The 72,089-nt window shown below is 37.8% G+C and overlaps 1 long non-coding RNA gene across 1 annotated transcript; it reads right to left on the reverse strand.

The window, feature by feature from the left end:
* Positions 1-9,952: 9,952 nt before the first annotated feature.
* Positions 9,953-38,845, reverse strand: LOC133747857 (uncharacterized). The gene is made up of 4 exons (XR_009864413.1): positions 38,680-38,845; positions 13,834-13,980; positions 12,276-12,444; positions 9,953-10,450 (listed from the first exon to the last, which is right to left on the reverse strand). It is a non-coding gene; the product is annotated as an uncharacterized LOC133747857 (long non-coding RNA).
* Between the last annotated feature and the right edge of the window lie 33,244 nt (positions 38,846-72,089).

Raw genomic sequence — 72,089 nt, forward strand, 5'->3', positions numbered from 1 at the left:
TACAAAAATAAACTTAGGTAATATTGGTTGATTCAAATTAAACAAGACTTCTTATTTCTGTGACAGTCCTGAGTTTATAATGTGCAATCTGTGCTGAGACTTCCCCCAAAAAGATACAGTATGCAGTATTTTCAACATCTCATGGAACTAGCACCTTAAAGAATATACTCTGGGAAATAGTATTCCAGTGGCATGATGCCAAGGTTTCATACTTTCATCTATGCTGTTCTACATACTTATTAATGACTTAAATGAAGACAAGAGGGCCTGCTTATCATATCTACAGCCAACACAAAGCTGGGAGAGACTGTTAATATGATGAATTGCTGAATTGAGTTTTAAAAATATTATGACAGGTTGGAATATTGGGCTGAAACTAACAAGATAATATTGGGCAACAAAATCATCTCACATGTTCAGAATAGGAGTCATCTGGCTTAGCAATTTCTATAAACAAAATCTAGAGGGGTTACTTGACTATAAACTCAATATGAGCCAACCATGTGTTGCCATTGCAAACAAAAATAATACAGTAAAATTATTATGCTAGGATGTTTTCACAGAAGAAAAAGAGCCTAGGAGAATTCCTAACCACTGTCTTCAGTACTGGACACACTACTTTTGGAAGGTGTAATTAAAGTGGTGGGAATGTATTCAGTTGAGGATCACAAGAAAGAAAAGGTGTCTGGATGTCGCAGCTTGATAGAAACACAAAACTAGAGCTGCTTGATATAGATAATATACCTGAACTAGAATCCACATAAGGAAATATTTTTGGGTCATTTAGTTTCCTAAGGGGAAAATACAGAAGAGGATTTACAAGATGGCAAGCTCCTTAGCTTGATATATGCAAGTCAGAGGAGATGACCCTCTCTCCAGGATTCCTGCACTCGTTTCCAATTTCTTAGTCTAAATTTCCATTATGCATTTCAATATTGTTTTACTGCCACTGGAATCATAAGGTTTTTAAATATGGCACTGCAGAATGCTAGTTCAGAAAAAATATTTGAGGTTGTCAATGTAAGAATCTACTTTTCAGAGGAAGGAAAATTCAAAGCTGAGAATATTTACACTCACGAATTTGCCATATATTTTCTTGATGTTTGATTATGTGCAAGGCACGGGATTGAGTGCTCTAGAGAATACTAACAGCAATAAGGAGATCGCTTCCTGGCCAGAAATTTAATATTAAAGACTGTCAAACAACTGAAATACAACACAAAGATACAAAATATATATAGTTGGAAAATAAGCAATTAATTCTGGCTGTTTAGGAAGAGAAGACATAAGCAAACTAAGAGAGAGAAAAGGATTTGAGAAGTGGTTTCCATTAAATGGGAATAATGTCATTTTATATAAAACGAACACAAATGCAGTACTTGGAAACTTACTTGAGCCAACTATTCTGAAGTTCAGTCTCTAGCTACCTTTAAGGTGATCTCAAAAAAGGAAGACATGTTCCATGTAGAAAACAAGTGTTCTAAAGGAAACATTTTCTCAGATCCCCAAACTAATTTATTTTCCATCATGGAGCATTGATAAAAAAGGGTCAGAATGTGGCTTCCTAAAGCTCAGAGATAAATTTACCCTGGTGTAGTAATTTTTATTTTAGCTCAAGGCCACTTGGGAGTCATTTAATTTTTCTGCAGAGAGAAGTGGCATCATTTGCATAAGATCATGGTGCTGAACCAAAAATTCACATCCCTATTCCTATTACGCTATCTCACATTGTATCTATTATTATCTTATTAAGGTCTGTATTACACATTGATTGGACTTTAACATCTCTATTAATTTTTTATTTATTTATTTGACAGAAAGAGTTAGACAGTGAGAGAGACAGAGAGAAAGGTCTTCCTTCTGTTGGTTCACCCCCAAAATGGTCACTAAGGCTAGAGCTACGCCGATCCAAAGCCAGGAGCCAGTTGTTTCCTCCTGGTCTCCCATGCTGGTGCAGGGGCCCAAGCACTTGGGCCATTCTCCACTGCCCTCCTGGGCCACAACAGAGAGCTGGAGTGGAAGAGGAGCAGCCGGAATCAGAACCCAGCACCCATATGGGATGCTGGTGCTGCAGGCAGATGATTAGCCAAGTGAGCCACAGCGCCGGCCCCTAACATCTCTAAGCACCTATTAACAATGTCCTTTACATACAGAGCTAAAGCAACACACATAATGTTTCCTGGAGGACTCAAACAAAATGCATCCATGTTAAAAATTTATTTTTCTCAAGGGTAAGAGAAAACATAAAGACTAAAAAAGTGAAAGTCATTGTCCTACAATGACATTAGCATTTATTGATCACACCATATATACATACATAATGCTCAGAAAAATTCTGCAGTGTAGATATTGTGAATCTCTAGCAACAGATGAGGAACTGGGGTTGTCAGAGTAGTGCTAGAAAGTAAATCAATGAACCTGGGTGCAAACTCCTAATTGTCTGCTCCAAATGCTTGCAAAGTTCCTTCCACAGTACTCAGCAGTGCAACGAAGTATCAAAGGAAGGCTTCTTCGAATTGGCCTTTTCTGTGTGTTAATATCTATTTCATGATTTTTTTTAAAAAATCACATTGTAAATTCCTGAAGGAAAATGACATATAAAACATATAAAGATATGTTCATACTCACTATAACCAGTATAATGACAGCAACAATGTAACTCAGTTTAGAAGCCATTGATTTATTCAGCAAATATTTGCAAAGTCTACTAGATGCCAGGCACTGTTCTTGGCCCTGAAGATACAGTAATGAACAAAACACATAAATGAAGCCAACATGAAGCTTATTTTATAACAGGAAAAATTGCAAAGCCACCAGAAGCCTATTAAATGTGTTTATTCTTGGCCTCTATCTAAAATTTATTTTAAATTGCTCATTAAATGATTGCTTATAGGGCTGTACATTAATTTTATTGCTGTGCAACAGTTGATCACAAGGTTTAAAATAACACTAATTTATCAACTCACAGTTTTCTTTTTTTGATACTCAGCCTCATTCCTTTTGATTTTACTTTATTTTTAGATTTCAACTCACAGTTTTCATGGGCCAGGAGCCTAGCGCCACATAGTTGCATCCTCTGCTTAGTCTCAAATAGCTGTTCTCAGGGTGTTGGCTTGGCTGCTATCTTACCTGAAGCTTATTCTATGCTCATCCAGAGTCTTCCCAGAACTATATTCCTTGCATTTATCAGACTGAGGTCCCTTGTGCTCTTGACTGATGCCAGGGAAGGGCCTTCTTGACTGATGTGAAGGACCTCCTAGAGGATACTTGCCAATCTCCAATGTATGACCCTCTCTCAACATGGCAGGTCCTCATTCAAGGCCAACATGAGAAGGTTTCTGCTGCTTCCCACTCCTAACTTTAAGTGTCTCACCTCTATATGCAAACACACAGGACACAGATGATTAAGTTAAGCCCCAATCATACCATCTCTGTTTTGATTAATGAAATCAGCTAATCAGAGGCTGATCAGTACATAGGCAAGATGTCAGTAATAAAAGCAAAAGGCATAGTAAGTAAAACCTGTCATTAAAATTAGTAATCTTTCAGTTATAACTTTAGAAATAATATTTGCTGTGTAACATAAGATAGTCACAAGAGAAACATCTCATCGTATTCTCACTCATCCATATCAAGAGGAAGAAATTATACAAAAATGAGTTTGGAGCAGTTGTTCAAGTCCCAGATTCTCTGTTTCTGATCCAGCTGCCTAGTAATGTGCCTGGGAAAGCAGAAGAAGATGGCCCAAGTCCTTGGACCCCTTTCACCCATGTAGGAGACCCAGATCGAATTCCAGGTGCCTAGCTTCTGCCTGGCCCAATCTTGGCCATTGAGGTCACTTGGGGAGTGAACCAGCAGATGGAAGATCTCTTTTTCTCTCTTTAATCTCCCTCTCTCTCTCTCTTTCGCTTTCTCTCTCTCTCCTTTTTCTCTCTCTCCCTCTCTGACTCTGCCTTTCAAATAAATAAATATTTTAGAATGAGTCATAGAATTCTGCCTATCATAGGTATAAAGGAGCTTGAGGATTAATTTGTTTCAGTCCTTTGCTTTATATTTTTACCCATTAATTCACTCATTTACTAATATTTATCAAGCACTGTTACATATGTACTATATAAGGGGCTGTACTTAAATAATACAGGAGTCATTGCCTTTTAATTTCAAAAAATGTAATGAAGACATTTGATTAAATAATATTAATACTAGAAATTATGATACCTGCAATAAAATCAGTAAATGTAGAGATTTGGCACGGGGAGAGGGATCATTCATCAAGATGGGACAGACAGCATTATAAAAATGATGCAATTCCTTCCAAATTAGTAAGAGCATTAAAACCCTTCTGGATAAATAGCCTGTATTTTGAGAGTTTCATATAAAAAGATACCATAGGGACATATTCTCCCTTACTAATATTAGCCTGTTGCTATTTTAAAACTATGAACACTGAATTTTCCCACTTCTAATGAAGTATAGCCTTACAAGAACTGGCTGCTCACTCCACAGGTTAGTCAGTTTCCAGTTCAGTATATAAAGTGAAATTGATGAGACTATGGAGATATCTTTCTACATCCACAGATGGGGTCAGAAAGTCCTCAGTTTCTGTTAACAGGAACTACTGGTTTTATTACTCTCTTCCATATGCATATTGGAAATAAAGGTTAAGTCAATCCACTGGTAAATCTGTAGCAAGATCCCACGGGGCAATAAAAAAAAAAAAAGTGAACACATTCATTTCTTAGTTTGCATATGGGGGAAGTACAAGGATATCTAGGCTCCAAAGTAACGACCTTGTACTGCTCTGTTTGTAGTCACACATGGTCTGTTTAAACGGATTAAAGGTCCTTGGCTTCCTTTAGACCAGTAGATTCTAGCAATGAAAAGCAAAACACTGATTTTTGGCTACAAACAAGTTTGCTCAATGGTCTGAGAGTTTCAACTTGCCATTCTATTTCCTTAGCAAGCACTTCATCTTGTGCCAGCCACTGCTGTGTGCCCTGTTTGATTATAGGAACTGGCTATTCATTCAATAAGATATGTTATAGGCCAGCGCCGCAGCTCACTAGGCTAATCCTCCGCCTGCGGTGCTGGTACCCTAGGTTCTAGTCCCAGTCAGTTGTGGCGCTGGATTCTGTCCTGGTTGCCCCTCTTCCAGACCAGCTCTCTGCTATGGCCCCAGGAGTGCAGTGGAGGATGGCCCAAGTTCTTGGGCCCTGCAACCGAATGGGAGACCAGGAGAAGCACCTGGTTCAAGGCTTCGGATTAGTGCAGTACACTGGCTGCAGCGCGCAGGCCAAAGTGGCCATTTAGAGGGTGAACCAATGGAAAAGGAAGGCCTTTCTCTCTGTCTGTCTCTCTCTCTCTCACTCTCTAACTCTGCCTGTCCAAAAAAAAAAAGATATATTGTATTGTATTGTATTATATTATATTATATTCAAAAACACCTGGTTCTGTTTCTCTGGAGAACCCTGAATAGCACAACACGATATCCCACAGGTAGTAATTCCTACATAGTCTGCTTTAACAACTACTGAAATCCTAAATAAAACATCTCTCCTTTTCTCTTCCAGGAATCCTTAGCACTGACTGCATTGCTATGTTGAAGAGTTTGCACTTCCTTGAAACACTGAGTAAATGCAAATAAATAGTATTAGGAAATAGTACAGTAATTCAACAATAGTTTTTATTATATTGTTAGAACTTTGAGTAGATGAGATATAGGAAAGAATATTCTGAATTGTTAATAAAAAGATCAATTCAGGAAGGTGGAACCCAGTAGAGTCCAATAACTGAAGATTTAAAAAATTCTGGGGTGGCATGAAATGCTTACAATGAGGAAGGATACAGAAGTCAGACAAGATTCTTGTCATCAGTTTTTTGTCCTCATAATGGCCCATAATAAAATTAAATGTCTATTGATGATTTTAACTGATGCCTAGTTTACACATATTTTTAAAACAAATTAATAAATTCAATACTTGGGTGTCCAAGTTTTAGGCATGAAATGTTTTAGTTGGTTACTTTTTCTGTGGGTAATTCAAGTGTTGAGGATAGAATTAATAGAGTATTTCTTGTGTGTAAGACAATTGCTAAAACATACAAGAGCATTACCATCTGACTTGGGTGGCAAATTTGGATAAAATTCTATGACTACAACTCAAGGAAATAAAACCTCATTGCCCACGATCATCTATATAGTCTAAGCTTTTAAGATTGTGGGTAGAAAGATTCCACATGACTAAAACATTCCAAGAATTTTTTGGTATTAGTAAGGATAGCTATTTCCTAGAAAAAGTTAGTATCTTCTTGAGAGTAGTACTTTCATCTATTTTTATCTTAGCCATTCCTCTTTATGTATTACTCAACAATTACCAAGTTAATAAAAAGAATTTAAAAGATGATAACAGACACTGAGCTATTCAGAGATCTAGACATCTCAACTGGAATCATTTACTTCCACCATTATACATTTCATAACAATTTTCCTTTGGCTATACACCAATAGCACCTCTAACTTAATCAACTTTATTTATACACAAACTCTCCGAAGAAAATGTATATTTTTTTTAATTTTTTTTTATTTAACAGGTAGAATTATAGACAGTGAGAGAGAGAGAGACAGAGAGAAAGGTCTTCCTTCTGTTAGTTCATCCCCCAAATGGCTGCCATGGCCGGCGCTGTGCCAATCCGATGCCAGGTGCTTCTTCCTGGTCTCCTAAGCGGGTGCAGGAACCCAAGCACTTGGGCCATTCTCCACTGCCCTCCTGGGCCACAGCAGAGAGCTGGACTGGAAGAGGGGCAACCCAGACTAGAACCCGGCAACCATATGGGATGCCAGCGCAGGAGGCGGAGGATTAACCAAGTGAGCCATGGCGCCAGCCCCAAAATGTGTATAATTTTAAATTTATGTCTTAAAATGATTTTGAAGATGACTAGGCCAAATTATTCTTTAAATTTTCTTCTAAATTTCACCACCTTATAAAACAAAGAACATGGATCTGAAGCTCAAAATAGCTGGGTTGAAGTGCAGAAATTAAAGTAAGCTTTGGTGATCTTGAGGAAGTCAAAATATCTTTTTAAGTCTGTTGCTTTTTCTCTGATGCTCAAAAATGAAAAACTGTAAAGAATATTATTTCTGAAACTGCTCTCAACTAGAGGATTTTACAATTAAAATTGATTCTTTCAATACCAGTTGTGTGTGGCTCTTATTGTCACAGTATTTATTCTTTCAAAAACTGAAGAAAATAAAAATGTGCATGACAAGGAAGAAATGAAATCATCTTAACTTCACAAACATCAGTTTATAACATTATGGGCATGCAGAATATCTAAGATAGGAGTAGAGTAAACATCTTCCGTTTATCATGCACTATTCTTTTTTTTTTTTTTTTTTTTTTTGGACAAGCAGAGTGGACAGTGAGAGAGAGAGAGACAGAGAGAAAGGTCTTCCTTTTTGCCGTTGGTTCACCCCCCAACGGCCGCTGTGGCCAGTGGGCTGCGGCTGGCGCACCACGCTGATCCGAAGCCAGGAGCCAGGTGCTTCCTCCTGGTCTCCCATGTGGGTGCAGGGCCCAAGCACTTGGGCCATCCTCCACTGCCTTCCCGGGCCACAGCAGAAAGCTGGACTGGAAGAGGAGCAACCAGGACAGAATGTGGCGCCCCGACCGGGACTAGAACCCGGGGTGCCAGCGCCGCAAGTGGAGGATTAGCCTATTGAGCCATGGTGCCAGCCTATCATGCACTATTCTTTTTTTTTTATTAAACTTTTATTTAATGAATATAAATTTCCAAAGTATAGCTTATGGGTTACAATGGCTTCCCCCCTCCCATAACTTCCCTCCCGCCCGCAACCCTCCCCTTTCCCTCTCCCTTTCCCCTTCCATTCATGTAAAGATTCATTTTCAATTCTCTTTGTATTCAGAAGATCAGTTTAGTATATATTAGGTAAAGATTTCAACATTTTGCCCATATAGCAACATAAAGTGAAAAAACTACCATTGGATTACTAATTATAGCATTAAATAGCAATGTACAGCACATTAAAGACAGAGATCCTACATAATTTTTTTTAAAATTAATTAATTTTCTATGCCATTTCCATTTTAACACCAGGTTGTTTTTTTTTTCATTTCCAATTCTCTTTATATACAGAAGATCACTTCAGTATATAATTAGTAAAGACCTCATCAGTTTGTGCCCACACAGAAACGCAAAGTATAAAAATACTGTTTCAGTACTAGTTATAGCATCACTTGGCTTTAGACGACACATTAGGGACAGATCCCACATGGGGTGTAAGTACACAGTATCATGCACTATTCTAACACTTAGTAGGCTCAATGGTACCTGTGGTCTTAGGAGGAAATAGAGTTTCTCTCCTCATTGTAGATTCTCTCATAGTGCTGGGCTTACATCTAGTCTGAGTAGGAAATCAGATTTTCACTGAATCATGAGTTAAACTGTGTTTCAACTGACATATTCACACAATATGCAGGGTTTGTTATATGTTTGCAATAAAAATGCCAAGAAATGTTCAGGAAATATTTTCCATAGGCATATGGGATTTTTTTTCTCTAACATACGTGTGACCCTATGGGGACTGCACAATAGGATTTTCTTTAGAGATGTGTACATGTAAGGAAAGAAAGTACCATCATGAACTAAGAGAATCGGTGTTTGAATTTGAATTTCCCACACCAAGTCAGCCTCCTTTGTTCTTTTTATTGATTGATAACATCCTGAGAATAAATAACTCCGTGTTCTTTCTCCAGTGAATAACCATATTTGGAGTGGCTTCTGAGTCCGCATTAACACCAGGGATGAAAAGACAGATGTTACAAACATTGCCATTAGGAGATGTTCTAACTGAAGAGACACACGTAAGAGTCAATATCACAGAAATACAGTAACTGAAGTATGTACTCCCTGCAGTGTTAATACAGAATCACTGAAAAAGCAAGGCTTGCACATAAAAAGACATGTAGGCTTAGAAAATCCATGGATTGGGGGCCAGCATTTTGGCATAGAGTGTAAACCTGCCATCTGAGATGTCAGCATCCATATGGGCATTACTTCCTATCTTGGCTGCTCTACTTCTGATCTAGCTGCCTGCTTATGGCCTGGGAAAAACAGCGGTAGATGGCCTCAGTGCTTGGGCCTCTGCCACTCACATGGGAGACCTAGAAGAAGTTCCTGGTTCCTAACTTTGGGCATGGGTTGCAGCCATTTGGGGAGTGAACCAGCAGATGGGCAGATGGAAGATTCTCTCTCTATCTCTCTCTCTCTCCCCCTCTACTTCCCCCTCTCCCCCTCTCTCTGTAACTCTGACTTTCAAATTAAAAAAACTGTTTTATAAGAAAAAAAGAAAAGCCATGGTCTTTTGGGATGTTGCAGAATGTAGCTGGAGTTTAAATCAAGTGGGGGAGCTGGCGAGGTATGTTGGAGCCATAGCAGAATTAAGGTGCTGATTCCAAAGCAATATGTGGCACATGGAGATATATATTGTTATAGGATGAAAGGATCAGACACTGAAAAAAAGTGCATGTCTTTGCTGTATTTACTACATCTCCTTACTAGGTTTAGACTTTATAAAAACTATGTAATTTATATCATATTTTTTACACAATCTAAATGCAACCAACTGGTCAAAATATGAATAAGTGATTCCAATGTGGAAGAGAAAAATGAGCTGCATTAGACTACATGAGACATGTTCATTTGATTCCTCATGGTCACTTTCCTAAGCAATTTAGGGTAACTCTGAATTTCTATAAATTTTTCTCTCTGCAAATGGTTTTGAATCCTAAGTTAAATGAAAGATGTAGTACCGTGGTGTATTTATTTTCTTATTCCAGTAACAAATTATAACTTTGAGAAAATGTATGAGTCAATAATGCAACAACTATTAATATCATGCCTTATTCAATATTATTTAATATTTATAGCCCTTGAAATATCCTTTTTCTAAAAAATATCATTGTCATCATCACAAGGCACTTTTCAAGAGAAAAACAAGTGAATAATAGCAAAACTTGGAAACAATAGAGTGTACATGCAATATTTCAAGTTATTTGATCTTGATAAACTGTATTCTTCATACCATCCTGAATGTGACCTGTCTTATGCTTTCATCCAAATTCCTCTTCAACTCAAAAAATGTGTCCAATCTTTAAAGAAAAGACTTCATAGTTTTTCCAGGCACAGGATATTCTGTTAGGGGAAAAAATCTCAAACCTTTATGTTTTAGATACAACAAAATATTTGTAATGATCTATTCCTGTAAAAAGTCTGTCATGGCTGGGAAAATCAGTGAATATCAAGCATACTGACATTACCAAATCATCTTTTTCTTCACCCACATAAATACTTGATGGATAGTTTGGCTCTGCATCTCTTCAATCTTTCATGTAGAAGGCAGTCTGGGTGTGGTGAGCTCGTGGTGGGAAGAAGTCTGCAGAATGGAACTTGGTTATGAAATTTGCTGGGATATGAGAACATATCAAATCTAAAGTGAAAGTGTTAAGCCAGCACCCAGGCTAAGAACTTGAGCTTCTCTAGAACAGGAATGTTGGCCATTGCTGTATTGTGGTTTGCCTGGGCAGTAGCTTCTCATACTATGTGTAAAATACCACTGATGTGGAAAACTGTAACATATATTGACAGTTAAATCTACTATCCATTGAACACTCAACAGTGATAGTTAATGGGGGAAAGATATTCTGCTGCCACAAAGCACTATTATTTCATCTTACATAAGTGTAAACCAAGTATGACTTTTCAATGGCAATAAAATGTTTTTTCAGCATAGTTAGACTATCACAACAGTTACAATGGAGGAATAAACAAAGATAAATGTGAAAAATTGAGACTTTCTACAATATATAAGTAAACAAAAGACTGGAGAAAATTCCTAAAATGGGGATTTTCATCTACAACTGGTTCTTTCTCTTACTTGCTATTGGTCAATAAATGAGGAACGTGAACTTAGTTCAAGTTTGCAAGTGCCATTCATTTCAAACTTGTACAAAAACAAAATGATTTATTCAAGCAAGGAAATCACCATTACTGTTCATGATGCATTTTAACTCAACATGAAACTGATGTGGCCTGTGGTTTATGCTGAAAAAAGAATGTTTTTTAGCTAACTTTTAAAAATTTTTTTATGGTTTGTTTTTTTTAAAGTGAGGAAATTTCATGTATTTCATATATATATATAGATTTAGGAATATAGTAATACTTCCCCCCCTACCTTCCCCACACTCCCTCCCTCTCTCCTCCTTCCTTTCCCAACCATTCATTTTTATAATGATTTACTCTTAGTCTATTTTATACTCATCAGATCAACACCCTACACTAAGTAAATAATTCAACAAATAATAATAAGAAAAAAGCATTGTTCCCCAATGGTAGAGACAAGGGCTGTTAACAATTATTGAATCTCAAAATGTCAATTTCACTCATATACATTACATTTTTTAGTACTCTATTAGCTACCACAGATCAAGGAAAACATGGTACTTGTCTTTTTGGGATTGGCTTATTTCAGTAGGTATAATGGTCTCTAGTTGCATCCATTTTTTTGCAAAAGACAGGATTTCATTCTTATTTATGGCTGAATAGCATTTGATATTTATATGTATAATTATATATGTAAACAATTTATCCAGTCATCAGTTTATGAACATCTGATAACTTTGAAGTATATTAAAAGGGAGGAATATATGTATTTATAATAGATAAAAAATGGAACAGATCTGAATATACTAACATGACTAGATCAAAACCACAAATTAGAGGAAAATACAAATGGAAAAATACAAATTATGTAATGAATCATGCTATTAAGAATCACACGTAACAATATTATATATTGCTATTATATCTGAATTTTTTCCAGAATGTTCATGGAAATGTATATTATGAAAAATTTTTCTTGGATTTCAAATATTTTACACAAAAATAAAGATACCTTTTAAATAAACTTTCTATGAACATTTCAAGGTACTCTCAAATATGCATGTGTGTGAATCTATAGATTAGAACTATAGAATTATAGATTAGAACAATTTTTAATGAAGGTATGGTAGTAGCCTTTGGAGAGAACAAAGAGGAACAGAGAATAAAAGCTGTTTCATCTTTAACATTTTATTTGCTTCATGAAAAATATATCTAATAAATATGACATCCCCGCTGCTCCACTTCTGATCCAGCTTCCTGCTAATCTGCCTGGGAGAGCAGCAGATAATTGTCCCCTGTGCATGGGCACCTGTACCTACATGCGAGAACTGGAAGAAGCTCCTGGCACCTGGCTTCAGTCTGGCTCAGCCCCAGACATTGCTGCCATTTGGGAAGTGAACTAGCAGATAGAAGATCTCTCTCTCTCTCTCTCTCTTTCTTTTCCTCTTCTTCTCTCTGTATTCCTCCTTTCAAACAAATAAATAAATCCTTAAAAATAAATATAAATAAATATGAAAAATATTAATAAACATCATTTTCAAATTTCAATTTCAAAATTTTAAGTGCAAGTGAATTTATTATCATTCTACACCAAGATAAGAAACATGTTTATATACATAGAAAGGATATCTGATTAAAAATGCATTTAGTCCATAAGCCTTAGCATAGCTGCTTCAAATATTTAATGAAAATTGGGAATGTAGACACCAAAAAAGGTAAGCTTCCAGTTACAAAATGACAATCTGGAAAGAATTTAATCTAATTTTCAGACCAAATGAACTGATGGAAAAAATACAGTAAGTCTACATCTTAAATCAGTGGAATCAGAAGTAAAGCAAAGCTACTCATTAGAAAATAATTTAAAAAATCTATTTAGTGGCTGGCACCGGCGGCTCAATAGGCTAATCCTCCACCTTGCGGCGCCAGCACACCAGGTTCTAGTCCCGGTTGGGGCGCTGGATTCTGTCCCGGTTGCTCCTCTTCCAGGCCAACTCTCTGCTGTGGCCCGGGAGCCCTGCACCCGCGTGGGAGACCAGGAGAAGCACCTGGCTCCTGGCTTTGGATCAGCGCAGTGCGCTGGCTGCAGCACGCTGGCTGCAGAGGCCATTGGAGGGTGAACCAACGGCAAAGGAAGACCTTTCTCTCTGTCTCTCTCTCTCACTGTCCACTCTGCCTGTCAAAAAAAATCTATTTAGTCTTCCTTGTTATCTATTCATTGTGCATTGGTCTATGACAAGGTGGCAGGGGCGGGAGGGGAAAGAAATGACAAAATGCCTTCCCATATAGAACACTTAACAATCTCTCTCCACTGTGATGCTGGTTTTCAGTGATGACCAAATGTGGGCTCTCTTTATACCAATCCACCAGTACTCCTTGGTCTACAGTCCATCTATTAAGAGGATACAACCAGAAGTACACAATAGCATTCTGGGTAGTACCATCCCCACAAGTACTGTTGCAAATGTTCTCATTGTACAAAGGAATCACCTGGGGAATTTGTTCATAAGGTGAGAATCCAGGCTATTCTCTTCGTATTAAAGATTATGGTGTAGGGTATCTGAGATTAGACTGAAGTATCTGCATTTTAATGCCAATTGCCTCATGATCACACTCTGAAAACCAAACTGTCTTTTAAGCCCAAGTAGAAAGAGACATAATAAGAACTTAAATTGGAAATTACTATTTTTTCTTCTTTCTTCTGTACTCTATTCATTTAGCCATATATTTTATATTGAGGAAACTCTTAAGTCAGTTCAACAAAAAGTACACATACCAGACATTCATAATTATGAATGAGCTATCTGGCTGTAGATCTGAGAAGACAGCTTGATCCACAGTTTAGATGAGATAATGAGGAGCCAAAGGCAGCTTGCTTACCTGATCTGTTAATAAACACCGGATCCTGTTATATTTTATTTTGTTTATTTTGAAGTAAACATGGAAAATGATGACAGCACATGGGAAAGGACAAACTTCTCCAGATAATGAAGAAAAGCACAAAACAAATGAATTTCTGAAAATCACCTGCAACCGGAAAAGAAAGAAAAATTTACACACTTTTGGTGTGTTATTTAAAATAAAAGGCATGTTTCTTTTCAGCAGATGCAGATAGTCTTAAGAGAAAAATGTGAGGTTTTACTAGAAAGTGAGTTTAAAATAACAGAAGAAAGAGAAAAGGGAAATAAAAGAGAGAGAAGAGTGAAATATGGTATCAAAGGGAAAAAAAAGAAAAAGACAGCAAAGACAGAAAAAACATGAAAATCTCTTGTAATATATTTTAGAATCCAAACTGTCACAATTGATTTACGTGTAGCAGGATAAATTCTGTAGCCCAGGAGGGAGGTTCACTCTTGGAATAAGCTCTCCCTAGCTTACCTTTTGATTCTACTTTGCCAGATCCAGGTAAATCTGTCGACTACCAAATAGCTTATTCCAAAGTAGAGTTGGAATTTCTTGTAGTTTTTATAAAAATATGATGTGATAATTCTGTTATTTAATTTAGCACTTGCAAAAAGTATCTAATCTATTTGCATAAGCCACTCCACAGATAAAACTTTTCCTGACCCAACAGTATAATTTGGAGCCAGCAGAACAATACTATGCTAATTTCATTTACAGTTATCTCAAAGGAATATTTTTTGTATGGTCAAAACTCAGAGTAAATGGCCTGAACAATTGTGTTTAAGACAGATCAGAAATTGTGGCAAGCAGGTTAAATTGTCTTTTAGGATTTGGAATACAGTATGGGATGTCTAGCTCCAGCTACTGTCCGATACAGCTTCCTGCTAATGCATACTTGGAGGCAAAAGATGACAACTCAAGTGTTTGGCCCTTCCAGCCATATGGGAAACCCAGGTGGTATTCTAGGCTTCTGGTTTCAGTCTGGTACATCCTGGGATATTGTGGCATTTGGGAGTGGACCAGTGGAAGTAAAATATGCTATGTATGTCTCACATTTGTATGTCCTCTTTTGAGAAATGTCTGATCATTCTTCTACATGTGACTATCCAGTTTTCCTAGAACCATTGAAGATGCTGTCCTTTACTCAGTGCATGATCCTACTACCATCGTTGAAGATCAGTTGATCACAATTGGGTAGATTTGTATCTGTACTTTCTACTCTATTCTATTTATCTATGTGTCTGAGTCTATGTCATGACCATGCTGCTTTGCTTACTATAGCTTATAACTGAGTTTCAAACCTGATAATTCTTTCAAACCACAAACACAGAACATTTCATTTTCAAAAATTTTATGAATATATTATGTATTTTATAGGTATAATTCTGAGATAATCATCCTTCTCTCCACTTCTTCTTTCCTCAATCCATCTCCTTTCTTCCCTTTTTTTCTTTAATTTTTCAGAAACACAATTTCACTCCACTCTATAATCAAAGGCTTAATGCACCACTAAAAATACTATTCAACAAGTACAAAGTAGAAAAATCACAGTACCTCATGCCTATAAACAAGGGCTAAAAATAACAATCATATTAGAAGGTGTCCATTTTGTTCCTAAACATTTTTGTATTCTATATTAACTACAATATGCCACAAAAACATATAATATTTTGTCTTTTGGGGACTGGCTTATTTCATTAGGCATAATGGTCTCCAATCCCATCCATTTTGTTGCAAAAGATAGCATTCTTTTTTATGGCTGAATAGTATTCCATAGTGTATATGTACCACATTTTCTTTACCCAGTCATCACTTAGTGGACATCCAGGTTGATTCCATATTTTAGGTATTGTGCTTTGAGCTGCAATAACATGAGGGTACAGAAAACCATTCCATATGCTGAATTTATTTCATTTGGTTAAATTGCCAGGAGTGCGATGGCTCAGTCATATGGTAGATCTAGCTTCAGATTTCTGAGGAATCTCCATACTGTCTTCCAGAATGGTTGTAATAGTTTATATTCCCACAAATAGTGGATTGGGGTACCATTTTCCCCACATCCTGACTAGCACTTAATGATTTTTTTAAATTAATGAATGATAGCCACTCTAACTGGAGTAAGGTACAACCTTATTATGCTTTGATTTACATTTCCCTGGTAGCTAGTGATCCTGAACATTTTTTCATGTCTGCTGGCCATTTGAATTTCATTCTTTGAAAAATGCCTCTTTAAGTCATTTGTCCATTTCTTGACTGGATTGCTCATTTTGTTGTTCAGTTTCTTGAGCTCTTTATAGATTCTGGATATTAATCCTTTATCAATTGCATAGTTTGCAAATATTCTCTCCCATTCTGTCAGTTTTATTTTAATGACCTTTTGTGTCTCATTCTACAGTTTTTTACTATAAATCTATTTTATTCAGTATAAGCATAATGATTCTCAGTTGTTTAAGATTTCCATTTGCATAGGATATCTTTTTCCATCTTTTCACTTCCATTCTTTGTGCATGCTTAAAGTAAAATGAGTTCCTTGAAGGAGATTATAGTTGGTTAATCTTTTTTTATCCCTTTACTCTTTCTTTAAAAAAAATCATGTAATTTCCCATTGTTCAAGATGACAGCCCTATAGAGAACAGTTGGAAGTTAACTCTCAGAGATGACTAGAGGTTTTCAGTGCTTACATAAAACTACATAGTATGTTTTTCTTATGAAATTAAATTTCAGTTGCTACTATATGCCTTTTCTTTAGAGAGGAAAAAAAATCCAGCAGCTCACATGGATTCTATTATGTTATTCCAATGCTGAGGCAAAACTAGTCTCTTATGGATGTTGACAATTATGATTATTTTTAAACTAATCCTAAGAAAAAAACCATTTACAATTTAAACATTATTGTTAAGTAAAAAGTATGAACAAACTCACTGTTATAAATACCAGTTTTTATATGATCTTTTATATGTTCATATAATAAAATGGCAAATACATGCAAAATATTTTTTTTAAAAAAAACATGCACGGATAACTTTTATCTTTGGATTCTGAATTTCCTATAACATACTGTTATTTTCTTCCTCATCTCATCTCCTGAAATTATTTTTCCTCCTACCACTCTATTCATACTGAATACAGTTCCTATAACTCTGCATAAAGGCAAAGAAAAATGTTTTTTATTTTACATAAAACTTTAAATCTTAAAATGACCCCATTGTAGCACATGACTTGTTAAATCAGTAGGGTGTTTTTCTTCCCTTTTTTGCTTGTATTTTGGTTTTGCAGTTGTTGGACTCCATGAGTTTTAGCTGGAGAAAACTGTAGCTGATAAATCAAGAGGTGAGCAATGTGAGGAATCTGAAAGTCTCCAAGGGTCCTTATGCCACTGATCTGAGACTGAGGTCATTGCACACTGAAGACAACCCATGCATACTACCTTTTTGTGCTTTTATTTTTTTTTCTTTCCATGGTAATACTGAATATTTAATTTGTCTTGATGTTTTTTGTTTGTCATCAAGGAATCATGATTTGTTTGAATTGCACCTTGAAAGCTTTTGCTGAAAGAACTAAAGAACCTTGCTGACTCAAGCTAAGATTAATTGACAGTGTTGAGCATGCTAGTGGATTGGGTGCTTTGCATTTTCCCACCTGCCTGAGGGAACCCCAGGGGGATTGTGGATGATGTTGCTTTGGAATCTACATCACTAAAGGTGAGCTGCATGGCTAAAGAGAAGGACAATGGATCATTGCATGAAGGCTCAGACATAACCTGCAAATCTCACTGCTTTTACATCCAATCTCCCTATGTTGCAACCTCATCTGTTATTCTTTCTAAGTATTCCTCCAAATATGCACTTTGCTTCTTCATTGGGATAGTACTCTGCTGTGTTAATAGCAGGACTGAAAAACACGGGTATAACCAAAGGTGTGTTTCACATGGATGGCCCTATGTAAACTCTTTCCAACTTCATTTGGTTGTAAAGAATCTCCAGTGTAAAATATTGACTGCTTATAGCTATCTTGTGCATTTTTTATGTACTTCGCCTATGACTACATATGAACCACCATTCTTTATCCAAATGGAAGTCTTTACATACTTGAAATGTTGTACACATAGTTAGAAAGTGGTTTGCATTAGAGATGCAAGCATCTTCTCCGGAATGTAGTTGAGTGAAACCGACTGCCACTACAAAAGGGCTGTAGTTAGCAGTTCCACTCGTAATACTTCATCAATGTCTCTTCACACTAAGAAATGTCTGAACAGTAAAAGTACAGCAATACAAAATATATCTTGGTAAAATTCCTTGGGGAAGTCAGTTGTACTCATGCCATTCTGTATGTAAAGCTCATATGATTTTTTTCAATAAAAGAATCTATTAAAATCTGTTTAAAGCTTTTACTGAACCCTCCTCTGCAACCTTGTTTTTACAAAATGGTCTCCCAGAGGCCAGAAGACTAGGTTCTCCAACTTCCTAAATAACCTAAGACAGACATCACTAATGGGAAAATACAATCTGAGACTTTAATTTTTTTCAAGTTACTGTGATATTAATACAAAGAGAACAGATTCAGTGTAGTTCATAGATACAATATAAGGGTATAATGATATATAATGATATAATGATACTCCCTTCCTGTCTCCTACCCTGTTTCTCTCTTCCTTCCTTCTTTCCTTTAGTTTTCAAGATAACATATTTTTAATAAAACTTCCAAAGATACTTAATACCAGAGATACTTAATCACACTCGTAATCCTGTTTACCACCTCTATTCACATCTTTTCCTCCTTGGGTCTTGGAGATATGAATTTATGAAAGTCATTGATTTTTTTTAAGATTTATTTATTTGAAAGAGTTACACAGAAAGAGGAGAGGCAGACACGGAGAGGCTTTCCATGCGATGGTTCACTCCCCAATTGGCTGTAATGGCTGGAGCTGCGCCGATCCAAAGCCAGGAGTCAGTAGGTTCTGTCAGGCCTTCCACATGGGTGCAGGGGCCCAAGGACATGGGCCATCTTCTAGTGCTTTCCCAGGCCATAGCAAAAGCTGGATCAGAAGTGGAGCAGCTGGGTATCAAATGGGGTGCCACACGGGATGCCAGCGCTTCAGGCCAGGGTGTTAACCCGCTGCACCACAGTGCCAGCCCCAGTCATTGATTTCTTCATTCAGACTTGGACTCTAGTTCCATGGATTTCCCTACTGCTATTATCCTGGCTGCTGTCCATGCCCATTCTCTGCCAGGCTATAGCAGGCTGTAGTTGAGTGCATAGATGTTGGCCCTGCCATATCCTTGTTGCTGCTTCCTTAGGCTGAGTCAGGAGGCTGAGGGGCTGAAAAGTGACCTTGGTGTTTGGACAAGGACACTAATGGAGACATGAACCCCCAGGTACAGTAGCCAGGCAGAAAGCCATGGGTTGATGGTGGTTTTTGTTGATGATCATCTCTAAAAGCAGGATCCACTGCTCTACAGGCAATATATGGCTGCCCAGCAGAAGATCCTCAGACTAGAACATGCTAACTGGGTCCAAAGTCAAGGCCACACTACTGGACTGCTGGTTCTACTGCTCCTCATGCCAGTGATTGTGCTGATGCCACCACAAGTCTGCTCACAATACCACTAGTGTGATAATGGTGGTTGAAGCAGAAGTTCTTTGGTCCCTGGTTGTCTTCTGGATTTGCATCCACACTGTTAGATAGTTCTGTCTGCTCTGGCTAGAACAACACAATCTGTAGATCAATGGAATGGCTGCAGCTGTTGTCCCTGTCTCTCCCACCTGCCCTCACAGCTGCCACTGCCACTTCAGGTGTATAGCCTCCCTTGGTAACTGCTGCTGTTACCATTGCTTGTGGTCTATCACAGGTGATATGCTTGTACAAGAAGCCAGATCAGTGCAGGTGGTGTCACTTCTGCCTTCAGGGGATTCTGGGGTCTTCTCCTTCTCCCTCCATCTCTCCACCAAGCCCTGGCAACAGGTTGCCCATTTTCACTCTGTCTTTTTTTTTTTTTTTTCAGACAGAGTGGATAGTGAGAGAGAGAGAGACAGAAAGGTCTTCCTTTTTGCAGTTGGTTCACCCTCCAATGGCCGCTGCAGCCGGCGCATCTCGCTGATCTGAAGCCAGGAGCCAGGTGCTTCTCCTGGTCTCCCATACGGGTGCAGGGCCCAAGGACTTGGGCCATCCTCCACTGCCTTCCCGGGCCACAGCAGAGAGCTGGACTGGAAGAGGGGCAACCGGGATAGAATCCGGCGCCCCAACCAGGACTAGAACCCGGTGTGCTGGCGCCACAAGGCGGAGGATTAGCCTGTTAAGCCACGGCGCCGGCCCACTCTGTCTTTTGATTGCAGAATCTAATCCATTTACATTCAAGGTAACTAGTGATAGGCAAAACTTAACTACTTCCATTTTCTTCATTGGTTTCTTGGTTGTATTATAGATCATTCATTCCTTGCTGTCTTCCTTTGTGATTGCATGATTTTCTAAAAGTACGTTCCAATTTCTTACTGGTAATCTCTTATGTGCCTATTAGGCTTACCTCAACACTGTATAGTTGTAATAGGTTATTTCAAGCTGATACTAAAGTAACTTTGATCATATAAAATAAGTGCACACGTTTTCCTCCTCCCTCCATATATTTTATGTTTTTCATGTTGTATTTACAACTTTTTATACCATCATCTGATAACAAATTATTATACTATTATTATTGCATTTAATATTCATATTTAAAATATGTGATTTATATAACATTATGGTATCAGAGTATTTTGAATTTCGCTTTGTGCATATTTTTAACATCAGAGTTTACATTTTCACGTGTTTTTTTTTTTTGACTCATAAGCATCTTTTTCTTTTCAGCTTCAATTTGAAGATCTTCCTTTGATATTTTTGTGAGACAGGTATGGTGGTAATGAACTTCTTAAGCTTTTGTTTGGGAAACTGTTTAACCCTCAATTATTTCTGAAAGATGACTTTGCTGGTAAAGTATTCTTTTTTTGTTTGTTTGTTTTGTTTTGTTTTTGACAGGCAAAGTGGACAGTGAGAGAGAGAGACAGAGAGAAAGGTCTTCCTTTGCGGTTGGTTCACCCTCCAATGGCAGCCGCGGCCGGTGCGCTGCGGCCGGTGCACTGCGCTGATCCGAAGGCAGGAGCCAGGCGCTTCCCCTGGTCTCCCATGGAGTGCAGGCCCCAAGGACTTGGGCCATCCTCCACTGTACTCCCTGGCCACAGCAGAGAGCTGGCCTGGAAGAGGGGCAACCGGGACAGAATCCAGTGCCCCAACCGGGACTAGAACACGGTGTGCCGGCGCCGGTAGGCAGAGGATTAGCCTATTGAGCCACGGCGCCGGCCGGTAAAGTATTCTTTACTGACAAGCATTTTTTTTTCTTCAGAACTTCAAATATATCATTTCCAATTCTCTTAACTTATAAGGTTTATACTGAGAAATCTACTGCTGATTTTAGTGAAACTCTCTTGTATAAGATTTGCTTTTTTAATCTTATAAATTTCAAAATTTTTTTTGTCTTTGATTTTTGACAGTTTGATCCATCATGTCTTGGTGTGGTTTTGTTTAGATTGCATCTCACTGAAGACTTTTGGTCATCCTGTACCTGGAAGTTTATATCTTTCCCTAGATTTTAAAGTTCTCTGCTATTAATTCTTTAAAGAGGTTTTCCATCCCAGTGGCTCTGTCTTCTCCTTCTTAAAGTCCTCTAAACCAAAATTTTGGTCTTTTGATACTGTCTTGTAAATCCCATGGTTTTATTCATTTTGTATGTCCCCCTTCCCTTTTCTCCTATAACTGCATGACTAAATTGCTAAATAATCTGTCATCAAGGTCACAGATTCTTTCTTCCACCTAATTAATTCTGCTGTTGATGCTGCTGCATATTTCATTTCATTTTGTTGCATTAAAGTTGCTGGAGCCTGAAGAAAATTCAAACTTACTCCTATGTTAGTAACAGAATCCAAAGCACAGACACTTGTGAAGTAACCCATGGCCAAGAATGGAAGCAAAGGCATGCATAGAGAGAGCAGCTCCAATGTCATAGCAAGGTCCTGATTTTTATGGTGATTGATCTGGTGCTCAGCACACAAACACTTTCACTGTGGCCTGGTCCCAGAATGCAAGGCACAGATGCTTGTGAAGTAGCCAGGGAGTGAGTAAATAAAGTACAGAGTACAGTATGAGCAGCTATAGGTTTAGAGCAGTATCTAGTTCTATATCCCAGATGAGCTGCTGCCTTGAGCTCTAGGTATCTGAGATGTGGGCAGGCCCAGTGTATCTACAGAACCTGGGTTGGGGATGTAGATACTTGCAGAGCAGCTGTATCCTCAAGATCTGGGCCTCTATGGTTTTGTGAGAAGTAGTAGCTTCTTTCTCAAAGTGTGGGGAAAGCGTGCAGCCACATCTCCCCTTCTGGGGTTCTCCAGTGGTAATGGCTGTTAGTCACCTCAGTGACATGAGATTCAGTGTCCTCTGAAAAAGCAGGTGATCAGGGACGCTGGTGGTTCCTGATGCATGACTGATACTGATGGTTTCCACTTTTCTTCTTTGCTTCTAGCTATCTCCTGGTGTCTCAGATGTGATAGTCTCTCCAGAGATCCATATGACTATTTTGTTTTTTCCCCTCCATTTTGTTGCTGCCGATCTACTTGGTTCATAAATAACTGTCTATATTTGATTCTATATGGGGGGTGAAAACTGCTATTCCCTACTGGATCATCCTGGTGTTGTTCTGTTCATTATTTTAAATTGTATCCGAATTACAAAAATTATATATTAAAATTATTACAATATATTCATATAGAATTTATAAATCATTTATACAATATATAGACATACACAAATATATGTAATGTTAAAAACAGAAAACAACAGAACTCTAAGGAAATACATCAATTTGTTAGCAACAACTGTCTATTGTTGGCAGGTTTTAGAATGCTCTTATTTTCTCCTTTTTTATATTTTCAAAATATTTTACAATAAGAATTTACTTTTAAAATTAGAAAAATAGTTTTAAAAAGTATTCATGTATGAGGGGCCGGCGCTGTGGCGCAGCGGGTTGACACTCTGTCCTGAAGTGCCGGCATCCCATAAGGGCACCAGTTCGAGTTCTGGCTGCTCCTATTCTGATCCAACTCTCTGCTATGGCCTGAGAAAGCAGTAAAAGATGTCCCAAGTCCTTTGGCCCCTGCACCCACGTGGGAGACCTGGAAGGGGCTCCTGGCTCCTGGCTTCGGATCAGCACAGCTCCAGCTGTTGAGGCCATCTGGGGACTGATGGAAGACTTTGGATGGAAGACCTCTCTCTCTGCGTCTCCTCTCTCTGTGTAACTCTTTCAAATAAATAAATAAATCTTTTAAAAAAGTATTATTATATGAAATCATTTATTGTATTTCTTAAATATTACTTTAAAAATATGTCCACAGATAGTCCTCTTCTAGCCATGATGAAACAATAAAAATGGAATCAAACTTCCTGCTATAAACAACTACAAAACTAGGCAAAATATATGAATCATTTGCTTCCAGACACTGTGAAAGCTGGAAATGCAGGACAGTAATGTTTGAGAGAAGAGGAAAAACTGATGTGAGCTCTGCAATTATACTAGCTTTCTGCCTGGATTTAATTACCAAACTATAAATAAAAGGTGAAGGAATGTAAAGAGAGTTCAGTTGGCCTCACTGAGTTGAGACATGGTGATAAATCTTTGAAAGGCTGAGACAGGTGGAAGTTATGGGATTAAGTTCCTGCAAGTAGGCATCTATTAACAAAAGGAGTCTACACAGGGGGCCCCTTGAATCTTTTCTAGGGCGGACAATTATAGGAATAATTTTGTTTCTGGGACAGCTAAATAAATTTTTACTAGACACAATTTCTTGTAGATAACAACCAGAAGCTCTGAACAAAACACAAAAGAAATTACCTGGATGAAATGTATAGTACACAATGGAGCAGATTCTGAAAACTGGCAGAAGAGCTTATAGATAAGAAAGCTCAACTTGCTAACATGTAAAGGGCCTAAAGCTCAAGTTAATTAATACGCTATCTTTCAGCATGAAAATCCAGAATACAACTATGAAAAAGTAGGCAACAAGGTACATGGGGTACTAGAGAGTCAGAGCAACAGATTTTGTGCACACACTCTGCCAAAATATAAGGATGGCCTCTGAGCCACAAATGCACATTTCACACAGAATAATAAAAGAATTGAACTGGGAGTTACTATCCAAAAGGCAGAATTCTATTTACTTTTAATTTTTATACTTATTTATTTATATATAGAGAACAAATTTCATTAATTTCGTAGATGTGATTCCATCCTCCTTCCTTTCTTTCCTTTTAATTTTTTGCAATGTCATACTTTCAACTTCATATGCTTAATGCTCCCCTAAACACAGAGCTCTTCAGGTAAAAAACAGATAGATTACTATCCAGCAAGGGTATGAAGATGGATAAAAGTCAACAATCAAATCTCAAGATGCCAGTTTAGCTCAATAAACATTGTAATTTTTTGTGCTCTCTATATTGGCTACAACCAGAGAAATGTATTTGTCTTCTTGAAATTGGCTTATTTCACTAAGCATAATACTGAATTACAACCATCCTCTTGCAAAACACAGGATTTCATTCTTTTTTCTGGCTTAGTAGTATTTCATCTTGTATATGTTTCACATTTTCTTTACCCAGTTACTAAGAAAAGAGTTCAATATTTTAAAAACTGCCATTACTAATATTCTGTATCAGGACATGGATGCAAATCAAGACTCTTGTGTGCCTCTATATGTAGCAAATCTATAAACAATCTATATGTAACAAATATGTAAAAATATTCCTCTCTTAATTTTCATAATTATCTACTTTTGGTTTACTTTATACTCACAAGATTAACCCTACGCTAAGTAAAGAGATGAACAAACAGTGTGAAGAATGAAACACTGTTCCTCAACAGTAGAAACAAGGGCTTGAAACAATCATAGAGGCTCAAATGTTTCTGTAAACAATCTATATGTAACAAACTTTATTTATATGTAAATATTTATATGTAAATATAAACTTTATTTATATGTAACAAATTTTATTTATATCTATGCACATGCCTAAGTTTATATATGTATTGTATGTAAGAGTAGTTCAATGGGCCAGCGCTGTTGCGTAGTAGAGAAAACTGATACGTGAAGTGCTGGTATCACATATGGGCACCAGGTTGTGACCTGGCTGTTCCACTTCCAATTCAGCTCTCTGTTGTGGCCTGGGAAAGCAGTAGAATATGGCCCAAGTCCTTGGGCCTCTGCATCTGTGTGGGAGACCCAGAAGAAGCTCCTGGCTCCTGGATTTGGATCGATCCAGTTCCAGCCATTGCAGCCATCTAGGAGTACAACAACAGATGGAAGACCTCTCTCTCTCTCTCTCTCTCTCTTTCTCTCTCTCTCTCTCTGCCTCTCTGTAGCTCTGCCTATCAAATAAATACATAAATCTTTAAGAAAGAGTTCTTCAAAATGTTCATGGTAAACAGAAATTATAAGATTACTTTGGTAAAACATTTTGTGAAAGCAATTCATATGAAGGATCTTCAAAAATTTCATGAAAATGTGTGCTACAAAAAACTATGCATTTTTTTCAACTTTTATTTAATAAATATAAATTTTAAAAGTACAACTTTTGGATTATAGCAGTTTCTCCCCCCATAACCTCCCTCCCACCCACAACCATCACATTGCCCGCTCCCTCTTCCATCCCATTCTTCATCAAGATTCATTTTTAATTATCTTTATATACAGAAGATAAACTTAGTATATACTAAGTAAATATTTCAACACTTTGCACCCACACAGATACACAAAGTATAAAGTACTGTTTGAGTAGTAGTTATACTGTTAATTCACATAGTACAATGCATTAAGGACAAAGATCCTACATGGGGAGTAAGTGCACAGTGACTCCCATTGTTGATTTAACAATTGACATTCTTATTTTTGACGTCAGTAATCACCTGAGGCTCTTGTCATGAGTTGCCAAAGCTATGGAAGCCTCTTGAGTTCACCAACTCCAATCTTATTTAGACAAGGCCACAACCAAAGTGGGAGTTCTCTCCTCCCTTCAGAGAAAGGTACCTCCTTCTTTGATAGCCCATTCTTTCCACTGGGATATCACTCACAGAGATCTTTCATTTAAGTCATTTTTTTTTCTGTCACAGTATCTTGGCTTTCCATGCCTGAGAAACTCTCACTGGCTTTTTATCCGGATCTGAATGCCTTAAAGGCTGATTCTGAGGATAAACCATATCCTAGGTCATAAAGCAAGTCTCAGTAAATTCCAAAATATTGAAATTGTGTCATGCAGCTTCTCTGATGACAATGGAATGAAGCTGGAATTCAACAACCCAAGAATCTTTAGAACATATGCAAACACATGGAGACTGAACAATATGCTCCTAAATGAACAGTGTGGGTCATAGGAAAAATAAAAAAAAATTCTGGAAATGAATAAAATGATGATACATCATATCAAAACTTAAGGGATACAGTAAATGCAGTGATAAGAGGGAATTTAATAATAATTGGTGCATACATGACAAAATTGGAAAGCTACCAATAAATGAGCTATCAATGCATCTCAATGATCTAGAAAAACATTTGCAACCAAATTCCAAATTAGTGGTAGTAAAGAAATAATTAAAATTAGAAACTAGATAAAACTGAAACAAAAAATACAAAAGATCAGTGAAATGAAGAGATGGTGTTTTAAAAATTAAACAAAATTGATAAACCATTGGCCCAATGACCCAAAGGAGAAAAAAGAGGTAGAAGACCCAAATCAACAAAATCAGAGATGAATACGGAAATGTAGGAATAGATACCACATAAATAAAAAGAATCTTCAGTAATTACTACAAAGAGCTGTATACCAACAAACTGGGAAACCTAGAAGAAATAGATAGATCCTGAAAGTATAAAATCTCCAAAAATCAATCATGAAGACATAGAAAACCTAAAGAGAAACATAACCAAGGTAGAGATTGAATTAGTAATACAGACACTTCTGAAAAAATAAGCCCAGGATTGGACAGCTTCACAGCTGAATTCTACTGGAAATTTAAAGAAGTAGTAATTTGAGTTCTTCTCAAATTATTCAAAACAATTGAAAGGGAGGGAATCCTCCAAAACTCCATCTATGAAGCCTGTATCACCTTAATTTTCATACCTGAAAAAGATACAGCAGAGGAAGAGCACTATTGACCAATTTAGACAGATGAAGATATGCAAAAATCCTCAGAAATATTAGCTAATCAAATCTAACAACACATCAGAAAGATCATTTACCCAGACCAAGTGGGATTTATCCCCGGTATTCAGGGACAGTTCAACATTCTCAATCAATATGATACATAATATTAAAAAACTGAAGAACAAAAACCATATGGTTATCTCAATAGATGCACAGAAAGCATTTCATAAAATACAACAGTCTTTCATGATGAAAACCTTAATCAAATTAGGTATACAAAAGGAACATTCCTCAACACAATCAAGACAATTTATGATAAACCCATGGCCTGCATCCTATTCAATTGGGTAAAGCTGGAAGCATTTTCACGAAGATCCAGAACCACACAGGGATGCCCACTCTCATCACTGCTATTTAATATAGTCCTGGAAGTTTTAGCCAAACCATCAGGCAAGAAAAAGAAATCAAAGGTATACAGGAAAAGAGGAAGTCAAACTATCCTTACTAGCAGAAAATGATTGCATATATAGGGAATCCAAAAGACCTCACTGAGTATCCCACTGGAACTCATAAAAGAGTTTGGTAAAGGGACAGGATATAAAATCAACATATAAAAATTAATAGCTTTGCATACACAGACAGTGCCATGGCTTAGAAACAACTTTTAAGAACAATCTCATTCACAATAGTACAAAAAGAATTAAATACTTTGGAATGAATTTAATTAAAGATGTCAAAGATCTCTGATAAAAAATTATAAAACATTAAAGAAATAAATAGAAACAGACATTAAAAATAGAAAAATTTTCCATGTTCATGAATTGGAAGAACCAACATCATCAAAATGTCCATACTATTGAAAGCAATTTACAGATTCAATGTGGTCCCAATCAAAATACCAATGACATTCTCCTCAGGTCTAAAAAAAATGATGCTAAAACTCATTTGGAAACACAAGAGATCCTGAATAGCTAAAGCAATCTTAAGAAACAAAAACAAAGCCAGAGGCATCACAATACCAGATTTTAAGACATACTACAGGACAATTATAATCAAAACAGCCTGGTACTGGCACAAAAACAGACATACAGACCAATGGAACAGAATAGAAACTCCAGAAATCAATCCATGCATCCACAACTAACTTATCTTTGACAATGGAGATATAATCAATCAAGGACAGTCTCTTCAACAAGTAGTTCTGGGAAAACTGGATCTCCACATGAAGTATGAAACTGGACCCCTACCTAAAAATCTACTCAAAATGAATCAAAGGCATAAATCTATGGCTGCTCCCCATACCATCAAATTACTAGATACCACTGGGGAAACTGCAATACATTGGCATAAAAAAAGACTTCTTGGAAAAGACCCCAGAAGCACAAACAATCAAAAGGAAAATTCATAAATGAGATTACTTCAAGCTGAGAAGCTTTTGTACTACAAAAGAAACATCAGCATAGTGAAGAGGCAACCAATAGAAATGGAGAAAATATTTACAAACTACACAACTGGTAAAGGGTTAATATCTAGAATCAATAAAGAACTCAAGGAATTCAACAACAAAACAAACAATCTAGTTAAGAAATGGGCAAAAGACTTGAGCAAGAATTTTTCAAGAAACAAAATTCAAATGGCCACCAGATATTTGAGAAAATGCCAGGGCCACTAGCCATCAGGGAAATGCAAATCAAAACCACAATGAGGTCTCACCTCACTCCCCTGGAATGGTCCTCATACAGAAATCAACAAAAAAATGCTGGAGAGAATGTGGTGAAAAAGTTGCCCTGGTCCACTCTCAGTGGGAATGTAAACTGGTGTAGCCACTGTGAAAGAGAGTATCGAGATACCTCAGAAATCTGATTATGGACCTACCATTTAATCTAGCCATCTCACTCCTGGGAATTTACCCAAACCAAAATAAATCAGCATGTGAAAGAGTTATCTGCACCCCCATGTTCATTGCAGCACAGTTCATAATAGCTAAGACATGGAATCAATCCAGATGTCCATCAACTCTTGACTGGATAAAGAAATTACAGCAAATATATACTATGAAGCACTAATTGGCTGTTTAATAAAATGAAATCCTGTCTATCGCAACAACATGGATGAAACTGGAAGTGATTATACTTAGTAATACAGCTCCCAAAAAGACAGATACTATGTGTTTTCCCTGATCCAAGGTAACTAATAGAGTACCTAAAATGTAAAATATTGGATGAAATGAACATTTTGAGATTGTTTATAGTCCTTGTCTCTTCTGTTGAGGAACAGCATTTTTTTGCATAATATTTGTTGAAATCTTTTACTTAGTCTGGAGTTAACTTTATGATCACTAAGTAAACTGAAAGTAGATCTTTGTAAAAAATAAGAGTGGGAATGTGAGAGGGAGGAGGAAAAAGGGTTAGAGCATGGGCAGAAGTTGGGAAGTATCACTATGTTCCTAAATCTGTATATATGAAATACATGAAACATGTAATTTAAGAAAATTTTTTAAAAAGCTTGTTTTACCGCCAGCACCGCGGCTCACTAGGCTAATCCTCCGCCTTGCGGCGCCGGCACACCGGGTTCTAGTCCTGGTTGGGGCGCCGGTTCTGTCCCGGTTGCCCCTCTTCCAGGCCAGCTCTCTGCTGTGGCCAGGGAGTGCAGTGGAGGATGGCTCAAGTGCTTGGGCCCTGCACCCCATGGGAGACCAGGATAGGCACCTGGCTCCTGCCATCGGATCAGCGCGGTGCGCCGGCCGCAGCGCGCCAGCTGTGGCGGCCATTGGAGGGTGAACCAACGGCAAAGGAAGACCTTTCTCTCTGTCTCTCACTGTCCACTCTGCCTGTCAAAAAATTTAAAAAAAAAAAAGCTTGTTTTAGCACAAGAAACTTGAAATTTATTCAGAGTTTTTCATAATATGTATTTTCTGTGAACTTTACAACACCCTTCACAGAAATTAACATTGGATTTGAAAACAGGTACATTACAACAGATACTACAGTTATTAGGAGGATAAAACAGTTATAGACAAGTCAATGCCAAAAAAATTCAACCATTTAGATGGAATGGAAAAAATTCCTTGATAAATACAAATTAACAAAACTGAACCAAGATGGAAAAAAGTAATGTGTAACTCAAAACCTTCCCCTGAATAAAATTGTTAGGAAAAAATGTTCAACTCTGGAATTCTAACAATTATTTAAAGAAGAAATAAAACCATTCCAACACAAACTCTTCCAGAAACTAATACAGAAGAGAGTGTTTACCAACTTTCTCTCTGTCTCTAACAAAGATATTATTAGAAAAAAACTATTATTAGAAAATAAAAATGCTTAAGCAATTCTCTTATGAACATAAATTTAAAAAATCTTTAACAGAGTATCATAATCAGTAACATGTTAAAAGGATAATATAACATGACAAGTAGGATTTACTACAGGGAAGCAGTATCGATTTAACATTTGGAAATTAATCAGTGTAAATTACCATATTAACAGGATAAGGAGAAAGTTGTATAATAACTTCAATAGATATAATAAAAAACATTTGATAAAATTCAATACCCATTTGTGATGAAAATTCAGCAAAGTAAAAAGGAAAGAAAAAATAGCACCGCTTCCTTGGTTTATAAGCTGCACCAAGACCAGAGTCTCTGCCATGCCCTAGAGTGCTCCTTTCCATGTCTAGGAGCCCATTTCCTGATAACACCATTGTTGTCTGATTTTGACAGTCCTACAAATAAAGCAATATTTCCATGTTAACATAGTACCTAGAAATGATAAATATAAAAATGAGTAAAAATAAATTATAATAGCCACTTGAATTTAATACATTCAATCTGAAATCTTTATTACTGAACAATTTCTGGATTCTCTAATACATTCTACACAGAATTCAAGAGTCCTTTTTGCTCAAATCAATAGTCCTAGGAAATAACCTCAAAGAAATCTACAAATTGTTACTTAATTATCAGAATTTTTCATATTTGATAAATACTGGGCTATGATATCTGTTGGATTATTTTCTCTTCCTTTTTCTACATATAGATATTCATAGACTTTCTAAAAAGGGCCTGATACTAAATATTTCAGACTTTGCATGCCAGAATATCTCTATTGGAAATATTCAACTGTGCTGTTTTAGTGTGAAAGCACATTTAAACATAAGCAAATGAGTGCAGCTTAATAAAAAATAAAACTTAACTTATAAAATCAATAAGTGACCTACATTTGGCCCATGTATCAATGCTTACTGGCCCTTTTTCTATATCTTTCCACACATTAATAATTGTTCAAAATATATTTTATATTTGGGATTTGGAGAATGAACCAGACCACTTTGCTTATCCTCTAATATTTTAGTCACTATAGAGGAGGAACTGAATAAGAAATTTAAATGAGAGTGTTCGGTGGAACTGCCAAGGAATTTTATAAGCAAATTTGCCTTTTATTGTTATTAGATTATAAATTATTTAGGAATATAACTCCAAGTTTCCCTTTTCTATGCACAAAAGGTGAACAAAATTATCCATGATCGGCACCGCGGCTTACTAGGCTAATCCTCCGCCTGCGGCCCCGGCACACCGGGTTCTAGTCCCAGTTGGGGTGCCAGATTCTGTCCTGGTTGCTCCTCTTCCAGTCCAGCTCTCTGCTGTGGCCCGGGAAGGCAGTGGAGGATGGCCCAAGTGCTTGGGCACTGCACCCGCATGGGAGACCAGGAGGAAAGGCCTGGCTCCTGCCTTTGGATCAGCGCAGTGCGCCGGCCGTAGCGGCCATTTGGGTGGTGAACCAACGGAAAAAGGAAGACCTTTCTCTCTGTCTCTCTCTCTCTCTCTCTCTCTCTCATGGTCTAACTCTGCCTGTCCAAAAAAAAAAAAAAAATCCATGATCATGGTGATAAAGTTGATGTTCATGTAAATTTCTTAAAAAGTATCCAATTGTAGTTTGTTTTGGGAAAAAAAAAAACTCAGCAAAAGAAAGGCATTCACTTTAATTTTGTTTGATCAGTTTCTGGGGAAATCAAGTGGACTGTAGTAAGATCCAGGGAGGAACAGACATCTATGTGGTGGTCATATTCATCTAGACTGGCTGGGTGGGCACATAGGAATAAAATCTGTTATCAAGTGTGTGTACTGGGCGGTGTTTGGCACAAATATATATTTACACCACTTATTTGGGCTACTTGGTTAGAACTACAAGAGCAAGTCAATCCAAGGACAAATACCAGTAATAAGGCTCATCACAAGTGCTTTTAATTAAGCATTAGCTTAAAAATGTTAGCTAAGTATTTTCATTGCATTCCATTCTCCACAATAATCCAGTGACATGATCTTTTGGGCTAGGCTCTGCGTATGTTTAACAGTGAAATAAATTATTCCAATTACCAAAGCGATCCTATTATTATAGTTCCCTAAACAGTACACTTAGCATGCATGAAGTTCACACATCCTTGTCTACTGGAGAGTTCTGGCTTACATATGATTTGATAAGTCTGCCTAAAGAAAGGATTGGCTCTGTTTATTGCGTTTTGAAGTCATGAGAATTGAACCAACTCTAGCTCCCATGCTAAAGCCCCCGTGCTTTGGTGGGTCACTACCATCCCCTCTGACCATATTTGTGTTGATGTAGTAGTAGGTGAATCTTCAAAAGAGAAACAAACTCGATGTTTTCCCTTCCATTCAGTATTGTCAAGCTGAGAGTATCCTCAGCTGAATCAAATGACCTCCCCAGATATAATCTATGGGAAATACAAAGCATCAACATTGTCAGGTAGAAGCCTATATTCCTTATATTTCTATTAGTCACTCTGTTTCTTTGGTTAACATTTAATTGGAACTTTAGGATATCTACCTAAAATAAATAGAATTCATTGCTGTATTTCAGTCTCTATTATATATCCATTTAATAAACAGTGAATAAATGACCCTAAAATGAAAATTTACTGTTCTTTATAAGAATTTGTATTTATCTCCTCATGGTACTGTGTTCTCTCTGTTACAACCAGGCTAATTTGAAAAATTAAAGCTAAACTTTCCATACTTCCTGGCTTTTCAATCAACCAATATTATATGACTAGTGTAGAATTATTAATAGAAGGCATACACAATTAGTTTCCTTGTCCCTCACATATAAGGAATATACAGACACAGAAGGGTAAATATACTCAGATTTTCCATTTTTATTTTCAAATTATTATAAAGTCATTTATGTCATTCACAAAAATTTCCTTCTATTTTTTTTTACTAAAACCTGAGAAATAAAGGGAAATTTTCCTTGGTTACTGAAATGGAATTGCCTTCAGACTTGCTTATTAGTGTATGTATATTTCTATTTGCCACTCCATCTCAGTTGAGTACAAGCAAGGAGAACCTTCAGGGGAAATATATAGCTTTAAGGAGTCACCTCACTCCAAAATTCCCATGTGATTCATTTGATATATTTCTTTTTCGTATTCAGAACTAACAGCCAGAGTAGTCATATTTCCATGAGCCATGCACTAATGACTCACCTAAAGGGAGACTCCACATAAGCCAGCACTAGTCTTGATCTTAATCAACAGCAGTTTTCTGGAATACTAATTTTGAAGGGGCTACTTGTCTCCCAGGATTTGATGCCTTCATTCATGTGTATCATACACCGCCATGGCTTGGGCTTCTGCTCTACCTCTGCCATCTCAAAGTTGCTTTTCAGTTCTTTCTCTCTTGGAGAGTGCATTCCTAAGGGCAGGTTTATACCTTCTGTTAGTAGTTTGAAAAGACTGCTGCTCACAGAGGCAAATAAAGAGTGTGGTAGAAGCACTTCTATACAGCTTCATACATATTTTCAGAGGGAGAAGGAGACAAAAGTAAATGTATCATAACAAAAGGAAAAAATGTGACTGAACAAACAAACATCGCTATGAGCACCCACATTGTGCCCTACATGGTGCAAAAAGGCAGTGTAAACATATGCATGCAGTGTACACATGTATGAATGTGTGTATAAAATGGGTAAGCACGATGGAAGCTTAAGACATGCTCTTCTTCACTAGCTTCTAATTCATTGGAAGTAAAATTTATCTATTTGAAACAGCACCTACTATCACTTCTGGTTTTGATCACCAAGTAGCTGACTTTTCCCAACATGCCAATGTAATTTAGGAATGATGAACAAACTGAGTAACCTGAAATTGGCAGCACTTACTTGTGGAATGACAGAATACAAGTCAAGCAAGGCTGAATATGCCCAAAAGGCATTGGAATGAGTGATTTGAAAATTTGGCCTTATCATCACATTTCTTAATGAGCACGGTTGCCCTAGAGTATTAAGGAACCTTCACATGCAAAGGCCGACATCTAAGATTAAATTACTGAAACAGTGTCTCACGCAGTACTGTGTGGTAGGCTGAAGCCTGTGGCCATCACGCTGCTCTTTCCCTGCAGGTGTTATGCAGATACACATGAATTTACTGAGGTAACATGAGATTTCAGAGGTAACCATCAATGAAGTGTGCTCAGAAAGCAATAGGAAATTAAACAGGATGAAAAATCAGAAAGTTCACACTTATCTGTGAAGCTGAAAGAGGAGCACATAGCTGCACTTGGAATAGTCTTGAAGATAATATTCTCATACCATATCATATCTTGCATTTCTGTTATTTTACTAACATTTTTTTTCAAAAATCACTTTTGTTACAACATCTCCTAAGGTAGAAAAAAACATTCTTTTTCCCTTGTTTTTTTTTTTCTTAAATGAGGAAATTGTGGCTTAAAGACATAAAATGCTTTCTCCAGTCACATTTTCATAGCAAAAATGGGGTTAATCCCAGTTCAGCTGACCCTTAATCCCATTCTGTTTCCACTCCTCATCTCTGAAAAGTTGAATTTTAATAACTGCTAGTAAAAATACAAAATATAGGGGTTTAAATTACTTGGGCAAAATGATCTTAACTTGACTTTCATTGACTTATATCTTATCCAGCTACATTTTTGTCCAAGAGGAATGACAAAGCATTACTTACTATGCTTTTCTCCCAAATCCTCTTACTCCTTTCCTATAAGGAAGAGTACCTGGTTTTAATGAACACACAGCTTCAAATTTTATATTTTCTCCATGAACTTCCTTTTCATTATTTCTTAGTTTCTTTTAAAAATACTATCAACAAAATTTCTACATATTTATACAGTGTGACATTTTAATACTTGTACAACGTGCACTGACCAAATCAGGGTAATCAACATTTCCCCTTCTTTGACATTACTTCATGAGTGAAGCCTTGGAACTCCTTTCTTCCGTTTGCTCATAAAACACATAATCAGTTACTGTGAACTATAGTCACCCGGCTATACTTTGTTAACACTAGGAACTTATTCCTTCAATTTAACCCTACTTAATACCAAACTCCCTCTGTCCCACTCTAATTTCTTGGATTCTTTTTTTTTGTTTTGTTTTGACAGGCAGAGTGGACAGTGAGAGAGAGACAGAGAGAAAGCTCTTCCTTCCGTTGGTTCACCCCTCAATGGCCTCTGCGGCCGGTGCACCGTGCTGATCTGAAGCCAGGAGCCAGGTGCTTCTCCTGGTCTCCCATGCGGGTGCAGGGCCCAAGCACTTGGGCCATCCTCGACTGCCCTCCCAGGTCACAGCAGAGAGCTGGACTGGAAGAGGAGCAACCAGGACAGAATCCAGTGCCCCAACCGGGACTAGAACCCAGTGTGCCGGGCCGCAGGCGGAGGATTTGCCTAGTGAGCCGCAGTGCCGGCTTCTTGGATTCGTTAAACTGATTTCACCTAACTGATAAACAAGTCATATCCCTCTCTGTTTTTACCTCCTGTCTTCTAAACTCAGGAAAAAAAAAAATCTTCAAGATCAAGACACTACAAGGAGCAAGTGACAAGAATTTTTCTGAACTGGCTAAAAAAAAAAGATAAGCTACTCATATTCCATTTTCTTTCTAAGAAATAAATGCATTCATACACTCAATAAAATGTTTGCTAGGAACCTATGAGTTAAGCTCTAGAATAGGTGCTAGGAAAACAATTTAAAAAATAATAAAATCAAATGAACCCTGATCTCAAAGAGCTTATGTCCAGAAGAAGAGCTCCAGTTTAATGTATTATAGCACTATACGTAAAATGTGCTGAGGTATCCAAGGAAGGTTTCTTGGGAGAGTGATATAGCATAGAAAAGACCTAAATCTTGAGGCAACATCAAACATTTGAGAAAGAGGAAATATCTGCTCCCACTGAAATGTCAACAGGACCCCTGCTGTGGCCAGGGAGAAGTAAAGCAAAGCGGGAGGGAATGCAGGATGGGTTGATGTTCCCCTCCCCCATCCAAATATGCTTTCCTACAGATGGAATCAGCATTATGACAGGTTTAAAGGAAAGAAGTACTTTTATAACAGGCAACCAGGCAGCAACTGGATGAAGTGTGTATGTGTGTGTGTGTGTGGGGATTCCATCCACCTTCCACCTTGGTGTGCTGGGAAGGAGGGACTGAAATGAATCCCACACTCACCTCTCTACCTCCTTCAGGCTCTCAGTGTTTCCATATTCATCAGAAGGGTCAGGAAAATGTCCGTGACCCTGAGTGATAAGAAAAAGTACACAAATAAAATACAAGAATGATGCAGCTCTGGATGAGGGAAGCAGAGAGGAAGATAGATAGAACAGGAAGAGGGGCAGAGTGTAGCTTTTTGTTGGTCTTCCCTGTTTTTCCTTAGACAGAATCTTAAGCCATTTAGGAAGCAAGAATATATTTAAACAACTTAGTGCCAACAAACAAAATATTTATCTGGTTTACTGTTGGTAAAAATTTTTCTTTCTTTCTTTCATTTTCAATTTTTTTTCTCATTTTTGAAACATTCTGACATCTTCCAAGAAGACTTTTAATATAAAGAAAAAATATGTCAAATAAGTATATCTTAAACTCTAATTCAGTTCAAAAATACTCAATGACAACCAAAAATCAGTCAATGAATCCCTTTATTAATATATCAGTGACTTCAGTGGTTGTAAATTATTCAATATAAACAGGATATTGTGGTGAGACTGTGGTCTGGAGTGAGCAGTTGACAGGATTGAAGAGAATGTAATGAATGGTAAAGAAATTCATCTGTTTGTGCTAAATTGTATTTAAAAGAGAAATTCCAGCTACATTTCTAAGTAAAGAGAGAGGTGTTCAGAAGTGCAGGAGAACAGCAAATTGAGGGCATATCCTAGATTATGTCCTATATATTAATAGAGCTCCAGTATGAGAGATGGCTAAGTGGTATACTTGTATTTTTCTGAGGAATAAACATTAATTAGAATATCTGAGAATTGGGGGTAAAAGCAATCAATTATCTATGTTGGTTGAATGTTTAAAAAATTTCAGTTATTTATTTGAAAGACAGAGTGATAGAGAAAAAAAAAAGGTAGAGAGAAAGAGAGAGAAGACATTCCATCTGCTTGGTCACTCCTCAAAAATGACCACTAGTGCCGCACGCTAGGGGGCTAGAATCCTGCTGCTCCATCTCGGTCTCCCACATGGGTGAGAGCAGCCCAAGTTCTTGGGCCATCTTCCACTGCTTTCCCAGGCACGTTAGCAGGGAGGTAGATTGGACTGGCACTCTGATATAGGATGCCAGCATTGCAGATAGCAGCTTAGCTCCCTGTGTCACAACAGAGGCCCCCTGGTTGAATTTTTAATGTTGTGTAGTTTTAAGGCTAAAGATTATCAAATATTTTTAACATGACTTGTGCATAATTTCTGATCATTGTCCTCAGGTATAGATGTTTGTGTTAAGATAGGGTTTAGGCCGGCGCCATGGCTCAATAGGCTAACCCTCCCCCTTGCAGCGCTGGCACACTGGGTTCTAGTCCCGGTCGGGGCACCGGATTCTGTCCCAGTTGCCCCTCTTCCAGGCCGGCTCTCTGTTGTGGCCTGGGGAGTGCAGTGGAGGATGGCCCAAGTGCTTGGGCCCTGCAACCACATGGGAGACCAGGAGAACCACCTGGCTCCTGCCTTCGGATCAGCTCAGTGGCCGGCCGCAGCACGCCTGCCGTGGCGTCCATTGGAGGGTGAACCAACGGCAAAGGAAGACCTTTCTCTCTCTCTCTCTCACTGTCCACTCTGCCTGTCAAAAAAAAAAAAATATATATATATATATATATATATATATATAGGGTTTAATTCCTTGGAAGAAAATGAGCTGCTTATGTAGCATAAACAAAGCTGGGGTCCATATTCCCATCAAGTTAATACCCACTGGATTTTGTGGGGAAATGTGGGACTAGACACTCTGATTAGCCAAGCACTCATTTTGATTTATGTGCCTCTGCAATTCTGATTCTTAAATATTTTGACCAGCATCCCTAGAATCATCTCCATGCCAGAAATGTGACCACTAGGAGACCTATCATTGGTCAAGAGATATTGTTTGCTCCCAGCAGAATGTTGTACATAGTAATTTTGTGGGTGCCCTCGCTTTTTCTTCCCAAGAAGAGTCCCATCAGCAGGTAATGTCTCCCAGGAACTCCATGCTTTAATGAATAGCTATAAGTCAATATATCCTACTGTGACTATCAAGGTGCCTGGCCCAAGGAAACCAAGACTGTCTATTGGTAAGAATCTCTGGAGAACAAAACCTTCCTTACTCACCTAAAGATTCCTCTCCAGGACCAGGTAGATGACAAGGAGACAAGCTGGTCTCCTGAGATATTCCCCAGCTCAATAAGGCCAAGGAGATCGGCAACTTCACCCTGTGCTTTGGAGTCTTTCCAGCCTTTCTTTTCTTCCCAGTCTCCAGGAACAGCACAGTCGGCTTCCAGACCCTGACGCTGCCATGTGCCAGCTCCCAGAATCACGCACTGCGAACTCTGGAACTCTCTTTCACAATCTGTCGAGTAATGTGTATGGAATGGCAGCTTGAGCAATACTAATATGCTAATACATGTGCAGGGTGACAGTCAATCTACATGGCAGCTGGACAGCAGGAATAAGCTTAAACGGTAAATGGTTCCCGAGAGTAAATTATCTGCCCTAGAAAAAGTCTGCAGGCTCCAGCCAGCTGCTGGTATCTATGTGATCTTCATGAAGCCAGCTCTCAGCAGGCCAAAAAAAGGAGTTTTAAAAAGAAGTGGAGGAAAAAGGAATAGAAATGCCTACTCTTCTGTATTCAGTGAAGGCTTTTTTTTAAAAAAAATACCCTTTCATAGGAAAATAACTTTCTCATGTTGGTTTTCAGGAAGATATGTTAGTATTTCCCTTGTACTGAGACACACAAGGGGATTTCAAAAAGCTCATGCAAAAGTAGAATTAAAATATTGTGGCATCATACAGTTTGAAATCCGCACATAGGTTTTGCATAGTACACATTTTCCATGAATTTTCTGAAGTCCCTTCATATTACAGAACCCTGTGGTATAATGGCCATCTTTTCTGAATGAGGAGGAAAAACTATCATGAATGAATAAGTCTGACATTCAGGTGTTCCTTGAACACATTTCGCTTAATGTATTAGTATGGTTTTGTATGTCTCTAAATTTAAGCATGAGTTTCATAGCACAAGCCTTCTAAGATACCTCATCCCAGATGGCCAAAAACCAAGCTCAGACAGTGGCAAATTCTCAAGGCAGGACAGGCATTTCTTTCTTTTTTTGAAAAAAAAAATTTATTTAAAAGGCAGAATTACAGAGAGGCAGATGCAGAGGCACAGAGAGAGGTCTTCCATCCACTGGTTCACTCCCCAAATAGCCACAACGGCCGGAGCTGGGCTGATCAGAAGCCAGGAGCCAGGAGCTTCTTCATGGGTGTGGGGGCCCAAGCAGTTGGGTCATCTTCTACTGCTTTCCCAGGCAATAACAGAGAGCTGTATAGGAAATGGAGTAACTGTATAGGAAATGGAAATTTCTCGAACCATTGCCTGTATGGGATGCTGGCACTGCTGGCAGTGGTTTTACCTGCTACACCATAGTGCGGGGCCCCCAGCCATTTCTTTTGCATTTCTAGAACAGCCTATGTGTGACAAAATGCCTTTGATTCTATTCCATATTTCTCTGTCTATATACATGCATGCCATAAACTAGAAGATAAAATGCCCATGCCATGACCAGATGTGTACCTGCTATATTCCCTCTGGGCTTTGCTGTGGTAGGAACAGGAAATCATACACATGGTACCAGGAATATGAAAATTCACTGGAAATGAATTTCATTCCTTACTTACTCACATGAAGATTGGATAATAACCACACACTTTTCAGAGGAAGATGGAACTAGTGAAGTTTTACCACAGATGGGATTTGAACCTTGGGAGTAAAATGAGGAGATAGAAGGTCAATTTCTCAAAATCTAAGCCAAAGCAAAATTTTAACTGATGTTCCATTTTCACAGAGATTTGATGCCCTTTTCTCTTGAATACATTTAGATGGACTGTTGAATGGCTTGCTGCTGGAGTCCATCTTGGTGTTTTTATAAAAATACTTCACTTGGGTCCAAGAATAGAACAGAAGCAAGAGATAAGTCAACAATCATTATTTATTGAATTAATTTCACAAATATTTATTGAGCATCTGCTGTAGGCTAGACAAAGCACTATACAATGAGAATACAGAAATGAGAAAAGCAATTAAGCTTCTACTCTTAGGGAGCTCAAATTTTAAAAACAAGAGCAGGGACTGGTGCCATGTCGCACTATGTTAATCCTCCACCTGAGGCGCCGGCATCCCATGTGGGTGGTGGGTTCTAGTCCCGCTCTTCCAGCTTCCAGTCCAGCTCTCTGCTGTGGCCTGGGAAGGCAGTGGAGGAAGGGAAGGCAGTGCTTGGGCCCCTGCACCCACGTGGGAGACCAGGAGGAGGCACCTGGCTCCTGGCTTCAGATCGGCGCAGCACGTGCCGGATGTAGCAGCCATTTGAGGGGTGAACCAACGGAAGGAAGACCTTTCTCTCTGTCTCTCTCTCTCACTGTCTGTAACTCTACCCATTAAATAAATAAATAAAAATATTTAAAAACAAAGCAATAGCAGACTAAATCAATAACTTTAACTGTATCATATGATTTCATGTTGTGTATGGAAGGGCTAGACAGCAAAATGAATCAGAAGAGAAAGCAGGTGACATTTAGACATATCGTCAGAGGACACCTTCCTTGTGTGTATGTGCATGTGTAAGCACTCTGAGCAATCAATATACTTTTGAAAATAACATACTCTTGAAAAATATACTGATTGCATCTAAATTCATGAACTTATACATTTTTTGCACATTTCTTAACAACAATTCTGTGAAGTAGAAAGAAGTCATTAATATTATCCTTTCCCCTCTTAACAAATAGCAAAACTGCTCATCAGAAATACACATAGTTTGTAAGAGGAAGAACCAGGATCATGAACAAAGAATTATTTAGTCCAAATATAGCATGTGCTTAAATAACATTTTTTATCATCTAGATTCAAATGTATGTATTGAATTTTGTGGAAGAGCTCCTTTAGCATAATTTGTTAACTGAAATAGAATCACCTAGAACAGCCTTCCCTGTTTAAAGCTCCTGAGCATAAATTTATGGTTGTGTTTTCTGTCCATGCCTTCTTTTCCTCTAGCTGATGCAACTGTAATTGTCCTCTATCCCAATAGAATGGAGCATCTGAAGAGTCAGTAATAATCTGAATTAAGAGGTCAATGAGCAGTAGACAATAGAGTTCACAGGTCAGTTGAACTCAGAGGCAAAGAACCTTAATGAGCTATTTGCACAAGAAAGAAGAAAAAGATAGTTTCTTAACAAGCAGCAAATAAAAGGGAAAAACTGGCAAATAAAAATTAAACTAAGAAATAGAGCCAGCTGTATTTTCCCCCTACAAAGCAGCAAATTGCCCAAGATACTGTTTCAGATCCTCAACCAAAGCACACACAGTTCATGGAACCTACAGCATTGGCAACTGGACTGAGAAGATTGGTGATTTCCATACCAATTACCTCTAGGGATATAATCCCTGCATTTGGATGATTCTTACTGACAAGGATGAGATAGAAGTTGAACAGCTGTCATCACTTGTTTACTGGTAGAATTAAAAACCATAGATCATCTAAAAATCTAAGTTTGGCTGTATTTTTCGATTTCTCCACCCACGGTAAAGAGCTATAGCATTTCAGAACTGGAAAAGAAAACTTAGAGCCCATCAAATCCAAGTAGGTCAAATCAGTTTCATTTCATTTAGCCACATAATATCTCTGTGAGGTTGGAAGAGGCAGAGACTACAGATGGAGGATCTCAGGCACCATGAGGCTTCACCAGGTCACGGGGTTTATGTATAGCAAGGAACTCCTGGACCCAAATCCTAACTATCTGTTCTTTAGTAACAATTACACAACAGAACATTCTTTATTCTCTTAAAGCAGTCCCTAGAGATATTATTCAAACTCAAAAAGAGCAATAAGGCTTATGACCTCTCATGGCATAAAAACCATAGTCCAGTGTGACTACCCAAAGAAAGACTTTGATTGAATGCAAACAAAATCAAAAGTAGGACCTAGGAGGAGGACAGTATTTCAGGGACCCATGGCTTTGAAGAGGATGTGCTCCCCAGACTTCTAAGCTTACTTCATGGCCCATCCCTGTTTATGGGATGATTTGACCAAGCCATATAATTTCTCAAAGCCCAACTTTCATCTACCAAATAGAAAAAACAATTCTGATAACCAGGATGCAATGAGGAACTCACACACGCAAAATAAGTGGGACATTCCCTGGGCATAAAGAGCTATAAAATTGTGAATTAATAGAGCTGAAAAGAGGCCTTGACAAGTAATCTACCTTTAAAATATAGAACAAGGTGAATTATATGCTACCTTGACAGCTATTAGAGACTTGAAAATAAATGTATTTCTATCTCTAAAACATTTTGTCATGCAATTGAGAGGAAAGCAGAATGGAAAGAGATTCATCTGCTTCCATTTTTCCCCTCTACTATGGGACTCTGCTTAGTCCAAAATGAAAAATTGACTGGGGCATCAAAGGCAGTGATAAAATAGGGTGAAGGTCATTTCTGGAAACCTTTCACCCCTTCCCATAATTACCACTTCTACCCACTGCCCAATTATCCCCCCTACTATCTTTCACCATATTTCTTAATTTCTTCATGTTATCTATGACTAACCAAGGCTTCATATTACTGCCTTATTACAAAGGATGTCTTCCTCCAAGAAACATGTTTTTTTTGCCTTCTATGCTTACAAAAGTAACACTTATCACATAAACTTCATGTACTCTTCCCTAAACATTTGTGGAAACCAATTATGTATCAGGCATCAGTTTCAGCTTGTAGGCATTCTTTTCACCTCACAAAAATCCTAGCCAAATACAATGTAATTAGGTTCCAAAGGATGCTCGTGCTAGAAATGCCTGACACCACAGCAAGCCAATCAAGCCTGGTTCTTAAAGCCCCCAGAGATTGAGAAAACTGGTTTAGAGAGGTAATTCTGGTGCTTACGTAGGTGAACAGAATCAGGATCTGTCTGTGGTCTTGGCCTTCCTGTTCTCTGATCATCCCCTGAGTCTATGAGTTCATCAATGGACACATGAGCAAAAGGGAAGCTCAAGTCTAGGCAGCCACTGGGCAGTCAGAGGATGAGAGTGACCAGCAGATAGTGATCTGACTTGTTCCTTCAATGCCCAAAAGACAGTTTTTTTTTCACAAAGAGCAAAATGAGGGCTAATGAACGCATGTGGCCTCAGATGGAAGAACAGCTAAGTATTTACAGATTTCTCCATTGATGTTCAGAAAGATGCCCTGTTTTTCTCTATTCAGTTGAAGTGGCATGCCTTCAACTCTCACAACATTTGTTATGAATAAACCAGACTGGCCTTGTTACCATCTGAAATTCTATAACAAGTATTTTTCAGCATTGGCCAGCAATCTAAGGAGAAAAGCATAATTCTCACTACTGCAAAGTCCAAGGAAATCAGAATATGAGCCCACTGTTGATATATTTTCTTTTGACATACACGATTTTATTGAAACTGCTGACTTAGAATTTAAAATGCAAAGATGTTTTATCTGAAAAATCTACAAGGACTCATGGCTTTAAGATAGCCCATTATATACCTATTACAGCAATTCTGTATTGTCTAATGGTTTAAATTTACTATGATCTCCTATCAAGAAGCACTTCCAAAAAGTTGCAGCTATACTCTGTAATGTGGCCCTCCTTTTATTATTCACATTATAATTGTGCTATGATACCCAACATGAAAAAAATGCTTCATTTACTAATATAGCTAACAATATATTCTTTCCTTGGTTTCTAAGATATTTGCCAAGACCCCCGTTTGAGCAAAAATATCATGGATTCTGTGTAGACCTCCATTTTCTAGGAAGATACGTGAGATGGAAATTGGCAAATTTCAATTGCACTTTAGAGTGTCTGGTGAAATTATTTTGGATCCTTGATGTATGGGAAAGTGGTTTGAATGGCTGGCCAGACCAGACATTGTGCATGTTCATGCCAGGGAACCCAAAGCAATACACTGACCCATTCCAAATCATTGAGGGGAAAGCGGCTTAATTAAGGAAGTTGCTAGTTCTGATGAGTAGGTGATTTAAATGCTTGGTGGGAAAAATTATTGGTCAGTTGATAGGTCAGCCATGGTCTGAGACTTTCTCTCTTAACATAACAATTTGTCTTCAGACTTTTTAAAACCTCCAGTAGACTCAATGTTAGCCAAATATTTAGTGGTTTTGTGAAGGTTTTTGGTGTTCATGTCAACTGCAGTTCTACAGAAACCCATTTAGAATGTTGTTTCTTTTCCATATGGCATTCAGAAAGGGAATGGGGGATTACAAATTTAAGATTGTGACAAAAAAGAATGTTCTCTGTAACCATTTCCATACTTTCTAAGCTTCTTAAATGAGTTTGATTTATACTGCGCCAAGATGGAATACCATGTTTATCATTAGGATTGTGATTTAAAAAAAATATATTCTCTTGGCAACGGGAATCACTATATGTATATAGTGCTTTGCAAGCTTTTGGTTTGTATCTTTTGCTGTGTTTTAAAGTTTGATTGTCTCCATAAATAAGTCTTGAAGAAGGATAAATCCTCTGAGCTTCATCTCAACATTTTCAAAGCATCTTTAGCACAATTTGAAAATCTAGGACTCTGGGGCCGGCACTGTGGCATAGTGGATGTAGCCTTGGCCTGCAGTGCCAGCATCCCATATGGGCGCCAATTCGAGTACTGGCTGCTCTACTTCCTATTCAGCTCTCTGCTATGGCCTGGGAAAGCAGTAGAAGATGGCCCAGTTCCTTGGGCCCCTGCACCCATGTGAAAGACCCTCAAGAAGCTCCTGGCTCCTGGCTACTGGCTTCAGATCGGTGCAGCTTTGGCCATTGTGGCCATCTGGGGAGTGAACCAGCCCATTAAATGAGTGAAGCCAAATAATGTACCTTTTTGAAAAGCTTTGTAGACCCTGCTAAGTTCATGAGTCCTTTCACGATGGTTCTCCATTCAACTCTCACAGTTGTACGATATATCATTTGGGCTCACCATCCTCCAACTCTGGTTGCAACTTCTCTAGTTAAAAATGACTGCCCTCACTGTGGCATAGCAGGTGAAGCCACCACCTGCAGTGCCAGTATTCCATATGGGTGCCAGATTGAATCCCAGCTGCTCTATTTCTGATCCAGCACTCTCTTATGGGCTGGAAAACAGTGGGAGATGGCCCAAGTCCTTGGGCCCCAACACCCAGGTGCTCCTGGCTTTGGATAGGCACAGCTCCAGCCATTGCGGCCAGTTGGGGAGTGAACCAGCAGATGGAAGACCTCTCTCTCTCTCTCTCTCTCTCTCTCTGCTTCTCCTTCTTTCTCTGTGTAACTCTAACTTCCAAATAAATAAATAAATAAATAAATCTTTAAAAAATAAATGAGTGCCCAGCCGAAATCCAGCCATCTATGAATTGAGCAAGAAAGGAGTCCAGCTGGAGATCTCCACTCAAGAAAATGATGGGATAACTGATCCCATAAGATCTCTCATTTGGAACCTGACTGAGAGATCTATAAAGTTAGAATCTTTAGTGAAAAAAGAATTCAAGAGAAAAATAAAAGACAGTAGAAGGCACAACCAAGTAGTAGATGTTTGATAGCAACACAATCCAATTCAGTTTGTAAGTAGAAGTTATGACATGGAGGGAAAGAGAACAGAAAGTTTTACTAGTTGGTAGAAAACTTGGAAGAAGAAACAGGTCAAGAACAAGGCAGAGGAAAAACTGAACCATGAGCATGGCAGATATCACTGGGGTTGACACGCATCACCAGATCTCTGGATTATTAGAGCTACTGCTGCATTCTGATCATTTCCCTAGCTCTCTAATACTATAGTATTGCTGAGACTGTTCTCTGTCCTCCTTTCTTCCCAAATCTAACCACCACATTAAATGACATACAAATGTCTATTTTTCTAGTTTTAGACAAATGACAGTGGAATCAAGTAAGTAATTCATTTACTATGATGTGAAACATCTATTTTGTGGAAAGGTGTTCTGGAAAAATTATGAATGTGAAAATTTGTCATTATTGTTCTCAAGTGGCCCATTGATTTAACGAAGTCAAACACAGAGTTAAGGGAGGTGGAGACTCTGGAGCCAGACTTCTTGCTCTCAAATCCTACCAACAATTCAAATAACTATATAAGCTTGGATTAGTTACTTATGCCTATGTTTTCTCATCTGTAAAATGAGCAACATACTAAAACCCATCTACCACATAATGTTCTTGTGAATATTCCATTAGTTAAGACCTATTAGCTCTCAGAAGAGAATTCAGAATAACTGGGGTTGCCCAGTTCCTCCTAAGGTGTCTTGAATCCTTGTGGAAAGCAAGGAATTGGGTGGGTTAGAAGCAACAGCGCCTATGCCTATTCCTCATTGGAGGGCATTATTTGTGCAAACCAGGCAGGGTGGTTGGATAGTTACATCTGGATTCCAAGGCAGTGATCCACTGAACAGACTCCTACCCAGTGCTCTTGAGCCTTGGAACAGAAGAATCCTACTCTTGTTGGTCAATCACATGCCAGGGAAAGTGGCTCTCCTGCTTCCCGGCCTGGCTTCTTTCTGCCAGACATCTGCTACATATGCTGTTGAGTGTCTGTTTCACCTTTCCCCACATGATCATGTTCTCTTCCCTTCTCTTCCCTCCTTGTCCTTTCTTCCAGGAAAGAACCAGGGGCAATTTTCTTTACAACATATGTAACCACACAAAACATACATTTCCCACTTGGCTCTGTCGTATTCATGAGTCGATCAAGACCATCTGTGCTTGCATATCCAATATCCCCCACTCCACCCCACCTCCTAAATCTAATCCTTTCTGTATAATTTAACAGTGTCTTTGTGCTATAAAGCCCTTAATAATTTTTAAACAAAATTGCTTTAATACATAGTAATTGCTAAATGTAATACGGAAATATTTACTTCTCTTGCCAGCTATAGATTCCAGAGTCTGTAGCTGCTTGCACAACTTGCAGAACTCTACATGATATAAACCATATAAGACACATTTATTAAAACCCACTCCACTGGGGAACCTAGCAACACATCACATTCAATTCTACTAGAAGTGAACATTGCAAATTAGCAGCAAGTTAATTGCCCAGAGAAAAAAGTCAAGCCAACCCCATAATGTTGAACTTCCCCTTGACCCCTCCATAGCTGACATCTGATAGGCAATGTTGAGACTCTCCTGGGCACCTGATTTCCAATTGTTGACTTGTGTTTATCTTCACTGCAAAACACTGGGGCATATACTCTACTTCCAGAAGGGAATCCAGCTGGAAAGTAACACCATCAGAACATCCTGGAATGTGTAGTATGGTCACATAACCATAGTCATGAACAAGCACTAAAGATAAAAAATAATTTTTGTAATCCTATGCTTATAAAATTATTTAAATGATCATGAATTTTCCAGTGGATTTGGAAATACCTCAAAGGTCATTCTTTCATGGATTCTTGAAATCCCATGAGTATGTCATTTGTTCCACTAAGCCTTTGCAATTGGGTTAGTTCTTCTGGCTGATTCAAAAAATGCTATGAGCCCTTTGTTGTATGCAGCACACTTGAACAGACTCAGTAGAGAATACACACACATATTTGAGCACCCCAAAACCTTGCAATATGGTAGGAAAATGAGATATACAAGTACATATATGTGAGTATATTAATAACCATAAAAAGGTGTTCATACCCTAATCTTTGCAATCTGTGAATAAGTTACCTTATCTTGCAGATATGATTAAGGTTAATGATCTGTGATGGAGATAATATTCTGGATTATCTAGGTGGGCCCAAAATAATCATATGATTCATTAAAACATAAAGAACTTCCCCATCTATAGGCAAAAAAAGATGTAAACAGTCAGTTAAATGCAATATTGTTGGCTTTAAATATAGAATGGGGCCTTGAGACCATGAATGTGGGTGGCTGCTAGAGGCTGGAAGATGCAAGGAACTGAATTCTCCTTGAGAGCCTCCAGAAAGGACCTCAGCCCTGCTGACACCTTATCCTAAGCAAGTGATACCACTGTCAGATTTGTTACTTCGTTACTTCTAGAATGGCAAATTAAAATTAAAACCGAGTTTGTGATACTTTATTATACTAGCCATAGATAATACAATGCATAATTTGAATATTAGTTACAAAGTAGCAACAGTTGTGGAAAAGATATAAAGTGATTGAGAACTTAGTGATAGTTTATAACACACAGCAAAGTGGTCTTCATCTCCTTCTCAACTCTGATCTGTATTCCCTTGGACATGCCATGAATAACGTTTATGGCAAGATACCACCATAATGTCTTCCCCATATTCCTGGGGGCTCTGCAGTGTGAGACTAGGAAACCATGCAAATAAGGTGAGTTATACATACAAGATGGGAAGCAGATAAAACATAGTTCATACCCAGAAGATTTCCAAATCTATGGTTAATGTAATTAGATGAGAGTTTCTAGTGTCACAATTATAGATTCATGATAGAATCACAGTGACACCAAAAGCTATTGTTATATATGACCTTGTTTCATTTTTAAAATTCGTAATATTCCTGAATTCAGATACCTAACTTAGCAAGATGGAGAAACCAAGTCCAAACACTACTCTTTTGCTGTAGTCTGCATGGTGAGTCAAAGGTGGAAATATCTTTGGATAAACAAAAAAGATAATCAAAAAAGAAAGAAAGATATGAGTGAAAATCAATAGAATTAATACTTTGTACATACAGAACATATTTATAGTCAGGATCACACTTTAAACAATCGTGATAATACTATGAATATTTCCTTATCTTTGCTTTACTGTTGAGGAAACTGAGACCCTAAGGGTTCAACCACTTTTTACTAATAAACTGAGACCAGACTTAAACCTAGGGATGACTAGAACTTGTAGCTCTTTTTCACTAGTTTCATCAAAGAGAAAGATACCCTACTGGCAGCTCCTGAAGGGTAAGGACAGGGGATGTTCACAGAACTTAGCAGAATGCAAGCACACAGAAGAGCTTCAAAAATAACTTTGAAATGCGAGTGGGCATTTGGCACAGTGATTTAGATACTACCTGGGACATCTGTATCTCATATGAGAGTGTTTAGTTCAAGTCCTGGCTCCACTACCAATCTAGTTTCCTGCTAATGCAGACCCTGAGGTACTGCAGGTAAAGGTTCAAGTACTTGGGTCCCTCCTACCCATGTGGGAGACCCAGACTGAGTTCCTAGCTCCTGGCCTAACCCTTGTTGTTGCAGATATTTGTGGAGTGAAACAGCGGATGGAAGATCTCTCTCTCTCTCTCTCTCTCTCTCTTTCTCTCTCCCTCTCTCTCTTTTTCTTTCCCTCCTCCCTTCTCTCTCCCATTGAAATAAAATACAAATACATAAATAAAAATTTTGACAAATCACTGTGAAATGGAGGAATGTAGTCTGTTGCATGGCAGTTTTCTCTGCTCTCTCTGTTACTAGGCAGCCCAAGACAATAAGACATCAGGCCTACTGACAATCTCAAATGATTCTAGGTAGATATTCTAAACTTTTGGGTCATATCATAATCACCTGTGGAGACTTTGCAAATTCAAATAACTCGAACACACCCTAGACCTGCTCATGCAATACCTATATAAAATCCTCCTTGGGCTAAGTCTCATTATGAAACTTTTAACCCCATTGAAACACAAGTTTTGAGATCTCACAGAACAGAGATTAAATGAGTTTTTGTTGCTGCTGTTGTTTCCCTGCTGAACAAGATAGTAAGTAGTAAACAAACAATGCCCAAATCTTCCCAGCCTCCTGAAAGTATGAGTAGATATAGTCCTGGATGCTAAGCAGATCTGGCTTCCCTTGTAAGGAGGTACTCACAGCCAGTACAAGGTTGTTTATGAAGGGAGAGCATTAGGCAGTTGAAAACTGTTTTTGTGTTGCTATAGAGATCTATATACTTGTACATATAGCCTGAAAATGAACACTCATGAGAGTATGATATTGTGACCCTCTTTCTTTATTCTTCACTCTGAGGGCCTTGTTTGCTTCTGTTCATAGAAATCTGAAGCAAGAAGCATTCACAATTTTCAACAGAGATGGAGTTTGTGTGGAAACTCTGCAAACATTACATGTTCTTCCTTATAGCATGCAGCTAATTATTAGCAAAGGGGGCAAAGAGATCTGAGTAATTTAAGAACAATAGTCATAGTTTATTGAACTTATTTGCTTTCTTAAAAGGGAGGAACCATTAACTGATAGTGTTCGGAGTTCTCTTAAGTCCATCCAAGGTGGATGGGTCACATACAAATTTTTGAAAGAAGTCCAAGTCCATAGGTCATCTGGGTACACACTGAAATTAATGATCGATGTTCTGTCATCAAAACTCCAACTACCCACGTAGATAAACCATGGCCAAACTTTCACTGATCCATCAGAAAATGGGTCTGAATCTTGAATCCATAACTTCTATCACCCTACCCCTCTTAGTTTTCCTGAATACTAAGGGAGGGACTGGTGAGATCTAGGAAAGGTCATATTTATATTTGAAATCATAGCTAAAAAGAGTGGAGGAATAACAAATTATTTTTAAAAGCCTAATGGTAGAATGTTCTCAAAAAGAGAAAAACAAATATTCAAGTAGCCCTTTTGCAAGACAGTCCCAACAATGAGGTCAGTCCAACAAAGTGGCATTTTTCCTTGGAATTCATTGAGATATTCAGGTCATAATTGGCTGTGGCATTTGGGAAAATATGGGGGAAGAAAACTGGCTCTTGGAAAGGAGGAAAAATTATCTCAATGCCCCAGAAGTTCTCTCTCAGACTGCAGTTTTGCAATGGGAAATTAAGTTAGAATTTCCAGTAAAGGAGGGATTACATTGAAGCCATGGACTTGAAATAAGATTGGAGATCAAGGAGACAGTTTAAAAAAGAACACTCTGGAATAAACACTGTTAGATTGTTGAGTGGTCAAATAATCTCACTGAGTCATAGAAAAGAATGATATCATGTCTAATGTTCAGTTGGGGGCAGTAGTCTTGGGCTTATCGCCTGCTTACACATTGTTGAACTTAGGTGCACTAAAAGTTTCATTTGTCAAATTTAATATGACAGTTGTGTATCATATTCCCTCTTCTATCTGTATTAGTTGCTTCTTACATTTTTACTCAAAAAATGACAAGATTCTCAATATCTGTAATCCTTCACTTGACCATTGATTTCAAGAGTACCCACTATGCACCTGCCACTGTGTCAAATAATGTAAAAACCACAAAAGAAATAAAATGTGATGTATACTCACAAAAAGTTTCAAACCTAACTGTGGAAGCATCATTTAAACACATTCAGATATAAGTAATTCATATACAATGCCAGTTGGAAATGTGACACAATTTCTGGATCAGGAGGGAACCATGTGACCAGGCAGATTTGTGGAAGCCTCAGATGGAAACTGGTTTTATCTGGGACTTCATGGATGGGGTGGAGGTGGGATGTTAACTGACATATTTGAGACTTGAGGCAATGAGTCATGGAAAGAGACTATAGTCTAGTAGTATAAGCACATGTTTGAGGGTTGAATCCTGATTTGGGTACCAAAACCTCACCTTGATTTAGTAGGTATTGAAATAAGAAATTTTAGATTTACTTATTTGAAAATAACCACTAATTTATTTCTACATGGAACCCTTCATCCTTCTGTGCTTCCCAAAACTTCTTCTACCTCTAGTCAATAGGAGGGAACTTCCACTTTGACTATGGCTTTGTCTGAATAAGATCGGAGTTTGTGAACTCAAGAGGCTTCCATAGCCTTGGCAGCTCATGACAAGAGCCTCAGGTGATTATGGACCTTCCTTTTCTCCCTGAACTTTAGTGTGAACAACTTTGTAGACTAGTGCTTCTGCCCTGTTGAGCAAGTTTCAAGTTTTGGCCCTGACTCTTTCGTTTTTCCACAGCACTGTCACATGACACTGTAGGGACAATATCCTTAAAGAAATGCAGTCTTCAACTGGGGCAACAATATCTGAAATCCTGACATACAGATCATTAAATCCAGAAACTTTGGAAAGTAGAACCCAGGCATTGTTGTGTTTTAAAACCCCTAGTTGATTTCAATGTGCAGCCATGATTTAGAACTAAGACTCTAATAGAGTCCTCTGGAAGACCCAGCTGGCTAGTGATGACTGTCACACTCCAAATTCTGAAAAAGTGATCTGGGGGTGGTGGGTGGAAATAGACTTTTGGTGCTGCAAGTTCCATAATCCAGGTCAAGAAGAGCATGGGCTATTGAAAACTTCTCCACTAGTGAGCACCTCAGACAAACAGTTCTCTTCTCTAGATTGCCCCGTGAGTAGCTATGGAACAAAACATATGCATGACTCCGAATATATATATATATATATTATATATATATATTATATATATATTATATATATATATATAGTACAATATAAAGCCATGTAAAGAGGAGGAATACTTGGTCCACTCAAAGCAAAGGAAGAACTCATGTTATGGCACTTCCAAGGAGTGACTAAATTTGGGAAATATTTCTTAGAAGAGTTAGATGCTCAAATGCTTTTGGTCTCCTCTGAAGTATGAGAAGGTATGATTGTTTTCTTCTCAATAACACCTGTGTAGATGTTGTTGCGATACTCAGCCTTTCTGAACCTGTCTTTTCTTCTGGAAAAAAAAGATAATATTAGCATGAAACCTCAGAATTATTAGGATAGTTGTGTCTCATGACATAATTTATGTAATGCACACATAGACAGAATACAGAGGTATTCCAAAGGTGGTCATTATTATTCCAACTTGAAAAAATAGAACTGCTTCCTTATCATTTTAAATAGAAAATAAAGATAAAAAAGAAAAGTGGAAGTAGAACTGGAACTGGACAGATAAGAAGATAATTGCTATCATTTGAAGGCCTACTATGTGCCAAAGCCAGTGGTAAAGTCTTCACAAATATGTTATCTCATTCATTCCTACTTTTGTAACAAGAATTAATATTCTCATTTTTGTGGGTAAAAAAATTGAGGGAGTGTAATCATCTATTCCATGTATATGGAGAAGAAATGACTAAACTAAGATTAGAAAATAAATTTTAGGTAACCTTCTGTACCGAGCTTATCATGGGCTAATTCTCCCACTCACTCCCATTGGGCCATGCCTTTGATTTCAACAAAAGTTTCTGATATTTGTAGATGTCTTTAGGAAGTTCAAATCCTATGAGAGTATCAGAGTTACAGTATTAATGTGTTTGGGCGTGCATGTGTTTGTATGTGTGACATGTGTACATGTTACATATAGTATTCAGATGCAGAGAAGAATTCGGGTCAAGTTTATTCTATTCCTCATTTTGAGATAAATAGTCTTCATTGATTCATGCAAGACTCATCTCATTTTATTTATTTCTCAAATTCACAATTATCCACTTCTATTATTATTGCCCTTTCATAGGACCACACCCTAATATATTTTCAGTTTATCTTTACTTGTGTTCTTGGAATAACTATAATGATTGGTGTGTGTGCATTTGTGTGTATGTGTGTGTTTGTATGTGTAAATGAATGATATGGTGAATATTATATTTTTTCGAATCTTTTTCACTATAATAGGAAATTAAAGACAGTACCTAAATATGGTTTGTCTCCACTACATGGGAGAACATCACACATCTCCTTTTTGGAGGGAGAGTCTATAGTTCAAATTAACAGGAAGATTTGCAACTTTCCTTTTGTAACAACTGTGGATTGCAAAAATTAGTTGTTAGTAAGAAAGTGAGATGGTCACTTATATTATGGGTACCTGATAAGCCTGTCAAGGACAAAGTGGGACATTAGAGCTTCACATCAAAAACATGGACCTAGGAAGCTTACAAGGCTACAGTGGAAAGCCAGGGACAGCATACGGTACGGGGGGGGAACATAGAAAACAAATAAAAACTGTAAAAGATACAAGTGAGACTGAAATTTAAGCGGTCTTACCAAAACGAACATTTGAATCTTACATGGTATCTGTAAGTTTGTGGTTCCTTATCTCCCAACTGAGAAGCCAGTTCTCCCTGTGTCTGCAAGAAACATTGAGTTCCCTGCCTGCATAAGCTTCTTTCTAACTCTCACGGTATCCAAGTCTTCACTCTTTTCATTTTAAAGAGTCTGTTAATTTGAATATATCTGGCATGTCCAGTCCCATCTTTTGGCTGGAACATTACTCAGAGATTAATGGCCCTGAGAGAATAATGTACTTCACACTGTTCAATCTCTTTCCTAATTCGGCAGTGAAAATAATGAGTTGGAACAAAAGGAACCATGACAGGAATTGTCCTCATCTATTATTTTCCCAACATCTCAAGAGGATCTGGTGGGCCCTTGAACTTGCCCCTTGAGTTAAGTAGCTGGAAAGTATTTTGACTGTTGGCAACTTACCAGTAGTCTGATAAATGTGACTTAGCTACCTTAGTTCTGGTTTGTGGGAAACAGCAACATTTGCTATGGTTATTTTATGCACTGCTATAAAAGAGAAATCTTTCCTTTTATATGTGTGGGCTCTCCAGACAGGAAAGATTGTGAAGGGAAAATTATACGGTAACAACAAATCTGATTGACTCTCGGGATTTAAAGTATGACAAGCAGTGTTTTTCTCTCTACATTATCAATTTCACGGTGTTTAGAAGCAACTGCTAGTTTTCTGTTAAGTCTATTAGAAAATATTGATGTGTGACTTACAGTTGATGTGACACATGGAATAAATTTTAACAAAAGTGCTGCTCACACTCTCCTTGATATATTGGTTATTAGGTATGTTAAATGGAAAATACTTTACTTTTTAAGTTTTGTGTTACAGAATTGAAAGTCTGTAACAGGGGGTGTATTCATTCTCTTTTTATAATCATCTTTGTGATGAATACAATAATGTGAATGTGAAGCTGAGAGGATCCTATCATGACACCACTCACTGGACACATTTCATTTCAGGCCCTGCATCCTTTGTTCATTAATTCATCCATTTAACATGTATTGAATTCTTACTATTTGGTAGACATTCTCCAAATACAGAGACTACCTTGGGAAGACTTAGACAGCCCTTAGCCAGTAAGAAAGACAGAAACCAAATAGATAGCAAGAAGGTAATTACAAAATTTTTTTATATTTTAATAAAGAAACAGAGAACTGGATGAAGGACATGAATGCAGGGAACAATATGTGTGAGCAGAAACAAGAAGAATGAGCAGAGGTCATATGGAAGAGAATTGTGGGGGGGGGGGGGGGGGCGTGATTTCCAGGTGCTGGAAACAGCGCTTGTGAAGAATAAAATCAAAAGAAAGCTTATAGCATATTCAGTGACCTAAAATGAGTCCTGGCTTCCTGGAGCTGGTATGTGCAATGAGAGGAGGTCGTAAGCATGGCACATAACATGAAAACTTCTGAAGTATGCGTCAGTCTTTACAATTTATCCTAAAACCACATAAAATAGGTAGTACTATCTTTATTCATCAGATAAGAAAATTAGCTTGCACAGGTTAAATATGCTCATATTTACCCAGAAAGTAATTTGTGAAACCCAATTTTTAAACAAAGACTGCCTGGATCCAAAATTTACGACTTTTACCCTATCATTATGGCTTGTCTTCTAACCACATAAAACTAACCACTGTGTGTTCTTATCTTGACCAAGTATTATATTCAGAGAAACAGGGATCTAACAATTAAACATGACTTTTTAAGGATTAAACATACAAAGGTACTCAAAAAGTTCATGTAAAAATGGACTCAAGACATAAGTTTATTTGATGAAAAATTTGAAACCAATTCATAGATTTTTCATAATATACATTTCCATAAACTTTTCTTTTAATTTTTTTTAACTTTTATTTAGTAAATATAAATTTCCAAAGCACAGTTTATGGATTACAATGACTTTCCCCCTCCCCATAACTTCCCTCCCACTTGCACCCCTCCCATCTCCCACTCCCTCTCCCATTCCATTCACATCAAGATTCATTTTCAGTTCTCTTTATATACAGAAGATAGATTTAGTATATATTAAGTAAAGATTGCATCAGTTTGCACCCACACAGAAACACAAAGTGTAAAAAACTGTTTCAGTACTAGTTATAGCATTACTTCACATTGGACAACACATTAAGGACAGATCCCACATGAGGAATAAGTACACAGTGACTCCTGTTGTTGACTTAACAATTTGACACTCTTGTTTATGGCGTCAGTAATCTCCCTAGGCTCTAGTCATGAGTTGCCAAGGCTATGGAAGCCTTTTGAGTTCGCTGACTTTGATCTTATTCCGATAGGGTCATAGTCAAAGTGGAAGTTCTCTCCTCCCTTCAGAGAAAGGTACTTCCTTCTTTGATGGTCCCATTCTTTCCACTGGGATCTCATGGGATCTCACTCACAGAGATCTTTCATTTAGGTTTTTTTTTTTTTTTTTTTTTTCAGAGTGTCTTGGCTTTCCATGCCTAAAATACTCTAATGGGCTCTTCAGCCAGATCCGAATGCCTTAAGGACTGATTCTGAGACCAGAGTGCTATTTAGGACATCTGCCATTTTATGAGTCTGCTGTGTATCCCACTTCCCATGATGGATCGTTCTCTCCCTTTTTGATTCTATCAGTTAGTATTAGCAGACACTAGTCTTGTTTGTGTGATCCCTTTGACTCTTAGACCTATCAGTGTGATCAATTGTGAACTGAAGTTGATCACTTGGACTAATGAGATGGCATTGGTACATACCACCTTGATGGGATTGTATTGGAATCCCCTGGCACGTTTCTAACTCCACCATTTGGGGCAAGTCTGATTGAGCATGTCCCAAATTGTACATCTCCTCCCTCTCTTATTCCCACTCTTATATTTAACAGGGATCACTATTCAGTTAAAATTTAAACACCTAAGAATAATTGTGTGTTAATTACAGAGTTCAACCAATAGTACTAGAACAAAACAAAACAAAAAATACTAAAATGGATAAAATATTACATTGTACATCAACAGTCAGGACAAGAGCTGATCAAGTCACTGTTTCTCATAGTGTCATTTCACTTCAACAGGTTTCCCCTTTGGTGCTCAGTTAGTTGTCAAGTCATTTCTTTAATGCCACAGACTGAGAATGAAATTTCAATCCATCCAAATTTCACCTAAGTGGAAGAGGGCTTCCTCTAGAAGATGTCAAAAAACAAGTCTCAATTTTCCAAATCTGTCAAGTCACCTACAGAGAAATCCTGTATACCATCATTTACTCTCTAACCAACTCCTTTTGATAATAAGAGAAGGTAATAGCTTTATATAGGAGGATTCAATTGCTTATGGGAGGGTGATGACACCAAATGATATAAATATTGGAAGCAAAACAAATGGTAAAATAGGACATTCTAACCAAAATCTTATGGAGAAGATAAATTACAACAGTTTCTAAATAAAAAAAGGAAATGCAAATAGAGAGAGACAGAGAAAGAGAGAAAGTTCAAAATAAAAAATAAGTAGGTTACCATTGAAAATTAACTTGCGTAGTTTAAAATTTATGAGGGTACTTCAAAAACTTCATGATAAATGAAATTTGGTGAAACATAAAACATATGGTGAAAAACCCATCATAGTTTTTTCATAACATTCATTTTCCATGTACTTTTTATTATAAAAACTATGCTAGGATTTGAAAAATTTTTGCACAAAATAAACTTTTAATTCTCCAAAAACCTTTTGAAGTACACTACAACACAAAGCACAAATAAATAAAGTCCATAAGTTAAAGCATGAGTGATATAAAGAAATAGAAATAGATAAGATTATCTGGTGATCAACATCTTTGTTGATTACATATTTTGGTTATTGTGAGCAGTGCTGCTACAAATATGGTAGAGGAAGTACATCTTTGGAGGCTATCACTGTGGCTCAGTGGGTTAAAGCACTGTCCTGAAAAGCCAGCATCCCATAAGTGCACCGGTTCAAGTGCCAGCTGCTCTACTTCCCATCAAGCTCTCTGCTATGGCCTGGGAAAGCAGTGGAAGATGGCCCAAGTCTTGGGTCCCTGCACCCACATGGGAGACCCAGAGGAAGCTTCTAGCTCCTAGATCCTGGCTTCAGATCAGCTCATCTCTGGCGGTTACAGCTATTTGGGGAGTGAATAAGTGGATGTAAGACCTCTCTCTCCGTCTTACCTCTCTCTCTCTCCCTCTCTCTCTCTCTCTCAACTCTGCCTCTCAAATAAATAAAATAAATCTTAAAAAAAAAAGAAAATACATCTTTGATAAACTGAATTCATGCCTCTGGGTTTTTTACCCAGTAGTGAAATTCCCAGATCTCCATATTGTTTGATAAAGAAAATATGGCATATGTATGCAATGGAATATTATTCAGCTATCAAAAACAATTAAATTCTACCATTTGCAGCAAAATGGCTCACACTGGAGGACATGGTATTGAATGAAATAAGCCAGACACAAAAGGACAAATACCACATGTTTTCCCTTACATATGGGGGCTAAAATTTTTCAAAAACTAAAAAAAAAGAAGAAGAAACGTCACATGTACCAGTCTCACTGCAAATACAGTTTTAGCTTTGTATTAAATCTTTGATGAACAAATTGATAGAAATCATATATTACGTGATTTTAATCTTTTTAAGAGTATTTTAAAATTTACTTTATATGAGTGAAGATGAAGATCATTTCATTTAAATATGGTTTATAGGATTTGCCTTTTTTTCTGTTGGACTATGTTTTTTTTACTTTTGATTTATGGAACGCTTCATTTAGTAGAGCCAGTAAGCCTTTTAGTATAATGTAAATTATGTAATCTTTGGGCCAGTCCTATGGCTTAGAAGGTTAAGCCTTCACCTACAGAGCTGGCATCCTATATGGGTACAGGTTCAAGTCCCAGGTGCTCCACTTCTGATCTAGCTCCTTGCTAATGTGCCTGGGAAAGCAGAGGAAGATGGTCCAAGTCCTTGGGCTCCTACACCCATGCGGGAGACCCAGAAGAAGTTCCTGGCTCCTGGCTTGGGCCTGACCAAGCTCTAACCATTGCAGCCATTTGGGGAGTGAATTAACTAATGGAAGATCTCTCTTTCTCTCTCTCTCTCTCTCTCTCTCTCTCTCTCTCTCTCTCTCTCCCTCTCTTTCTCTCCCTTCCATCTTTCTCAATCTGTATCTCTGCTTTTCAAAAAATTAAATCATTTTAAAAAGCTATCTCAGAAAATGTATAAAATATTCAGTTGAAACATGTATAAATCTTGGATTTTTTTTGTATTGTTTTGTAAGTAATGGTTTACAATAATAGCTTAATAAAGAAATAGATGGGATAAAAGTGATATTCAGAGGAGTAGAATATAAACTCTACAAGGTCATAATCTTATACTCCTTTGTCATTGATAGTACCTACAATGGTGCCACACACACAGAAGGTGCTCAATGAATGAATAAGTGAACAGAAGAGAAGTTACCTAAGCTTAAAATTTAAAAGTTACACTATTAGCGTGTCCCTGCTCTTCTCTGGCAAATACAAGTGTGGTGGAGACATAACAAAAAGAGAACTCTGAAAGATGGAAAGGAGAATGAAAGTTGCTTTGAGAGCCCAGAAATAGAAAGCCAGCACTATAGCAGATTGCCTTGCATACCATCCATCCAACAGAGAAGTTCACTCAGGTCCAATATTCCTAATCCCTAATCTAGCATAAAAGGCAGCCAAAGTCAGCTCATCCCTTCTCCAGACTAAGCAGGAGTTCCTCTGACATTAAATAAACCAGACCTCATAGTTAAGAGGGTTAGATTGGAAGCCCTGCCAAAAACAAGCAGCCTTAGAAAAAAAGTATCCTTCCCTGTAGAGTCTGAGACTCTTTATTTTCTACCAGTTGTTCCTAAACCAGGCTCAGAAAACTGGCAAAAGAGACCCAGATTTGCCTGGGAAGCTTTCTCCCAGAAGCCAAAGGATTTCCTCCCCTACTAAAGGTATCAGATATCAACCCCTCTCCAGAGAGCAACTTTCAGCAACCTCATTTTGGAAAGTATTTATTTACTCCCATGCAATACCAGTAGGAAGCAACTGTTGCCTCAGAATCACCAGGTAAAGCAAGTAGGCCCAAATATTATAAAAACTCTGGTATAAAACTACCATCATGTCAATAGCCCACCAAAAAACAAAGTTCCATGTCATGAACATAAATGACACTGCCTGGAAAAAATAAAGCATTTTGGATAATATAATATAATATAATATAATAAAAAATCACCCACCAACCCAAGAATGAAAAAAAATTATGGGAATCAGAAAAGACAGTAAAACCAAGATGAAACAGGTGGTGGAATTATCTTACAAGGATCAGAAAGCTCCTACCATAAAAATGCTCCAGCAGACTCATAGAATGGCAGATGTTCTAAACAGCACTCTGGCCTCAGAATCAGCCCTTAAGGCTTTCGGATCTGGCTGAAGAGTCCATGAGAGTATTTTAGGCAGGGAAAGCCAAGACACTCTGGAAAAAAAAAAAAAACCAACAACCTAAATGAAAGATCTCTACGAGTGAGATCCCAGTGGAAAGAACGGCCATCAAAGAAGGAGGTACCTTTCTCTGAAGGGAGGAGAGAACTTCCATTTTGACTATGACTTTGTCTTAATAAGATCGGAGTTGGCGAACTCAAAAGGCTTCCATAGCCTTGGCAACTCATGACAAGAGCCTAGGGTGATTATTGGTGCCATAAACAAGAGTGTCAGTTGTTAAGTCCACAACAGGAGTCACTGTGCATTAATCCCCATGTAGGATCTATGACCTTAATGTGTTGTACAATGTGAATTAATGCTATAACTAGTACTCAAACAGTACTTTACACTTTGTGTTTCTGTGTGGGTGCAAACTGTTGAAATATTTAGTTAATATATACTAAATTGATCTTCTGTATATAAACATAATTGAAAATGAATCTTGATGTGAATGGAATGGGAAAGGGAGCAAGAGATGGGAGGGTTGTTGGTGGGAGGGAGGTTATGAGGGGGAAAAAGCCACTGTAATCCAAAAGTTGTACTTTGGAAATTTATATTTATTTTAAAAAAGTTTAAAAATTTTTTAAATGCTCCAAATACTAAATTATAGATAATCTTGAAACATTTTTTAAAAAGAAGAAATATCAACAAAGAAATAGAATTTATTCAACAAGGAATCAAATGGAAATCATAGAGTTGAAAACTTCAAAAATAAAAATAAAATTCACTAGTTGAGTGCAATAAAAGCATGGAGGTAAGAGAGGATAGAATCAGTACATTTGAGGATAGAACAATAGATTTGTTGTTCACTCATGGTGAGCAACAGAAAGAAAATAGACTAAAAAGAAAAATTATCAATCTCAGGGACCTTGGAAATAATAACAAAGATAACGTTTCTATCATTTGGTATCCTAGAAGGATAGGAAAGAGAAAATGAGACTAAAAGATTATTTGAGGGTATCATACTTTAACATTTTTCAAATTTTGTGAATGACATAGACCTATAGTTGAGCAAATCTCCCAAAACAATAAACAATAAAATCCACACCAAGATGTATGATAATTTTTGAGAACTAAAGACAAAGATTCTTGGAAGCAGCCAGACAGAAATAACACACTGTATTACAGAATGCCCAATTCAAATCAAATGACAGTGGATTTCTCATTGGAAATCATGGAGGTAATAGGACGTGGCACACTAACTTGTGAGTGCTGAAAGAGGACCTGTCCATTGAGAATTCAGTATCTGGAAAAACTATTATTTGGGAATCAAGGGGGAATAAAAACAAAGTAAATGAAGGAAAACTAAGAGAACTTGTTTGGGTATTGTGGTACAGCAAGTTAAGCAGCCATCTGCAATCTAGCACTCAGTATCTGAATGCTGGTTCATGTCCCTGCTGCTCCACTTCTCATCTAGCTCTTTGCAATGAGCCTTGAGAAGCAGAAAAGATGGTCAAAGTACTTGGGCCCTTGCCACCCATTTAGGAGACCCAGATGGAGTTCTAGGATCCTGACTTTGGTCTGGCCTATCCATTATCACTAAGATCATTTAGAGAATGAATCAGAGGATGGAAGCTCGCTCTCTCTCTCTCTCTCTCTCTCTCTCTGTTTCTCTTTCTTTCCCTCTCTCTGTGTCACTCTGTCTTGCAAAAATAAATTAATTAATCTTTTTATTTTTTTATTTTTTTTTTATTTTTTGACAGGCAGAATGGACAGTGAGAGAGAGAGAGACAGAGAGAAAGGTCTTCCTTTGCCGTTGGGTCACCCTCCAATGGCCGCCGCGGTTGGTGCGCTGCGGCCGGCGCACTGCGCTGATCCGATGGCAGGAGCCAGGTGCTTCTCCTGGTCTCCCATGGGGTGCAGGGCCCAAGCACTTGGGCCATCCTCCACTGCACTTCCTGGCCACAGCAGAGAGCTGGCCTGGAAGAGGGGCAACCAGGACAGAATCCGGTGCCCTGACCAGGACTAGAACCCGGTGTGCCGGCGCCGCAAGGCAGAGGATTAGCCTAGTGAGCCGCGGCGCCAGCTGAAAAAATAAATTAATTAATCTTAAAAGACAGAATTTGTCACTAGTAAACCTATCTGTAATGACGGAGTTTTGCTAAAAGGAGTTCATCATACAGAATGAAGAAAAGGAAACAGAGAATGGACCAACAAAAGAATTGTGGCTCTAATTAAAATAATTCCCCAAAAAGTGTTCCAAGTTATGTGTATGAATTTTATTTCTTTTTAAAATTTCTGAGTAGTATTTTATGATATATGTGTACTCAAAGTTTGTCTAACCATTAACCTGTAGGCATGGTGGACAGATTAGAGAATCAAGGAAAAACTGCAGAAGACAATAGAAGTTGATACAAAAGGATGTAGTTATAAAAAGTCAATAGAGGGGGCCGGCATTGTGGCTCAGTGGGTTAACATCCTGGCCTGAAACACCGGCATCCCATACAGGCACCAGTTCCAGACCCGGCTGCTCCACTTCCTATCCAGCTCTCTGCTATGGTCCGGGAAAGCCATAGAAGATGGCCCAAGTCCTTGGGCCCCTCCACCCACGTGGGAGACCTAGAGGAGGCTCCTGGCTTCAGATCGGCGCAGCTCCAGCTGTTGTAGCCATCTGGGGAGTGAACCATCGGATGGAAGACCTCTCTCTCTCTCTGTGCCTCATCTCTCTCTGTGTAACTCTGACTTTCAAATAAATAAATAAATAAATAAATATTTTTTAAAACTCAATAGAAAAAATTATTGTGACATTGGAACTGTTCATATCTTGACTGAAATGTTGGATACATGAACTAACACCTGTGATTTAATTCTATAGGACTTAATACACACACACACAAATGAAAAGGAGAAAAACTGAAATCTGAGTAACATTGGTGGATTTTATCAATGTTAGACTCCTAGTTTTAATATATTGCTAGTTTTGCAAGCATTACTATCAGGGTAAACTGAGCAAAGAGTGCAGTGAACTGTACTCTATTATCTCTTACAACTGCAGATAAATCTATAATTATTGCAATAGAACTCTCAGCTAAACAAATTGCTAAAACCAGATGATTCACAATAATCCTCCCCTGGTATTAAGCTATCGTGTATGTCATAAAAGATACCATACCATCATGGACTCAACTCTATTCTCTCTTGGATCATTCATTTTGAGATAGTAAGCAGCTAATACCAAATTTCTCATCTGCAACAATGGAAAATAAAAGTGAAAGCCAAAAGTTTATTGACCAATGAGAAAAATGCCATCATAGGAGATCCTTCTACCTCCCCAAGATATCCTCCATATTCAGACTTCACAAAGGTTCAAAACATCCCTTCATATATATTCTGATATTAACCCTTTGTCAGATGAATAGTTTGCAAATAATTTCTCTCATTCTGTTGGCTGTCTCTCCACTCTGTTGATTGGTAACTAGTTCTAGTGCAGCACAGCACAGTGGGGTGACTATATTATAATTTTATCGTGTATTATTATACATGATTATACAATGTATAAAGAACTTGAAGACAGGAGCTGACATGCTCCAAATATACACATACACACACACACACAAAAAAAAATAGGAAAATGGGGGCTGCACTGTGGCATAGCAGGTAAAGCCACTGCCTGTAGTGCCAGCATTACATATGGGTGCCAGTTTGAGTCCAGGCTGCTCCACTTCTGATTCAGCTCTCTGCTATGCCCTGGGATAGCAGTAGAAGATAGCCCAAGTCCTTGGGCCCCTGTACCTGCATGGGAGACCCAGAGGAAGCTCCTGGCTCCTGGCTTCAAATTGGCCTAGCTCCAGCCGTCGCAGCCATTTGGGGAGTGAACCAGCAAATGGAAGACTTCTCTCTCTTTCTCCGTATCTGTGACTCTCTGTAACTCTGCTTTTCAAATAAAATAAATAAATCTTTAAAAAATATAGGAAAATGAAAGTTTGATTTCCTGGTTTGATCAGTTTATACTATGCAAAATCTCCAAATACTGTACTGTGCCCTATAAAAATGGGGTCATATTACATATTAATATTAATCAAAAATTTAAAATAATTTTATAAAATAGTTTACAAATAAAAGCTCCTGTGACTGGAAAAGGAAAAACACCTCTTTCCACATACTCTGGCTAAAGCATGTACTCAGACTGAGAAATCAGTCTGGTTAACCAAGAAAATTACATAGAAACTCTCCATATAGAACAGATATTTACAGATAATTAATTTGGTGATGTCCATAGTGAATCTTGAATAAATGATTTTAATATAACTGAAAATTATAACATAGATAATAAGTGAGAAATGTCATAAAATAGGCATTCTATGAAGGATAATATATATTAATAATAAAGAAAAATCAAAAATATTTCAGCAAATCCAAGAATTTGAAAGCAAGTGAAAGATTTATTTGGAAAGTAGAGCCAAACCAAAGATGTGGTTTCTGTGGGGATGATAAACAAATACAGTGGATAGAGATCACAACATTATCTAATTTTGATATATTGTATAGTGATAACTGTTGCAGATAAGATAAAAGGAAGATAAGAAAGAAGTCACTATTAAAAAAGAGATTTCTAGTCATAGCCCAAAATTAAGAGAGAAAAAGAACATTTAAAGGAAATTATGATTAAATCAGCTCACTATGATTAAGATGCTTATTTTAGGTTATAAAGCAAGGCAGAAATAGTATCTTCACTAGATCCATCCAGTTTAAAAACCTGTGTATTTCTACTCCATTATTTTGTCTATGTCTATGATACCAATAGGTCTTTATTTAAGATAGTCCAGATTAACAAGCATCTAAAGTTTTCACCATTTCCAAGATTACAGAACAATGCAACTGTTGTTAACAGTTGATATTAATTGCATCACTTGGCACTTCAAAATACCAGGAGTAAGTACCAAAGGGAATAGAAAAAGATATTCACAAAAGGAAAAATGAGTTAGATATGAGAAAAGGACATCTGACTCACTCAATGACCACCCAGGAGATCAAGGAAAAAGAGGCTTCAGGAATTTGCAGTGTTCAGGATCTCCAGACATGAAATTTCCTATATTTTTCCACCCCATCCCCACTTAAGTTGCTAATGAAAGAATAGATATATTGTAGTTCCAAAGAAATGATCTACAGCTAAGAACATCATGTCCAAATGATATTTCCAACACTGCCTAGTAAGGAGCCCTGACAAAAATGAGCCTGGAGATATGAAAACGTGGAAGAAGAATAAATTAGGCTTCTTAACATTAAAGGGAGTATTTTTTAATTAAAAGTTTACTTTTTGACAAATCATATCCCTCTTGGAGAAGAACACTGCATCTTTCAGGATGTTTCTAAGTGTCCTGTGGAAGAAGTGCATTTTCCTCCTAGACAGTGCTGCTGTTTTTCCCCTAATGATAGTGGATGCTGGACAGAAAGGCCTGCTCAATCCCCAGGTCCTTGACTTCACTTCAAGAAGCAATTCAGGGCTGGCGCTGCAGCTCACTAGGCTAATCCTCCGCCTGCGGCGCCAGCACCCCAGGTTCTAGTCCCAGTCGGGGCGCCGGATTTTGTCCTGGTTGCCCCCTTCCAGTGCAGCTCTCTGCTGTGGCCCGGGAGTGCAGCGGAGGATGACCCAAGTGCTTGGGCCCTGCATGCACATGGGAGACCAGGAGAAGCACCTGGCTCCTGGCTTCGAATCAGCAGGGTGCGCCGGCCACAGCTGCCATTGGAGGGTGAACCAATGAAAAAGGAAGACCTATCTCTCTCTCTCTCACTGTCCACTCTGCCTGTCCAAAAAAAAAAAAAAAAAAAAAAAAAAGGAAGCAATTCAGGAGCATGTCAGAGAACAATGAATAGGCAGGAGAAAGCTTTTTGATTGAGAAAGCAGATACACAGTCCACAGAGTCGGTCCTACTCAGAGGGTATTGCCTCATCTCTTAAATGCGGTTAACACTATGTAAGTCATTCAGTGAAAGGGAAGACTCATTCTAATAATGGGTAGGAATATTCATGATACTGCCACTTTCTGTTCCTGATAAGATCTAACGTTGCCTGTCTTGGAGGACAGTAGGTGTGTCATTTAGCATTAATGCATTACAATGAGAGTATATTGGGCTATGGGTCCATCTGGACAGCCTCCACACCCTAAACTAGTATAAGCCTGGTCTAAGCAGGGGATCTGTCTATCTTCAGAGCAAGGGGACCCAAATCTCTATGCTGTAGGCCATGAGATGGTGACTCAACCACTCCCTCCACCTCCATGTCTCAGTAGTAAGTGTTATAAGTAAGGCTTCAAAGAAGAAACAGGACGTGAACCAGGAAAAGTGAACCAGAAAAAAGCACCATTGCTTACATACAACTGAAGCCAAAAGCAACTGAGGCCCTGTGTGTCTTGCAATGTAGATATATAGCACTCCAAAATTTTTGAGAAAAAAGTCTCATACTGAGATTTAGACCTTTTCATCCCAAAGTAGTCAGACTGCATTTTTTTTAAATGCAAGTTCTGAGCACAAATACCAAAAGATTAAATATGGTAGAGGCACTGGACGGGAAAAAGTGAAAGACCCACTTCAGATGAGTGTGCCAAATAATGACTAAGAAGAAATAATAACCATTTGCCAATATTTGAGGAAAATATCGAGTAAGAAGAGGAGAGGAATTTCTTTGAGTTACCTAAGGGGGTATAAGTAGGAGAAACAGGATTAAATTGAGCAAAGAAAAATGTAGGCAGAGCATGAGGGGGAAAATGATCACGTAATGAGATCTGTCAGTCTGTGAAGAGTTATTCAGAAGTAGTGGAAACCCCATCACTTGAATCATTTTTAGCTGAGCTGGAAAAATTGCTCTATTAAAGAAGGCTATCCAACCATGGAAGAAGAGATGAGCAATGTGTCTTTTCCATCCTTTAGTTGTGAAAAAGAAAGAAAAACCACATAAAGGAACAACATAGTGGAATATCTTGGAGAAAAAACAAAACAAATCTTGAACCCACAAATGACAACAATAAGCAAAATGAACAAATGAAACAGAAAACCCACTAATCTCAATAAATATGTAACAACTTAAAACAAGTCTGAAGAGGAAATGACTTCAAAGAACATTGGGTATTTGTTTAAGGGCTTTTGTTTTACTATTCTCAATAAATTATTAAATTCATCTCAGCCTCTCTCTTAAGTAATTGAAGGACTGTCAGGAGTACATGAGTTAGACTAACCTAGTAGCATTCTTGTAACCCAGTAACATTCAGTTTCTCAGCCCATTGATCTGATAGCCTGATCTCAATAGTGGCTAGCTCCCAGAAATACTGGTTAGCAAGGAACTATGCTAAACACAACTAAATAATATAAACTAAATCATTAAATATCATATAAATTCTATCAGCACATATTGAGCATCAGTCACAGATAATGTACAAATTCTGATGATGTCTGCATTACAATGGTGTATAAAACGTGGCCAATTTTCTCCTCAAGCCTTGATTTTATCAGGAAATATAGATCATAAGGCAACTATGCTCCAGTGGTCTTTCTTGGATAGAGATGTTCTTATTCCTGCTGAAAGTCTCAGGTTCAGCTTGCTTTTTCTCTTCTCTGAATAGCAGCTGCCTTTCCCAACTCGATGCTTATTTCGCAACCTCAGCCTCCCCGTTTCTTACTACCATGAACAAAAGAAATCAAGCTCTTTACATATCTAAGATTTAAGTAGTATTGGGATATCAATGGGAACTCACAATAATAAAAAATTTATTGTGCACTTTATACTATTTTCTATGCTGGGTCTTAAAAGTACAATATTTCTTTTATTTCATGTCAAAATCCTATGAGTTGAGCGGTACAATTATTAATATTTCATACATATTAGAGATGATTGAAACTCATCCAAGTTCAAATAGGAAGGAAGCAATGGAATTGTGATATGATCACATGTTGTTAGGGAATGAATTGATTTTCCTCCAAAATTCACATGATGAAGCCTTAACCCCAACTTGAAATTTAGGAAGATAAATTAAATGAGGTTATAAGAGTGGGTCACTACTCCTAAAGGGTTAGAGTCCTTATAAGAAAAAGAAGAAACCTCAGAAACTTCTCTTTCACTTTCTCTCCCTATGCCTTCCTGCTTCCTACGTACTTGAAGAAAGGTTAGGTGAGCATGTAGTGGCAAGGGAATGGTATTCAAGTCAAGAAAAGAAATCTCACCAGAAACCAATCCTGACAGCACCTTAATCTTAGATTTCTTATTTCTAGAACTTGGAAACAATAAATTTATGTTGTTTAAGCCACATGGGCTATGGTGTTTTCTTATGGCAGACCAAGTAGACTAATACAAATGTTACCTTGCATCACAGCCTTTCCTTTAAACCACTGCTCGACTTTGTGCATTATTCACCATGTTCCTCTTTAAGAGAGCAGAATTCAAGCACAAAAGCCACAAGTATGAATTTTAAAATTAGATCATACACCAACATGTTTAATATGAGTATGCATTGATTTCAAAATGTTTTGCACCAAAATAAACTTATCTTTCAACTCCATTTTCTATGAACTTTTTGAGGCCCCTCAACTTGCATTAATTCTTGGGCCATTTTATGAAACTCTCTATGTTCTTCATATTATGAGTGATCAGAAAATTTTGTAAGTATGTGGTGACAGACTACAAATAAATTTCAAGTTTATTCTAGTAAGAAATTTCAAGCCTTCAAAAGGATGTATGATTATATGAAGAACATGAAAAGGATGTCCAAGAATCAATAGGCATACCTACTGGCAAATAACAACCCAGATGATCAATCCTGGCTTTAAATTGAAGATGAAAATAATAATAAGAGTGATGACCTAATAAATATATTAAAATACAATGGTTTTGAATAATAAAACTTTCTAATTGGGAAAAATTTTATTTTCAATTTTTTTTTTGCAAATTAGACCTCCATAAAAGTTTTCCTGTGAAAGAGTAAAATGAGATATCATAACATTAAATTAAATAATTTTGTTTGATTTCTTCCCCCCAAAATCTATTTATAACATTGCACAAGGTTAAAATTAATAAAATAATTACTTGCTAAATAAATGTATTTTTATAATTTTCCATTTCAGTTTCAATATGGATTTCTATATACTTATTGTTAAATATGAATAATTCTCCCCATTGAGTAAATTCATTTTAGCCTTTTAGCAGTACAAAGAGAACTTAAAATCTCAGATAACAAAATTTCTTTCACTTACAGTTCTCCATTTACTTCTTAGACAGTAATGGAAGCATTGTTGTTATGCTGACTTCTGCTTTTACTTACAAGAAACAGAGGTAACAAACAATTCGTTTCTTGTTTCTTTCACTACAACAGTGATAGTAGAAAACAAATGTAATATTTAGTTGTTTAAGTCTTGGATTCAATTAACAATCCTGCAACCCTTTACTTGAGTTAACTCTTTTGATGAAATCCCAGACTACAAGGAGGTGCTCAATGTTCTCCTAAGGAACAATTAATTGTTCAAGCTAAATGTGAGTCTAATAGGCAAATAGGAAACAGCTCTAAAACAAAACAGAATGCTATTTGGAATCCTATGGTTATAAGAAAGCATCCGCTACATGTAAGTTTAAGCAACAGATATCCATGACAGCACATAGAATAAAAGGTAATGTCTTAGGAAAATGTTGCTTTGGAAAACTTCCCAATTACATTTAGTATTGTGAGTTCCTGAAAATACCATCTAAGACTCCTCAAATACACTTTTTCCGAGGGGGCATTGTCTTTCAACAAGCCAGCTGAAGCAAGATGTGTAACAGCCTGAAATATCCTTTCCATTTTTAAAAGCTTCAGACCTTTCCACACTAAGGGATTTATGACCATTTGTGATATATTCAATCACTTCCCCTGTATTTTTTTCCTGGCACTATGTTGAAAGAGTGATTTAAACATTAAGATTTATGTGCCATTTAAAGTAAAGGCAGTCAAGTGGTTCTCAAAGAGGTGTGATTTGGCTGCTGTAATGACCTCTTTCCTGTTTAGCGACAAGGCAGAAAAAAAGTGAAAAGGACCAGTGAACTCGATTCCTGAATCAAACCCTGAGCAACAGATGAAGGAGTCATTTGCATATTTATATGACAGCAGAGAGGTTAGAAAGCGCTGGTGATGATATCATACACACCAGACAGACCTGAATTCTAGTTCTGAACCTATGAACTGGATATACAAAATGTAACTGAGTGGCTGCTGTGAAGTTTAGCATCCTCATCAATAAAATCAGAACATTGGGACTGCTTTGAAAATTAAATGGACTGAGGCCAGTGCTGTGGTGTTAAAAAGTTAAGCCTTCACCACAGTGTTTCTCCTATATGGGTGCAGGTTCTAGTCCTGGCTGCTCCATTTTCTATCCAGGCCCTGCTAATTTGCCTGGGAAAGCAGAAGATGGTCCAAGTCCTTGGGCCCCGGCACCCACATGGGTCACCTACAAGATACTCCTGGTTCCTGGCTTCACCCTAGCCCAGCTCCAACTGCTGCAGCCATTTGGGGAGCGAGCCAGCAGATGCAAGATCCCTTTTTTTTTTTCTCTTTCCTTCTCTCTCTCTCACTCTCTCTCTCTGCCTTTCAAATAAATAAATAAATAAATCTTTTTTAAAAATTAAATGGACCAATAGGCATATAACGGTAAGTGAATAACTGACACATGGCAGATAAATCAATAAAACTAATGAGTATTATCACCAGCATCAAATATTTTATAAGAAATAGGTAAAAGTTCATTTCAAACTATCTGATTAAATTCCTCTTGCTGGAAATGTGATGAGTAGAATTTACATCAATGTAACAGTGTGGGCTGCTTGTGGAAAATGTTAATTTCTGACTTCCACCTAACTTGAATTAATTTTCTGAGTGAATTTTTCTATAGAATGAATTAATAAATGTTTCTGTATACTCAGTTTATGCCAGTAGCTGGCATTGGGAACACAACATTGAATAAGATAGACAAGTTTTTTGCCCTACAGAACTTACATCCCAGTGGCAGAAGACATAAGCAAGTAAACAAGCAACACAATTGACAGACTATGTTCAGTGTTCCAATGTAGACAGGCCAGTGATACAGAACACAATGTGGGAAGGCATCTTTAGATAGCTCTGGGAAAGG

The sequence above is a fragment of the Lepus europaeus genome, chromosome 2 (genome assembly GCF_033115175.1).
Source record: "Lepus europaeus isolate LE1 chromosome 2, mLepTim1.pri, whole genome shotgun sequence".
Taxonomy (NCBI): domain Eukaryota; kingdom Metazoa; phylum Chordata; class Mammalia; order Lagomorpha; family Leporidae; genus Lepus; species Lepus europaeus.